The sequence below is a fragment of the Panthera tigris genome, chromosome B1 (genome assembly GCF_018350195.1).
Source record: "Panthera tigris isolate Pti1 chromosome B1, P.tigris_Pti1_mat1.1, whole genome shotgun sequence".
Lineage (NCBI taxonomy): Eukaryota > Metazoa > Chordata > Mammalia > Carnivora > Felidae > Panthera > Panthera tigris.
The window spans coordinates 84,595,627-84,667,715 of NC_056663.1; the positions used below are offsets into that span (position 1 = coordinate 84,595,627).

A 72,089-nucleotide genomic window follows, 5' to 3' on the forward strand; every position below is an offset into this window, starting at 1 on the left:
TAGAAGATGAGGTCAGATAATCTGCAAAGGTCCTATTTTATAAGATGAGGTAAGGACTTTGGATTTTATTTTATGTGTGGTAAACATTTTTAGAGGATTTGGGGCAGAGGAGAAACATCTAATTTCAATTTTAACCAAACATTGCATGAAGAATGGATGATAAAGGGGCAAGGGGGAAGCAGCAAAGCCAGGATGTTGAAATCGTACTGCTCAGAGGTCATGGTGACTTGGATGGGTGATTTAGGATCTGTTCTACAGGCAGAGGCAACAGAACTTGGTGATGGGTAGGATGGGAGGGATGAAAAAGAGAAAGAGAGGAACCAGAATAACTCATAAATATTTAGCCTGAGGATATGGATGAATGTGGTGCTTTTGTGCTGACATGAAAATCCACAGGAAGGAGAGATTGAAGAGGTGGGTGCAAAATTCAATGGTTGGTTGGTATACAGTATGAATCCAAAAAACAAGGTTATGTATCTACTTTGATTTATAGAGTCATCAAGATAGCAACTACAAAGTTCAGTATAGCCCATTTTAGTGACTGAAAAGAATCCAGTCAGCTTCATGGCTAGAATGTATATAAACTCAATCAACTAGGATGGTAATTGTCTTCCTTAATGAGTATGCCTCTTTCACCACTGTATGTACATTTATAATTTATTTTAAATTGTTGAATATAACCAGTGTAATGCAAATTTATGTTAGTTTCAGTCTACATCTAGGAGAGGCCAGTTGTCTAAAGGAGAAATTTACATTTCAGGGATGCCTGGGTGGCTCGGTGGGTTAAGTGTCCAATTCTTGGTTGCAGCTCAGGTCATGGTCTCCCATCTTCATGGGTTCAAGCACCACACCAGGCTCTGTGCTGACAGTGCAGAGCCTGCTTAGGATTCTCTCTCTCTCCCTCTCTCTGGCCCTCCCCTACTGGTGCTGTCTTTGTCTCTCTCAAAATAATAAATAAACTTAAAACTACATATTTAAAAAAATTTACATTTCAAATATGGTTATTCAGCATTTAATTGGAAAGTTCACGTTCTTTGGGTGGCTACTAAATGCACTTCAACTGTGTTTAGCCCTTAGCAATAGCCGGGGCTTTGAGAATTCACGTAATGCATGTAAGAAATAGACCTCTCATTGGCAAAAATTAGTGATACTCAGGATATGTATAGAGCTGTTTAGAGTATTGTTTAGATTGTTTAGAATCTTATAGAGACATTTCCCCACATTTGGCTCACTGAAAATCCAGAGCCCTGTAACGTATACATTTAGATAGAGCACCCTGGGCTGGATCTTGAAATTACCTTCTGTCCACATGCTGGTTCTGAATATTCTTGGTTGCCTGTCTCCAATAGATGATTGGCCAAATCTTGATACAAGAATATTAGTGAATTTGCTTAGGTAAGCCTTGCTATAAGAGGCTGTTGAAAAAGAACAGGAAGAATATGACTTCAAGAGACTTACAGAGCAGATACCATTACTATGATGTGATCGCTCACTAAAAGACATTGGTGTGGCAGGTAGAATCTAGTCTGACACTTATTTGCATTATATCCTGGTGACAAAAAGTGACAACAGACATTTACCAAAAATAACAAACTGGTTTTAGCCAGTTCATATGACCCAGATGAGAATGTATTTTAAATAACCTCAGTAACCATCTTCTTAAACACTTATTTTTCAATCCCAGTAAGATATAAAATTAAGATTAAAAGGAGTAGAGAATCAAGACCAGAGTATTATTATTTTTGTTTTAAAAGGGAATCTGCACATATGGTGACATAATGTGGTTGTAATGATTAAGAAAATTTGACCTATTTGAGTGACAACTTAAAATCCATGACTGAGTAGTTTATATTTTAGGATTTGGAGTTTGCACTTTACTGCATTATAATGTTAGGACATATTCGTTATATGTGTAAGTTTATTTTGTTAGATTTACACAATTTTTTTAGTACTTGGGAATGTTTATCTTTTAAAGCCAGGTAATTAAAGTAGTACAAAATGAAATTAAATATATTAAATTTATAAATGCTGTTTAAAACATCTGAAATGTTTTATTAACTAAGCTTATAAACAGAAACAAATATTTTTCAAAACATTTGCTCTGTTTATAAATAGAAGGTAGAGATTTAAAAGCTGAACTTTAGGGGAGCCTGGATGGCTCAGTCTGTTGAGTGCCTGACTCTTGATTTTGGCTCAGGTCATCCCAGGGTTGTGGTATCAAGCCCCGCAACAGGCTCCACACTGAGTGCGGAGCCTCCTTGGGATTCTCTCTCTCCCTCTCCCTCTCCCTCTCCCTCTCCCTCTCCCTCTCCCTCCGCCTCTCCCTCCCTCTGCCTCCTCCCCCACTGGGACTCAATAAAATAAAACAAAACAAAACAAAATAAAACAAAACAAAACAAAATAAAAATATAAAATGGCTGAATTTTAAAGAACAAAGGCATTATGATAACTCAAAATATTAAATATTGCATTTTTAAACCAGAAATCAACACAGGGGCACCTGGGTGGCTCAGTCGTTTAAGCATCGACTTCAGCTCAGTCATAATCTCATAGTTTGTGGGTTTGAGACCCTCATCAGGTTCTGTGCTGACAGCTCAGAACCTGGAGCCTGCTTTGGATTCTGTGTCTCCCTCTCTCTCTGCCCCTCCCCTGCTCATGCTCTATCTCAAAAATAAATAAACAGAAAAAAAAAATCAACACAATTTCTGTATAAAAAGACAACAAACAAATCTCAAGGATACCAAAAATTCAGATTAACAGATAACTCTATTCAAAAATCAAAGTAATATTTAGGGAAATTGATTTTATGTCCGGGCACAAAGGACTTCAGTCAATTCTAGTTTTAGATGCCAATGGAAGCCACTTTTCATAAAATGGAGGCCCAGAAATGAAATACCGATTTTAGTATTATGGAAGGTAGGATCTCACAATTGTAAGTGTTAGATATCCTTATAAGCAAACCTATTGAAATTATTTAAAGAAATATAGTGATTACATTGTGGGGATCATGAATATGTATCTAAAAGACAAATGAAAAAATAGATGTCTTAACACTGTGCAGATAACTTTGTACAAATGTCCCTAATGGGATAACACTTCCAGTGATAATATCATGCAAAATTCCAAAAGGGCTAAATCTTAAATGGATGTATTCAGGAAAACTGTATTCAGTGACTTGAAAGTGATTCTAACATTAAGAGACTGATCTTAAGGCCACAAGTGAAGATTTTGCATAGAATTATTTCATGAAATGTGAGATTGGAAAAATTAATCTCTCTACACTAATATGTTATTCTATTAATGTGTGATTGTTAATACGTGCAGATTAACAAGCAAGCATATATTCGGCTAGTCTATCAATATTCCTGAAAGTATATATTTTTCACTTGCTAAAATACATTTTAAATACTTTTTCTTCTGATCTTCTCACCGGGGAGGAATGGCCAGGAATGGGGAATGAGGAACAGATGGTGAGTAAGGCAAGAGGAAAACTGGAAGAGTGTGGTATGGCAGGAACCAAAGGAAAGATGTTTGAGGAAAATAATAGTAGCCACCAGTGTAAAATACTGAAACTAGGCTAAGGAAGCAAGTAGGGAGCTGATCCTTGGATGCAGCACTGGTGATCACTGGTACAGCCATTTAAAGCAGTCTCTGAGAAGTGGGCAAAGCCAGATGGGCATTAAGAAGAATAGCTAAGAAAAAAAAGAGGCGGGGCGGTTGGCGCCTGGTGGTTAAGCATCAGACTTCAGGTCATAATCTCATGGTTTGTGAGTTCAAGCCCCTCGTCGGGTTCCACGCTGACAGTGGGGAGCCTGCTTGGGATTCTCTCTCTTTCTCTCTCTCTCTCTCCCTCTTTCTCTGCCCCTCCCCAACTCACTCACAAGTGCATGCTCTCTCTCTCCCTCAAAAAAAAAAAAAAAGAAAAGAAAGGAAAAGAATGGATGCAGGGGTGACATCACAGACTCTAAAATTCTCTTTGAGGATTTGCTCCTCTACTACCAATAGCTGCATGTGTGGCTGCCACTCCACCAGCCATTTTTGCCACAGGCTTCAAGGTTCACCCAGCAACCCCCAAACTGGACCAGCGGAGCCCTGGGGGAATCCAGTTTTTCCTCCTCTTGTGGGTGGCAGGCCTTTCTGTCTGCCACAGTCATGTTGGTTTTCCTTATTTTGCCATAGCTGTTAAGAACAAAACTCTTTAGTTATCCTTAAAAATAGTGTCTCTGTGATATGGTTTGCCAACATAGCAGTATGCTGATATCTATTTCTAGACTCAGCTCATGGTTGAAACATAAATGAAGGTCACCAGCAGTGTTGCACTCTGCTATTAAAAGACATCAACAGGCTGAGGAGTCAGAAATTCTCTGAAGGCCAGCCACAATCAGTGCTTTCTTAAAATGAAAAGTGAGTAAATGACAAACACCAGGGAGAAGAAAAAAAAAAAGTCATCTTATCAGTGAGTGCCTTATTATTCAAGATGCAGTCTAAAATGTTATGCAAATGCATTTATTTGAACCAGACATGATTATATTCTTACTTATTAATGGCTATCTTAGCTACTAACACATTCTTTCTAATGGTGAGTTTGCAGCCTGAATAGGTTTTTTGCCAAGACAGAAAGAAAGCCGATGGACTAAGCTGTTTAATCTAAAATCAGAATAGCATACTTCTACTTTATTTCAACAGAAATTAAGGCAACATCAGATACCTCCTACTAAAAAGTTAATCTTAAGTGGCAGAAGATCATTTAGAACAACGGCTGGGCTCCTTGTTATTCTAGGTAGACTCATGTGACAAATTTTAATAAATTACATTTCTTTCCTGTGTTGTTTTCTATCGTGATCACTTGGTTCCTATTTTGGCTTTTCTTTACTCCTCATCCACACACCCTACTTTCATGGAAGAGAGACATTGAGTGGGCATTTCAGGACAGTAGTGGTTAGGAAAGAATTTTCCATGGGGTTCAGCTTATAGGTCACCAGGGTTCTGCCTAAAATTAAAGCAAAATCCCTACCTGATTAATAAAGTATAACTTTGTGTTTTTCTCTGTATATTTCCTTTCCTTTCATTCAAGGAGGGGTAGCTATTATAGGGCTATGTCTGGTAGGGTTTAGTCATTTGACCAAGTGACATCATTTGGCAACAAGTTAGATTTTCTGGTCCTAGTAAAAGAATAAATTTTTTGAATCCATGAGTTACTTTTAAGTTTCTTATGTTTCAACCATACAACTTGATCATACTGGCTGTGTCAGTTCATCTTCCAATGAACATTAATTACTGCCATGCAGAAGGACCTTAAGAATATTTGTTGAATGGAGTGAAATGTTACCTTTGAGTGTTTTTATTTTTAAAAGCCTCTAAGTGAAGAAGCTAAATCCAACACCTACTACTATCATTTCCAAACCACTATAGGAAGAATGAGAATTTTAATGAGCAATATTTTTGGAATGCCAACTGGTAGAGCAGGCGCTTAGGAGGACGTTCAAAGGTTAAACAAAAAAGACTCATACCTTACCCCCAAGAGCTTTTCATTTCTAAAACACACTGACAAGCACACATAAAATGGGGATTTCAAAGAAGAAGGACATTTTGTCAAGTTGAAAGACAAAGAAGATCAAACGTTTTTTTAGACTCCAAGTTCAAAGCTGTGTTGAGAGGCCTGGGCAGCACACTAGACTGAAATTCTGAGAAAAAAAATCTTTTCTTTAAACTCTTCTTTTATCCAACAGAAAGAGTTTCCAGGACAATAAAGCTTCAATAACACTATTTTTTAGTAATTGTCTAGTGGCATTAAGTACAACATTTCTTTTTAAAAACAGATCCCGTCAGCAAAGTAGGATAATTTGATGAGCTCATACAGTACATTATACACTCCTAGGTGTAGATAGCAGTTGGTACCACACACCTAAAGGTCAAAACCATACAGACTATCTGAACTCTGCTTTCAGTGTGTTTTTACAACATTTTTCTTCTCTTGGAGGTTAAGAAAAACTTATGATATCAAAGATTAGAATCAAGTTATGCTAACTTTGTAGAATAAGCAATATATAAATATGTAAAGATATTACACGGGTAACATGTAAATCTCAAATTTTAAAAGAGCAATACATGTGTGTGTACCCTGTAGGTTTATAATTATGATTCTACTATATGGTAGTCATTTCTGGCATCAACCATGTAAAATTTATTTTTTGTTATATAGTTGCATGAGTTATTTAGAGAATCTGTTGCTATTTTTACTGTCTTTTACACCTGTGTTTAGTTCATACGTTTTGCACAAAAAGAGCTCTGCCCTCCCGCTGGTAGATCCCATGGACCCGGGGGAGCCCACAATTGCATTCTCAGTCACGGCTGTGCAAGGTCTCAAGTATGAAAACCAGTCACAGAGCATTTCTTCTCTCTCTGTACATTTTCTTACATTAACTCAAGTGTGATGCTCAACATTGTAGGCCAGGGAAATTCTTAAGTAATGAAATTGTACTTCTCCAATGTTTAGAATGAGTTTGAGATTTCATTAATGACTTCATCCTTAGTCTACAAAGCTCCCGGCCAGTACTGAATAAAGAACTCCAAAAACCAAATACAAGAGTCCTGATGACTGCCAGTATCAACAATTTAACATTTTTTCTTTTAATTATGGCTTGGTAACAGTATTCCAAAAAGAATAGAGTTTCATGAGTCAGTTTTAAGTTTCGTGAATACAAACACTTTCAGACAATGTGTTGATGTTGTAGAGGACTTCTCGTTTTCCACCCTCTACTTTTTCTTTCTGAAAAAAAGCTAGCTTATAGTTTAGCTTATTGTTACTTCACAGTAAACTCTCAGAGCATTTAAATTTTGTTTGGAAAAAGTAACTATCCTGTGTGAAAACATTTGATCCTGTCATCGCACGAAACAGGCCAAAGTGAGGTTTTGGAGATAACTCAGTCTGTTAGTTTCCGGTTGCTGTTGTAACAAATCACCACAAATTTAGTGGCTTAAAGCAATGAGAATTTATTATCTTGAAGTTCTGTAGGTTAGGAATCTGATGCAGGCCTTCCTGCAATGAAATCAATGTGTGGGTCCATGTTCCTTTCTGGAAGCTCCAGGGGAGAATCCATTTCCCTGACTTTTCTGTCTTCTAGAAGATGCCTGCATTCTTCAGCTCATGGTCTCGTTCCTCCTACTCAGAGTCAGCAAGAAGACTTGAGTCCTTTTCACATCACAGCACTATGACCTTTTCTTCTGCTTCCCTCTTCCAACGTTAAGAACCTTTCTGATTGCATTAGGTCCATCCAGAGAATCCCAAATTCTCTCCCTATTTTAAAGTCAGCTGGTTAGCAAACTTAATTCCATCTGCTACTTTAATGCCTCCTTGCAATGTAGCATAACATATGCAGTCTCCCGGGATAAAGACGACATCTTTGGGAAGCTGTTATTCTGCCTACCACACTAAGACTTTTAATGCTGCCAAAAATCTAAGCTCTATCCATGAGTCAGGCACATATAAGTTAACAAACTTTATTCTATGTAGTATTCATTTCCTGTTAAGATACAGACACAAAAAATAAATAGTAAAAACAAATGATAATAACAAGATAAAGTGGCAGGGGAAGCATGATCATGAAACCCTCAAGAACTCACAAGGGTTGGCTGTTGCTTTCATTTGACAGAGAAGTCACATTTAGGATGCACAGACCCAAGCCATGAGCAATTGTTTACCGGAGACCTGTGCTATCCGGGGTGGTGACTATTTATCATGAGAGGCAATAAAGCTCTTTTTCTAAAGAAAAAACAAAAAGATACAGGCAGAGCTATATGCAGTTCTAAAAAAGGAGGAGGAGGAGGAGGAGGAGGAGGAGAGAGCATAGTATTTAAATAGTTTAAATAAACTTGGCCATTATCTACAGAAGTCTCCTGAACAGGGTGGATAAATAAACTAGAGGGACTTAGGGCTCCTTCTAACATTGTAAACCTACTGAGGATCTACTAAGTCCTGTTCCTCAATTTATCCCTTCCTCTCACACACCACAGAGCCACAGAGCTTAAGGTTTTCAGGGTATAGAAATAAAAAAATGCTCCACAAAAGATCCATCAAAACTACAGCATCCTCACCAAATTAGCCTTAGGATTTTCTCCTGTAAATATGGAAATGTAACTTAAAAAAAATTTTTTTTTGGCGGGGGGGTACCTGGGTAGCTCAGTCGGTTAAGCATCCCACTCGTGGTTTCGGCTCAGGTCATGATCTCATGGTTTTGTGGGCTCCAGCCCCACATCAGGTTCTGCACTGACAAGGCGGAACCTGCTTGGGATTGTCTCCCTCTCTCTCTGCCCCTTTCCCACTCATGCTGTCTCTCTCTCAAAAATAAATAAACTTAAAAAAAAAGTTTTTTTTTTAAATAAAAAATCAGAACTGGAGGTCAAGGCCGCCTCCAGACACCCAACTGCTGTTTTCTCTAGCTCTGTGGATTTGGAGGAGTGGCAGCGACCTTGGCCTCCAGCTTCTCCAGCAAACTGTAGTGACTGCCGCAGGGCCGTGATAATGTTGCTGGGTTTACTGCAGGCGGGTGAGTCGGTGCTCCGGCAGGCTACAGAGAGGGTGACTGACTGGTGACAACTTCCTATCCACGCTAATTGCCTGCACTTCACCCTTGGCCTAGTCTACCTGTCCTGCCTTGCAGTAGGCCACCTGGCTCCCCACCTGCCAGGGCGAAAAGTCCACCATATGTTTTCTCTACAATTCCATTCCTTGGACATGCCATAGCATTTGGGAGAATTCCAACTGAATTCCTAGAAAATGCATGAGAAGTATGGACCTGTATTTAGTTTTAACACAGTGGGCAAGACATTTACTTACCTTCTGGGGAATGGCGCTGCTGTACTGGTTTTTCATAGTAAAAATGAAACCCTGAATGCAAAGAGTATCTACAGATGTCTGACAAACCTGTGTTGGGGAGGGGAGTTGCATGTGATGTGCCTAATCCTAACTCTTTTTTGGAGAAGAAAATGTTAAAAACTCGCCTTAACATAGCCGGCTTTAGAAAGCACATTTCTATAACTGAAAGAGCATGCGGGAGAGAATCCCAAGCAGGTTCCAGGATGTCAGCACAGAGCCAGATGCGAGACTTGAACCCATGAACTGTGAGATCATGCCCTGAGCCAAAATCAAGAGTCGGACACTCAATCAACTGAGCCACCGAAATGCCCTAGAATACTTTCAAAGCTGAGGAGAAAGTGGAGAGAAAAACTTGTTTGAAGCGCTTTCTGAGCTCATAATTTCAATAGCCAGCCATTGCTTACATGGAAAGAAAATCAGAAGTCAACTCAATGACACAGTGGCACAACTGTATGCAGATTTGGATGGAAGTTTTAGCCACGTAGCTTGGCTGCGGCCAGGTTGGCTCCCTTTGCCTAGTTTCAGACACAGGGACAGAGTTCATCAAGCGGTCAAGAAGATTTTCTATAAAGCAATCCAAGAACACAGATAGTCAAAAGAATTCTCCAAACTTTAGTAGATTCTACTTACAAGGATGGACATCCTCTGACAGATGAGGAAACGGCAGCCATGTTTCTTGGACTGCTCTTGGCAGGGCAGCATACATCCTCAATCACTACGCCTGGATGGGCTTCTTTTTGGCCACACGAAACCGTGTAACTTGGAACAGAAAACAGTCTGCGAAGATCTGACTCCTTTAATTTGTGACCAGCTGAAGGATCTAAATTTCCTTGATAACTGTGTAACAGAACCATCAAGACTTTGACCTCCTATAATGAACATGATGAGAATGGCCCAAACCCTCCAGCTACAGCAGGGTGTATCACTCCTCCAGGATATCAGGTGTGTGCTCCTCCCACTGCCAATCAAAGACTTAAACACTTATGGGTAGAACATCTGGACTTTAATCCTGATTGCTACCTTTGGGGCAGTCCAGCATCAGGAAAGAAGTTTGCCTACGTGCCACTGGAGCAGAGCATCATCGCCACATAAAGGACAATGTTGTTTATGTTCATATCAAGACAATTTGGTCCACTAATACTTCATTTATGTGAACTTGATCTCAATGACAGGTATTTTTCCCACTACGGATTACACAACCACGATTCACATGCCTGAAAACCCAGTTATCTGATACAAAAGAAGATCAAAATGAAAAAGGCTGCAAGGAACCGATATGTGACACATCACTGTAAACCGCATAAATATTTGAAGAGAATGAAGTTTACAAAACAACTCCTGGTGTATTTCTCTTTTTTTGAGTGTAATTTTAAGTGACAGTTAGCTTGGGGCACCTGGGCGGCTCAGTAGATTAGGCGTCTTGACTTTGGCTCAGGTCATGACCTCATGGTTCGTGAGTACAAGCCCATTGGGCTCTCTGCTGTCAGCACAGAGCCTACATCAGATCCTCTGTCCCCCTCTCTCTATGCCCTTCCCCCACTTTAATATTTGAATAAACATTAAAAAAATTTTTTTAAACAAAAAATAAATAAAATACAGCTAACTTATGCTTTTTATATTTTCTTAATTGAATGGTTCCACAAAATCTAATGGCATTTCAGATTATTTCATAATAGTTTTATGATGGATATTTACTATATATGCTTTATTTAAGGAAATCAATCTCATTAGTAAGAAATTACTTAGGGGATCTTAGTAATTGATAGATTCTTAACAACATACATAGCTCTTGGCAAGTAAGTTCAGGGTATTGAAGTCTTGGACTAGATCTGCAAGTGTAAATGCCCACTGAGATACTTGGAAATCTTAGGTTATTTATTTACTGGGTAGTGTTTGTGTGTGTGTAAGGAGGGATGGGTAGGAAATAAACTCACATTTAAAGCCTTGGATAAAAGAAAATCCCATCAATTGTTTTGGTATGAAGACACTCGGCAATGACGGAGCTATGTTGTAGAAAAAGGCCCTTTGAAATTTTAACTGGAAGCATGGTTTCCAAGAAATCGAGAGAGCTCTGACAATGACTTAATAATGTTTCCTAAAAAAATATATAATTATTAACACTAAAGACTGCACATGTAAATTGATCTAATTACTAAATATTACATATTTATCTACCTCATAAATTTATATGTGGTTCCACATGGTCACATGTGTGTGAAAGCCCAAGATAAAGTCCTTAAGGGATAATTTTTGTTCTCTTTGGCTCTAGGTGGTTTCCTGCTTCCTCTCCAGAATCTAATTAGGGATGTTTCTGGTTTCAGTTGTCGGTCAAAACTTAATTTAGGTTAACAACCTTTTTTTTTTTTCTTTCTTTTTTTTTAAATACAGAATCAGAGATCGGGAACTCCAGCTTTAAGAGTAATATGAAGCAGGGTCCTTGGGAGTAGTATCATTGGTCACATGTGTTAAGCCTGTGTTCAAGAATCAACTCAAATTATAAATGGGTATCTGACTATGTATCTGTAATTTAACCACATAATCTGTTTTTACCAGATGAAGCCAAAATATTTTCCCTTGGGTATAAGGGAAAGATGCTGGAGGACCATAAACTATTTGTGAAGGCAAAATCTCTGTTGTCTGAGGGAAAAAAAAAAAAAAAAAAATCAAGGATCACTGGTGGCCACAATTTCTCCTGACAAGTAAAAACATGTACTTACATTATACCTGCAGTAAATATAATTTTTAAAAATTACTTATATCAACTAAATGTAAATTTGGCAGTAAGAATTATTCTTATTTTACAGATGGAAGACCACTGACAATATATATATATATTTTTTAAGGCAAGATTACTAATATAACTAAGTTAACAGAGTTAGGGATACAACTGTAACTAGATTTTTGTCATCCCTTTTTCCTTTGGTAGATTAAAAATACTAAGAGAATCCTTATGAGCATGGATGGAAAATAATAGGTCAAAGGAGGGTCAGCCCTACAGAAGTAGTTAACTGCACTTCAGCCTGGATGGAGTAGCAGAAACCAGATTTACTCTCTCACCTGAAAAACAAGGGGACAGGGAGGACGAAATACATGAAATAAGTTTTCAAGACACGGGACATCAAGTAATGAAGGGGATGGTGATCTCTAAGAGAGAAACAGTTGCCCCTTAGTTCCTTAAGAGATTTTACACAAGTCATAGCACAGTGAAGGGGACCCAGATGGAGCCCCACAGATGCCTTGAGCAGAGGTCAAAGAATTGAGTCTGGACAGACTTGTAGCTAGGTTTCTCAATGTAGTACAGGAATATTAGCATACTGCAGTTAGCATATTGTTTTGCCTTCCCACAAAGATTCTCTATCAGAAACACTCTGGCCCTTATATACATGATTTTAAGTCTGATTCCTTATTAAAAATGCTTCAGTATGTCTAATTTATCATTGTACTATGTCTGATTCCACAAAATATGATTAAGGATTTAATATATTAAGTTTCATCCTTTGAATTGCTCCCATTAGGAAAATAAGTAATCAGGACCATCCTGAAAAGTACACGTATGCATGCTATATGGTCTATTCACGTTCCGAAATGGAGTAAAACATTCTACATGAGCAGAAGCTTGTCGGTGACTCATAAAGGTCGCCCTCACACACATCATTACAATATCCCAGCCAAGAGTTTGCCAAACCATGACCAAAATGAAAAGGAGAAAAATATATTTGCCCCGCATTAAGTGTCAGCTACTAGATTCTATACAGAGGTATCAGCTTAATAGCTATTTGTCATAGTTGGGCCACACTGAGCCAAAATAGCCAACCAGTGACTCGGTCATCAGATGCATGCTTTGCCCTGGAGAGAGCTTGATGCAGCCAAGGCAGCTGTGCAGCTGAAGCAGACCCTAGGGCTGCCTAAATACCTCTACCTCTGCTGGTTTTAGTGGCTTAGCTGGTGGCCCAGCACAGACCCCCATCCCCCAGAGATGGTCACCATGCCCTTCATAGGCTGGGGTGGTTTACCATGTCCCTTTATGGTCACAGGCGGGCAAAGGAGCACCTAGAAAACGCAAGTGAATTATCTGGATTCCACTCATATTCCTGTCACCATCGTGTAAAAACAGCCCTACCCGCCTCCTGATGAAGAGAGTCACTTATCTCTGCCCAGACTGATCTCTTCTCTCCTATTGGTCTCTGGACATAAAAAGCCAGAAACGGTACGCTACCCAACCCACCACAAATGGATTATCTATGGGGAACACAATGAATACCTTTGATTTAGGGGTGCCTGGAAGGCTCAGTCAGTTAAGCGTCCAACTTCCGCTCAGGTCATGATTTCATGGTTCGTGGGTTCGAGCCCCATGTCAGGTTTTGTGTTGACAGCTCAGAGCCTGGAGCCTGCTTCGGATTCTGTGACTCCCCCTCTCTCTACCCCTTTCCCGCTCATGTTCTGTCTCTCTCTCAAAAATAAATAAATGTATTAAAAAAAAAAAAAAGAAATCTTTGATTTAATGAGTATCAGCAACTTAAAGGATATCAAATCCTTGCAGAGTGTTGCCTCTGAGCTGCTGCCATCAGCGTGTCTTCAGCACACCATTACACGCTTCTAGAAGCCATCCTGGTAGTGAGTTCACATCATCTTCCAGGATCCCAACCAGGATGTTAAGTCCTATTAAGACAGCTCTTATCCTGCAACCCAAGGACCTAATGTGGGTGCTATTTAACTCTCCCCTAATTTACGTTCTGACTTGACCTTCATCCTAATGCCTGCCTCACGTACTCTTCCAGCTGGCCAATTCTTACAGCTCCTTTGGGGTAGGGTTTATTTTTCTCTGCAAGCCCAGTACCTCTCCAGCTGAGTGTTGCTTAGCCCTAATTCAAGGCCTAGTAACCTGGAGATAGGACAAGTCCTGAAGGGGGCACCTGTTATCGAGGGAGAGCTCGGCTTTGCCAGCCAGCTTGGGGGTGGAATGGGAATGTCTGACCTTACCAGAGAAGGGTGGGGCATGACTGTAGGCTCAGAAAGTTCAGTAGGCAGCGGAGTAAACATCTTTAGCAGCATCCATTCAGGTGCCTCCACCTCACTTGTCGGGGTCCTGGCTTTTCCCAAAAAGTGCCTTGACCTTGGCATAACGGACCTGCCTTGATTGGCGACGGTCTTTGAATTTTATCCAGACAGACTATTAAATCCTGGGCTTGGTCCTCAGTTTTCTCAGCCATCAGGCTGAGATGAAAAACTAGTTCCAGGGGCCTCTGGCTTTCACACCTGGCTTCCCACTGCCTGTTACTGCCCTCAGCTGTTCATTACGTTTCTATAGAATAAGAATGGCCTAGCAATAGCCATACAACCTTTTTGTCCTCACAGTTACAATTTTCTCCATACTTCTCAAATGCCAGCCAGTGCACTAACGCATTCCTCCCTCCCACACCAGCCCAGTTCACTGCCAGTGCAAGGTGTACAACTTGAACTTGCGCCAGCCAAATGCCTGTTCTCCACTCACCACAGATACTGGGGGTCTGGCTGCGTAACTCTGCATCTACCACACCATTAATCTCCGCTACCTATTTCAGAGTACACAAAAAAATGAAGCAGTTTCTACATAAACATTGGAATGCTTTCCAAAATGATTAAAAAATGGAGAATGAGAAATATCAAAAGTATGTAAGTGAAATACTATATTTATTCAAAGAGAAATACATGAAATGTCTGTGTAGTAATACTATTTCTGTCCGTGTGTCTCTGAAAAGTGGCTATGTACTCACCTTGGTCTATACATTTAGGCATTAATAACAGGTACTGTTCAGGGCATACATTGTTTAGAAAAAATGAAATGAGTCAACTGCTAAAACATACATATCACGACTACTTAAGATAACATGAATATTTAATGAAAATTTAGAACTTAACATCTGACTTTCATCCTGCAGACCTACAGGGAAAAACACAGTAATTCATTTAACCCATCACATTTTACAAAATCAGACAAAACGAATATAAGCAGTGTTTTTTAATAAAAACAACAATTTAATTTCCAACGAATATATTACCATCCTGTTCTTTTATCCTGTATATGTATCTAATTGGCATAACCTACTGATTACTAAAATCAGCAAAAATCCCATCCATGATGCTTCAATTGCTTGGATCAATACACATCTTAACATCTGGAACTCATTTTTCTTATGCTATGAGACTGATTATCAGTTCCTATAAAAATGCTATGCCCTACTCCTTGCTCCTGTAAGTGTGACCAGTCTTTTGCACAGCACTTCTGAACACCCACACTCAATTCATCAAGCACACATATCCTGGCTCCTCTCAGACACAGTCACCCATGGGCAAGCAGCTCTCCTAGTTCTCTTGTTCCTCGTAGTGAGCATAGCCACTCGCATAGGTCCTCCCTAAATTCAAATTGGTAAACAAATCTGACGGCTCCGCATCTGAATCCTTTCCTACTTCGTCTTCTTCCTCTTCGTCATCCTCTGCTTCATCATCATCTTCCTCTTCATCATGGTAGCTGCTATCACCATACTTATCAGAAGAAAGGTTTTTCCAATAGGCATCATACCCAGAAGCTCCATCTCCTTCTTCACCTCCAGTCTGCCTGCCAAATTTCAGGGAGCGTGCTACAAAAGACAGATATGTACGTGGCACTTTGTTCCGATTCTTTACATCTTTTGTATATTGTAAAGGACAGTGAAGATGTAAAGAATCGGAACACTTTCCTTTACAATATACAAAATTACATGCATTTGATTGGCTGCTTCTTACTCCCATTTTCCTAATTTCCTCCCTTAACTGGAAAGAATGGAGACCTTAGTAACAACAATCAATTCTATCCTACTCAGAGTTGATGCACATACCATATATAACAAATAATAAAGAGAACAGTGTCATTTCATTAAATCTAGAAAAAGTTGGAAAACAAAGTAAGACTAAGAGCACTCTCCAAATCTAATTCAAATAAGGCATGTTAAAAACTAAAATGCCCTTCATTTGATGGGTTAAAATTCTATTTTCAAATCACAGAACAGTTGATTTCATGTCATTACATTTTTCTTAAAAGAGCTATTTTAGAATTCTGGTGACCTTCAAGACAAAGCCCTTCATTTCTTCTGCCTAAGTAGCAATATAGTTTAGTGCAAAAAACCAGCAAATGATCAATCCTACCTCACTGTACAACTACACCTTTGATTAAACAAAAGTATTGTCAGAGTCATTTAGAATTATGGTTCCATTCTGCTGTATTTGGTAAAGAGTCAAATTCTCTTTAATAAAACTGTGAGCTGCATTACTATAAGCATGTTTGCAGTAGTCTTATTCTTTCACAGAAAAGTTATATAAAAACCACAAAACAATTTCCTATAAGAATGATATATTACATTGTAAGTATAGCTGCTCAAATACCACACACCTACAAAAAAACTTCAGAATGAATTCCAACTTCCAAGTACCGAAGACTACCAGCACACAAATATTAAAGATTTATAGCTACTCAATTATTTAACAAGGAAAGCTTCAGCAGAAATGGAAAAATCACTCTTTTTGGTCTTAAATTTCAGTATTCACTGTGTCATTAACTGAGTCAAATGCCAAATATCAAAGTGAATGATGGTATATTTCTTAAGTTAAATTGAGAAACTTCACCTAAAAATTTTCAAAGCCTATAAAATTCCATTTGCTTAAGAGAACACATTCATCTTTTCAAATAGGAAGAAGTGGCAAAAACAAAAATAGAGAAAAAAAGAGATAAATCTTGCCTAAGCAAGAAAACAAAATCCCTCCATTGGTATTTTAAGAAGAACCTTACTTGACATGCTGAGATCCTTAGTTTCCTGAGTTTCATGTCCACATTTGGGGCAGGGAGGCTGTTTTCCTTTTTCTTGCTTAAACACCTTGCTCCTTGTATGATCATCACAGAAACAAGCCTATATAGGAGAAGCAAAAATAAGCACGTAAATAAATAATTCAAAAAATACACAAAATTATCATTCAATATCTCAAGGAACTTTAAAGACACAGTTTTGTTAAGGGTAAAGATTAAGAGTTTTGTTGGGATTGGTCCTGATTTAAATTTCTCAAGGGAAATGGTCTTTGCCAGGACCCTCTAAACTATACCCTAACATAAGACAGAAACTATACACAGGGTATGACAGTATAAACACCTTTATTCATTCATAAACACATGAGCATTCACAAAGCCCCTGGTGACATAATGGTGACTAGCCTATCCAACCTCAAATATACAACTAACTGGGGACACAGACAAGTAGAAAGGCAACTGCGAGACACCGTGCATTGAAAGGGAAGTGCAGAGGAGGGGCACTAAACTGGATATGGGATTCAGGAAAGGCTTCCTGGAAAACATGGAGTGTTGGCTGAGATCTGAAGGAAAATAAAGGTACAGTAGGGTAAGCAAAATCGGAAAAGGGATCTAAAGCAGAGGGAACAGCACAGACAACACTTGAAAGCCATTTGGTAAAATGGGAGCAAAGCTGGGAGAGAATGAAGAGATAGGGTTAGGAAAAGAAGGAAGAACTAGGGAAATGTTTCTGACAGGAAGAGAATCAGTGCACCTGATCTTTGACAAACAGAAATGCTGGACACAAGATCTAAGGACATGGAACATTATGGCAATCTTCACTTTACTTAAACTTTCCTAAGCAAGTGAATTTTGATATTAATTAAAATATACTCTCAACATTTTGGTCAGAATACTCTCCATAAAACGTAATGTGTATAATGTGTAGAAACAAGGAGCCAAGATTCAGCAGACATGTGCATTAGTGTCAACCCTAAGACAAGCCAACTAGATGACCTTTGGAAAGTCACTCAGCTTTCTTAATTCAATTTCACAATCTTCAAAATAAAAGAAGTAAGCTACATAATGTTTAAAGACCCTTGTAGATTAATTATAGCTATAAATAATCCAAGATGGAAAAGTCCTGGGATTAAAAACAAAATCAAAAAATAAAAAATAGACCAGTATACCTTACAACGGAGACAGGAATGCTGACCAAGTCGATTGCATGAAACACCTATGGGTGAAAATACATAATGTCCAGATTCAAATTTGAAATTAAAACACTATTTTCCACAGATTTATACTTGATGCACTTAGATTATTAACATTTTTTTCCTGTCTCAGTATAACCTAGAGGATATATAAAAATGAGATGGAATCCCCAGCCAGAAGAAAAGAACAAACTGCACATACCCAGCATTCTTTAGTTAGTACGGTGCTAATTATTCTACAATCTCCTTCCACTTTTCCAGATCTAGGAGATGGCAAACTTAATTATACTTAGAAAACTTGCAATGAGACATCCTTTTTCCCACACTTGGCTGAAGCTCTTCCCTTAATCATATAATGCTTACATTTTATAAAGAATCATTTTCTCCATTAATATAGGACTTCTAATGGTGCAGACTATTCCTATGTTTTGCCTAATGTCTGATAAGAGAATAGAATACTTCTGGTGGAAAAGGTGACTATGAAGAGAGAGTAATGCTCAAGTGGGCAGTAAAAGATAGGAAAAAAATCCCAAAATATTTTATCCTTATTTTCGTTAAACTATGTTAACTTGGGTTATTCTCTGTAATTACTGAGGAAAAACCTAAACGTAAGTACAAATACATTAGAAAAGCAGAATACCTGGCACATACTGACTGTGCTAGAAATGGAAGAAAAAAAATTAGTACCAGAGGTATAGAGAGAAAATAAATTAAGCTGTAACCTAATAAAGCCTGAATGTAAACTATTAACTTTTATTCAGAGTTCTTGAAAAAATAAAAAGGAAAACAAATAAAAGAAAGCCTATCTTTGTACTTCAAATATTTGACCAGATGTTGCTAATTTGGGAATTCTTTTATTTAATTTTGCCTGGTTCATGGGGAACCCTTTTAATCTGAACAGGCAAGTATTTTTTTTTTATCAGAAATGATTCTCAAATAGGTGTATTATTATTGCTTCTATCCCACTATCCTGCTTTTTTCTACAGCAATACCAATAATTCAGTTGGATATGTATTATTTGTCCTATGTGCTAATAATAAAAGTTAAAAATCAACTGAGTACTTACTATGTACAGCTGACCCTTGAACAACACGGTTTGAACAGCACAGGTCTGCTTATATGCAAATGTTTTCAGTAAATACAGTGCAGTACTTTAAATGTATTTTCTCTTCCTAATGATTTCCTTAATAACATTTTACTTCCTCTAGCTCGCTCTATTGTAAGAATATATGACATAATACATACAACACACAAAATATGTGTTAATCAACCATTATTTAGGTTATCGTTAAGCCTTGTGGTCAACAGTTTGCTACTGGCAGGAGTCAAAAGTTTTATGCAGATTCTCAACTACACAGAGGTTGGTGCCCCTAATCCTCATATTGTTCAAGGGTTAACTATATTAGGTATAAACAGGTATACCTAATTACTCCAATAACAACCATACTGTTTCATTCAGTCTGTGGGGGGAAAAAATCTGCACTCTCAATCATTTCCACTTGAAGATATGCCCAGGCGGGGTTTTCTGTTTCCCTTTTCATTCAGTCAAAAGAAAAGGATATATTTAACTAAAATGTTATAAATCTCTTTCAAATACATAGCCAGAACACATACTGAAAGTACAAAGCTCCCTACCCAATTTCCCAGCGTACACCAGGCATTTCCAATATAGAATCTTTTCCTATCCACACTACCCGAGTCTTTGACATGCCACAAAGACAAGCTGTTGCCTATCTTACCCTTATCTTTTCTTCTGGGAACTCAGACTAGGATGGAATATGGCCCTGCCACTATCCTTTCCCTAATTACCTCAACCCCATACACATGCACTCCAGTTAACTGCCCAGTTATTTCTCTCCCCAAGAGTTACAATCTTGGACTTTTATATAAAGAATGCATTTCTCCCAGATTCCAAAAATAGCCTGACTTTCTTAGACTAGGAATGGTTTTCATTTTCAGTCTATTTCCATGTCTTCAGAGTATTTTATTTATTTTTTAAGTGCTTATTTATTTTTGAGAAAGAGACAGAACACACACTTGGGGGAAGAGCAAAAAGAGAAGGGGACAGATGATCCTAAGGAGGTTCTGCGCAGACAGCAGAGAGCCCAACGTGGGGCTCAAATTCACGAACCATGAGATCATGACCTGAGTACAAGATGAACACTTAACCAACTGAGCCACCCAGGTGCTCCCAGAGTATTTTAAAGGACAGGAGGTTGGGATGCTTCAAAGCCTGCTGATAACAAGCCATTTTAAATTAGAAGTCCTCAAGCCATTTTAGTTATTTATAAAAATAGTCAACATATTTGTTTTGTTTTTTCTTAACAAAACACCCTTACCACCAATTATGCAGGTAAGCATTTAAAAAAATTTATCTCCCAATTCATAAGGATAGGGTAAAACCTATAAATAATGAGGTATGACCAATAAGGGGGTGGAAACAAGCTACACCTTCGTGTATGATTAAGAAAATACTTAAAAACAAGCATTAAATGGCAACTTGCAAAGAAAGAATGGCAAAAAAAAAATAAAGCAACAGGGAAAAAAAAAAAGTAAAGAAGATAAATTACAGTAAGCCAAAGACACCCGTAAGCCTGCAATGAGAATGACCTTAATTATCAGGTATCAAAGACATGATTGACAGATTTATCTTAAAATCCTGTCAATTAGTCTATTTTGTATTTTTCCTTTGTCTTTTACTGAATCACTAAAACTTCCTGATGAAATAATAGTCTTATCACTCAAAACTGCCTATCTTTGGGGTTCAAATGCTACAAAATACACAAAGCTCTCAAGCCCCAAATAAAGTAAGTCAATTTTATATTACACATTTTGCAGAAACCTAAGAATGGCTCAAAAATGCTATATACTTTGAGATGTTCTTTAACCTCTGAGAGTTTCTATAGGAACACTGTAAGAATTACATATGTATTTATATACACATTAAAACTGACAACTGATCAACTTTAAATTTATAGAATACAGAGACGAGCATTTCATATCAAAACAAGAACCAAATTCAAGGAAGTGACCATCTGGGGAATTTCAGCCTTTCCTATAATGGTATCTACTATTTAATAAAGGCTTTCTAAGTAACAGGTACTATAATAACACTTTATACGGATTCTCATTTTAATTAACTCCTTGAAAAAGAGATTAGCGTCTTCTTTAATATATAAGGAAACTGAACTTTAGAAAGGTTTGGTGATTTGTCCAAAATCACATAACCAGTAAGGAGAATTTAATGTTTGACTCTAAATCTTGAGCTTTTGAGAATCAAAAAGTAGAAATAAATTGTAATCTATCTGTAAAGGTAATACCATTGATAATACCCAGTTGGTAACACTGGGTTCTTAAACTGGAAGGTACATGACACTTATGTGTGCAGGTTAAATATACATGCCTGAACCTACCAAACTTCAAAGACAGACTCTCCAGATATGAGGCCTAGGCACCTATACTTTTTTAAACCTCCCCCCCCCCAAGATGTTTCTGATGCATACTCCTGTCTAACAATCACTGATACCAACTAACTGGAACAAACTAGGGGCAATATCACGTATCACTTACTTGAAGGCATTTGGAAATGTGTGTGGGGTTTTTGTGGGGTTGGGAGTGGAGGTTGTTACAATAACTTGGAAGTAAAAATGACATTTAATACTCTGTACTAGGAAAACTACAAGTCCTATAATGCCTGATCAACACAAAACGAAGAATTCACCCAACCAAGATGCCAGTAGCACCCCTATTGAAAAAAAAAAACAGACTATGTGGTTCTGAATTTTTCTTAAAAACAGAAAATAGATAGTAAGTTGAATTACAGTCCACAAGAAGCTGCATGAAAAACTAGACTCTTTTTTCATTGAGTCTAACACTATATATTTTTTTAATGTGAGAGAAAGAGAGCGCAGGTGTGAGCTGGGGAGGGGCAGAGGGAGAGAGAATCTCAAGCAGGCTCCACACCCAGCATGGAGCCCAATGTGGGGCTTGATCCCATGACCCTGGAATTACGACCTGAGCCAAAATCAAGAGTAGGACAGATGCTCAACAAACTGAGCCACCCAGGCGCTCCAGAGTCTAACACTAATACTACTCAGAATCTTGGGTACAAAGGACATCTAATTTTTTTAAGTGTATTTTTTTTTCTTAAGTTTATTTATTTTGAGAGAGACAGGGAGAGTGTGCACAAGCAGGGGAGAGGTGGAGAGAGAGAGAGAGATAGAGAGAGAATCTCAATCAGGCTCTACACTGTCAGCATGGAGCCCACGTAGGACCAAAACTCAGGAACACAGAGATCACGACCTGAGCCAAAACCCAGAGTTGGGACGCTTAACCAACTGAGCCACCCAGGCGCCCCAAAGGATATCTAATTTATAAAAACTTACATTTGAATGTTTCCGCTTCTAAAACCTGGCAGCTGGCTTGATGTTCAAATTGATCATCTTCACAGAGAAAGTTATGACAAAAGGAACAACTAAATATTCTGCCTCCTATTGGATGAAAACATAAAACCCACAAATGTAAAAACGATAAACTTCAATTAAAAAATTCATACCCATAACACTGCTCAATAAGAAAGCAATTTGTTTCAGATTTATACCAAAATGACACAGCAGTTTTTGTTCTGGTAAAGGCTTCGATGAAAACTGCCAAAGTGAACCATAAAAAAGCAGGCTCCCACTATCTCCTGGCTACTTGCAATGCTTACAGACACTTGCGGTCCTGTAACTCCCCTCCCTACTGGCTTACATAAGCAGTCCTAACAGTGACTATTACTGCTAGTATAAATCCCTTTTCCAACTAAATTGGTAACCACAACAGTAGTCAGGATTGACAGTATCCTGAAAAAAAATCACAAAAAGAACATCCAGAATGTGTCAAAGTCAGCCCTTCTTACAGTGAAGTTCATTGCTCATATGTAATCACTCACCATGGTCCCAGACACCTCTTTCGCATTCCACACACTCGGCATCAGTAAGAGGGCAGGCACAGGCATGTGTACTGAGACATTTCCTCCCATGGCAAACCCAAGCTTCACAGAAGTCACATATTGCACCCTGCAACCAAGGAACACACAAAAAATGAATCTTTGTCACTTGCCTGGCTGCAACCGTTGTTTAACCAATGGCAACCATCAAAATTGTACGCGTTTAGGAATTTAACAACCCTCAGTGATAGTGGGGGCTTCACTAAAGAAAAAATTTTGTTTACACTAAGCCAAAATTAAAGAGTGTAAACAAAAAAAAATTTTGTTTACACTAAGCCAAAATTAAACTACTTCACCAACAACTATTTATAATATACAAAATTTGTCTATAAATCAAAAGAAAAAGCAAGGTGGAAACTATATACTTAAGCCTAATCCTAATCATTAAAGTAAGTCACGGAGCTACAAGTGTTGCCTTCAAACTGAATTCTAATTCAAATGATGTCTGGAGTCCACATTTTAAGCATTCTTATCTACAGCAATCACAGTAACGAAATTTTTTCAAGTAGAAATATTTTTGAATTAAGAAAACTCCTTCCTGAATCATTTATACAGTAATTTACATAGCTTTTCTGGAGTAACTGAGAAAAAATATTAAACTTCTGCCAGCATCTTTTTTTGTTAAGGCAACTCATGATTTAAATCATTACTACATTTCTTTGTGGAAAAAAAGAAAATAAAATATATAAAACTAAAAAACAGGGTAAGACTCTCCAATTCTACATCAAGATAGACCAACTATACCTTTCAATAACACAATGACATCTACAGAATATTAATTGCTAGAATGAATCTTAAGAAAATGGGATTAGATGTTCTTTCCTTTACAGATAATAAACAGTGGCCCAAGTCTTAACTCCAAATCCCAGAGCAAAATTATAGTGGAGCTGAGATTTAAACCACGGTGTTCTGAACCTCAATTCAGTGCTTAGCATTCAAGACTCTGTAACAGAAGCCATAAAGAGCAAATAGGAAGGATGTTTTTTGAGATGTAAATATGGATTACCACTGTGGATTGCAAATCCTCAAATACATTTCTTGGAACATTCAGTGTTCTAGCACCAAAAAGATGACATACAGAATAATCCAGGACAGTTTAAAAGCTTAAAAGAAATAATTTACAAAGGACAAGGAAGGGCTTAGAATAAACATAAAGTATGATGTAGTTACCACCCCTGAGCCTGAAATAAGGGAGCGGAAGGAGTTACCAGAATCTTAAGAAACAACCAGTATGGAGAGGATTATATAGCCATATAGAGAGAAACTGTGGCCAAATCATGCCCAAACTAGGATAACCTGGTAGGGAGTGAGCGAGGGAGAATAAACACCCAGATTTTATTATCCTCCCATCTACAGGCCTCCTGCCAAGGTCTCCCATTGGGTGAACCCAAGTGAAGTCATAAGGTAAGAAAGCCACTGATCCAATCCATACACACAGGTCAGGCTCCCAGGGCAAAGCAGGGTCAAGAAGAGAGAAGGTAGAGGGAATTTCAACAGACAATTAGAAGATTCCCAGAAAATCATTTTTCTAGAATGTAAAGCTAATGATACAGGAGTCTATTGAAATATTTTATACAAACAATCATTCACATTCACACAAGTTAGTGAATTTTTTTCAATTTTTCTTTTTTTAAGAGAGAGTGTGTGTGCAAGCAGGGAGAGGGGCAGAGGGGGGAGAGAGAATCCCAAGCAGGCTCCACACTCAGTGTGGAGTCCAACGCGGGGCTCAATCACATGACCCTGGGATCATGACGTGAGCTGAAATCAAAGAGTCATACACTCAATCGAGCCACCCAAGTGCCCCTACAATTTAGCGAATTTTTTTAAAAGCGTTTAATAAATTTGGGCATAAGCAAGCTACCAAGGAAGATTACATTGATTTATGAATAAAGATAACACTGAAAATCCTATATTTAAAATGAAGAGGAATTCACAAGATCCTTATGAATAAGTCTAGTTTCTTGTTTCTTTAAGATATGCACACATGGAATATATTAAGGTCTGCTTCATGATGGAAAATTAAGTTCTTGGGAAGTTACTATAAATAAAATATCTGGGGTGCCTGGGTGGCTCAGTCAGCTGAGTGTCCAACTTCGGCTCAGGTCATGATCTCACGGTTTGTGAGTTCGAGCCCTGCATTGGGCTCTGTGCTGACAGCTCGGAGCCTGGAGCCTGCTTCAGATTCTGTGTCTCCCTCTCTCTCTGCTCCTCTCCCGCTCATGATCTGTCTCTCTCTCTCTAATAAAGAAAACATTAAAAAAATAAATTAAATAAAACATTAAATAAAATAATAAAATTAAAATAAATAAATAAAACATCTGTTTGACATAGAAAGACTATTGCCTTCCTCATGGAATGAAATCTGCACCGGAGCATAAAATCACACAACAGAATACATAAAATTGGTTGAAAGGAAGAGAGAGTAAAATCCATCACACAGCACTACTATTTTAATTACACCATACCTCATTTTATTGCGTTTCATTTTTTTATATGCTTTACAAATAGTGTAATTTTTTTTTCAAATTGAAGGTATGTGGCTTCCCTGCACCATCAGTGCCATTTTCCCAACAGCACTTGCACACTTCGTGTCTCTGCACCACACTGTGGTAATTCTCATGATATTTCACTTTAGTATTTTATCTGTCATGGTGACCTGTGATCACTGATCTTTGTTATTACTATTGTAATTGTTTTGGAGTACCACACACTGTGCCCATATAAAACAGCAAACTTAATCAGTAAATGTTGTATGTATTCTGACTGTTCTACCGACCAGCTGTCTGTCTACCTTTCTCCCTCTCCTTGGGCCTCTCTATTCCCTGAGCCACAACAATATGGAAATTAAACCAGTTAATGACCCTACAGTGACCTCTACGTGTTCAAGTGAAAGAGTTGCACATTTCTTACTTTTAACTCAAAAGCTAGAAATGATTAAGCTTCATGAGGAAGGCAGGCTGAATGCCAAGACAGGCCAAAAGTAAGCTTCTTGTGCCAGATACTCAGCCATGTTGTGAATACACACACACAAAAAAAAAGCTCTTGAAGGAAACTAAAAGTGCTACTCCAATAAACACATGAATGATAAAAAAGCAAAACAGCCTTATTGCTGATATGGATTAAGTCTGAGTGGTCTGGATAGAAGATCCCATCAGCCACAATATCCCCTTAAGCCAAAGCCTAATCCAGAGGAAGGCCCTAACTCTCTTCGGCTCTACGAAGGCTGAGAGGTGAAGAAAAGTTTCAAGTGAAGAGGCTGGTTCATGAGCTTTAAGGAAAGAAGCCATCTTCGTAACATCCAAATGCAAGCTGAAGCAGCAAGAGTATCTGATATAGAAGCTGCCACGAGTTATCCAGAAGATACAGCTAAGATAAATTAATGAAGGTGGCTACACCAGGCAACAGATTTTCAATGTTGACAAAATAGCCCCACATTGAAGATGCCATGTAGGACTTTTATAGCTAGAGAAGAGAAGTCAATTCCTGCCTTCAAAGTTTCAAAGGACAGGCTGACTCTCCTATTAGAGACTAATAATAAAGCTGGTGACTTCAGGTTAAAGCTAATGCTAATTTACCATTCTGAAAAGCCTACGGCCCTTAAGAATTATGCTAAATCTATTCCGCCCATACTCAATACATGGAAATAGAAAGCCTGGATGACAGCACATCTATTTACAACATAGTTTACTGAATACTTTAAACCCACTGTTGAGACCCACTGCTCAGAAAAAAACGATTCTTTTCAAAATATTACTACTCACTGACAGTGCACCTGGTACTCAAGAGCTCTGATGGAGACATATAATGAAATTAATGTTGTTTTCAAAAGGCCTGCTAACACAACATCTGTTCTGCAACCTAGGGATCAAGGAGTCATTTGATTTTCAAGTCTTTTTATTTAAGAAATATATTTCATAAGGTTATAGCTGCCATAGATAGTAATTCATCTAATAGATCTGGAAAAACTAAATTGAAAAGCTGAAAAGGATTCACAATCCTAGATGCCTTCAAGAATATTAGTGATTCATGGGAACAGATCAAAATATCAACGGTAATGGGAATTTGGAAGAAGTTGACTCCAATCATTACAGATAACTTACTGGGGCTCGAGACTTCAGTGGAGAAAGTAACTGTAGATGTAGAAATAGCAAGTGGAGCCTGAAGATGGGACTGAATTGCTGCAATCTCACAGTAAAACTTGAACTGATAAGAAGCTCCTTGTTACGAATAAAGAAAGTGGTTTCTGGGATGGAATCTACTCCTGATGAAGACACTGGGAAGATTGTTGAAATGACAGCCAACGACTGAGAATATGACATAAAATTGGTTTAAAAGCGGGGCCCCTGGGTGGCTCAGTCAGTTAAGCAGCTGACTTCAGCTCAGGTCATGATCTCGCGGTCCGTGAGTTCAAGCCCCACCTCGGGCTCTGTGCTGACAGCTCAGAGCCTGGAGCCTGTTTCAGATTCTGTGTCTCCCTCTCTCTGACCCTCCCCCGTTCATGCTCTGTCTCCCTCTGTCTCAAAAATAAATAAATGTTAAAAAAATAAAATAAAAAAAAATTGGTTTAAAAGCAGTGACAGGGTTGGAGAGGACTGACTGCAATTCTGAAAGAGGTTCTTCTGTAGGTAAAGTACTATCAAACAGTGTCACGTGCTATGGAGAAATCATTCGTGAAAGAAGAGTCAACTGATGCAGCACTTTATATGGCTGTCTTATTTTAATAAATTGTAACAGCCACCCCCACCATGAGCAACCACCAGCCTGATCAGCAGCCAACATCAAGGGAAGAACCTCCACCAGCAAAAGATTACAATTCCCTCCCTGAAAGATCAGGTGATGATTAACATTTTATAGCAATATTTTTAAATTAAGGTACATAAAATGTCTCTTTAGACTAATGCTATTATACATTTAATAGACTACAGTATAGTGTAAACGTAACCTTTATTTTTAAGTTTATTTATTTTTGAGAGAGAGAGCAATTGCACACTTGCGCAAGTGGCAGAGGGGCAGAGAGGAAAAGAGAGGATCCCCAAGCAGGCTCCACACTGTTGGTGCAGAGCCCAAAGCAGGGCTCAACTCACAAACCGTGAGATCATGATCTGAGCCAAAATCAGGCACTTAACCAACTTAGCCATCCAGTGGAACCAACTCACAATATCTCTAAGGTATGGCTGTATTTTAAACAATGAATTTCCTTAGAAAACTCTACATCTAATGAGGAAATTATGTATAAGCCTATGTTAAATATGTATTTTTTTTTTTGAAATGTAAAGCTATAAAAAAACTAATGTTATGTTCTTTTGAAACTAGGTTACCTTGTAACCAAAGCCTGAACCTTGCTTAAGAAGGATATTCAGTATAGTTAAGTGCTGAGTTCTATGAAGTCTGATTAAGACACTCTAGAAAGGTACCGAGGACAAATGAATTTTTAAGTCAACTTTAAATAAGTTTCCATTTCTTGTATGTTTTCCAAAAAGAAAAGAGGAAGCAATCAAAAACAAGTGGATATTAAAGGAAAATCATACAAAGAACATTCCATAGATAATCCAGAAAAACTCCAGATTGACTTAATCAAGGACAAAGCAGTGCTATTTAGAAAAAAATCACCATCGGTCACAAAGACTTCTTATCCTTGGAAACCCGCTAGTCTAAGAGATGAAGACAAAAAACTTACCACCATTGCAAGGCCAGTACTATAAACACCAGCATGCTTTATGACACAGTCTGAAGACTTCATCATGCACTTGGTTTTCCCTAGTAAAGAAACAAATGTGCATTATTAGCCTTGCAAAGTAGTACACATAAGTACTCACTGATTCCGCTTTCTATCTAGCCTAAATTCCTATGGAAATAATTTGAAAATGGATAGAAAGCAGCAGTTCACTGCTTATGTTACTAAAAAAAGAAGCTAGATATAACTGAGATCTAACCTGAATCAGATCTTTTAAGATTAGAAATTTATTAGGGGAGCCTGGGTGGGTCAGTCGGTTAAGCATCCGACTTCAGTTCAGGTCATGATCTCGCAGTTCATGGGTTCAAGCCCCACATCGGGCTCTGTACAGACAGTGAGGAGCCTGCTTGGGATTCTCTCTCCTCCTCCTCCTTCTCCTCTTCCTCCTCCACCTCCTCCTCCTCCTTCTCCTCTTCCTCCTCCACCTCCTCCTCCCTGCCCTTTCCCCATTCATGTTTTCTCTCTCAAAATAAATAAATAAACTTAAAAAAAATTTAGAAATTTATTAGTAAATCTATAAAAATGTATTGCATGATAAAATTATATGCTAATTACTGTTTGTACTAAAAATCAGAAACTGCAGGTTAGAGTTTGTAATCTAACAATCAGTAGTTTAAAATCTTATGAATTTTCAGATGAATTAATACAGATTTTATTTTATTTTTTTTTTAAATTTTTTTTTTTCCAACGTTTTTTATTTATTTTTGGGACAGAGAGAGACAGAGCATGAACGGGGGAGGGGCAGAGAAGAGAGGGAGACACAGAATCGGAAACAGGCTCCAGGCTCCGAGCCATCAGCCCAGAGCCTGACGCGGGGCTCGAACTCACGGACCGCGAGATCGTGACCTGGCTGAAGTCGGACGCTCAACCGACTGCGCCACCCAGGCGCCCCGAATTAATACAGATTTTAAAAAGATATGCTTTGAAATAAATTTTACAGTCTGTAATTCACAATAAAAACAGTCTGGTTTGAAGTTATTGCTTACTTCTTTCCACAGAATATCTCAAACCAAACCAAACCATGATTATGCAACTTACCTGGTTCATTAACTTTATATAAACCTAAAAAAATGGCCTCTTTGAAAATTAAAACTACACTAGAAATATTCAGGGATATAGCCCTAAACACTGCTAATTTTCTGCAATGTTATCATACATAAACACATTTAAATGAGCATATCGCAAACTGTGTTCTACCGTAAACTATTATCCCATACCCAAACGGGACATTTGTTGAAACAAAAGTTTGAGAAGTAAGTATGGCATGAATAAAATGAATCAGGTTTCTTTACTGGAGGTTTTCAGAACCTTAAACATAAAAGTATGTAATAGAAATCTTCCAGATGGAAACAAAGACATGAAACAAACAGCATTTCTCAAATGTATGCATTATTTTAAGAAACACCTATTAATATCTCAAGTACTCTGTGGAAGACTATTTTGGAAACACCGACCTTGTTGTTCTATGAACTACCATTTAGTTTTACTTTGAATAATCATTTACTCTGAATAAAGGTTTTCACTTACACCTGGCAACTGAGTACATGGCTTAGGAACTCTATTGCAATCACCTGGGAAAACATATGAGGAAACTCAAGAATCCTATGCTAAGTGCCAAAAAGAAAAAATTGGCACCAAGAAAATGTGGAATAAAATGATTCTCAATGGTCTAAGATACTGTGGGCAATTTCAGCAGGAATCAAAACTTAAAAAAAGTATACAAATAGATATCAACAAGACTAAGTTAGTATAACTAAAAATTAAGATCACCAAATGTTATTAATCTGAAATCTGATCTTATAATGTTATAACGTATCAGAGAGACAAAATCAAGATGTGATAGTGTTTGACAAGCCAAATAACAATTTGCTATTTCATTAATAAGTTTTAACATTACTGTAAACAATGATAAACCCATAGAATCAAACTGATCAACTACAAAACAAATGTTTGATAAAAGAAAAGGCATATAGGGGTGCCTGGGTGGCTTAGTCAGTTAAGCGTCCAGTTAAGCTCAGTCAGTTAAGTTTCATCTTGGTCATGATCTCATGGGTTTGTGAGATTGAGCCCGGTGTTGGGCTCTGTGCTGACAGGGTGGAGCCTGCTTAGGATTCTCTCTCCCTCTCTCTGCCCCTTCCCTGCTTGCGCTCCCTCTCTCTCTCAAAATAAACAAACATTTACAAAAAAAAAAAAAAAAGGCATTATGTCCTTAGGTATCATATACTTACCACACTGTGCACAAATTGGTAACTTCTGTACAGAATTGCAAAAATAGCAAAACGCTCTATTCTTCTGCCGCCTTGTCATGTAAAATAAAATTTTAAAATAGGGTCACTATCAGATAAAAGGTGAGAGATCTCTGTTATTACATATAAAAAGAAATAAATATTTACCTCTGACACTTGTCACATTCCTATAAAATATAAAAACAGAACATTAAGTTTCTACGGACTGAAAACTACAAATTTACTTGCATTATAAAAAATACCTTATTTTTCATGTTAAAATTTAAGTTAACACTTCCCAAAGTCTCCAACTTCACCCATGTAAACAAGCATCTATACATACTTTAATAATAAAGATATGTTCTTGGGCATACCACACAGAGCAAGAAGTGGTATCTCCACAAGAGGTGAAATAAATAAAGCAGTGGTTTGTGCTTTGGTTGTGTTCTTTGTTGTTGTTATTGTTTTTTAGTCAGACACGTATTACAGAATGGACATAAGAAATTCAGAACACAGTATGATGAAGCTCCCAGAAAATCTAGAATCCTAAACATGGTACTAAAAGCTCTCGACAATCTGGTCCCTAAACACTTTCAAACCTTGCTAGCCTATTCTCTTTAGATTCAAGTTGCTATGATCTGTCATTCATGAAATATGTCTTCTACTCTCTCTTTTCCATGCCTTACTATTCTAATACTTTTCCTTGAAAAGCCTATCCTTACAATCTTCACCTGTTCAAAGTTCTGGTGATGATCCCACCTCCTCTATGAACTGTACCCCATCAGCACACTCAAATTTATCACCTCTTACCCCAGATGTACCCTAGTCTTAATTGTACATTTGCGACAAGGCAACACTTACCAAACTCTAGCCTTCACTATGTATATTTATGTATGTGAGTCATTTCTTGTTTTGTCTGTTCCATATCCGTCTTCTCTAAAAAATGACCCTGAAGGGAGTGTCTACCATCTGTCCTGTGTTATGTAATCCTGGTCCCTCCCACACGTGATGACAGCCATAAACGTTAGCCCTGGCTGGGCACCTGGCCAAGTCCAATCAGAGTTTTCTCCCTCTCTGAGGACATTATGTGATGTGAGATACACAGGCTACCAGTATGTATGAACCCAAACAAATGGGGTAAGACAACACGAGAAAATGGAACTAATAAGCAAAAAGAAACACAAGCAAAAGATGGAACCACAAGTTTGTTCCAGTTGTCCCTGAGTTCCAGCTACATCCATGCCCTTCCCAACTACATGTTAGTCAATAAACTCTAGTTCTCCCTAAAGTTACTTAATTTGGATTTGTCACTTACAAACATCAAGACAACTGATCTATAAACTTGTGGAAACAGGGGCTGCGTCACTCATCTATGTATACCCCATCTTTCTGCCTAAAATGTACCTGGCAAAAAGTAAATGCACAAGAAACATTTGTGGAACTGAGTCATATTAAGCATTTCATATGTTTGGATGAAACAAAAGAAGACTGAGGAGTAGCAGGAATAGAAAAAGTAGAGAAGACTGGAAATAGAGAAATAAGGGACAACTAAGAGAAACATAGTCAAAGAAAGGAAAGGGGTTATAATCACATGATAATCTCGCTTTTCAACGCTTTGACCAAAGAACCCCAGAAACAATCAAGACTAACCCACTGAGCACAGGAAAATAAGGTAATAGCCAAAAGAGAGGTCTAGAAAAGTGAAAAGTTTAGAAAAAAGAAATCATAGGAGTTGAGAAGTGCTAAGAGAAATAATGAAAAGCTTCCAACTAATAGAACAAATTAAGTTAATGCATATAAGGTTAGAAAAGCTAGAAAATATCACAGTTCCTAGTATTTACTGTTTCCTATCTATCACCAACAGCAGCCAAGGAAATAACTAAATAACTCACTCACTGCTACTCAGAGTCAATAAAAACAAGGGACAAAACACAAATTTGAAATTCAATAAAATGTATGCAGCACCAATGTATTCAGCAAAATTTTATTCAGGCATTTTTCAGAGATTATATAGTTTTTCAACCATCAACAGATATCAAAAAAAGCTGTTACCATTGACGCATTGCATGGGTGTTTAGCTAAATCTATGGTGCTTCTTGACGCCCTGAGCTGTTTTTCACGTTCCCGGCGGTTCTCTGCCTTCTTCCTTGCACCAGTCTTCTTTTTAGGCATTTTACTGCTCTTTCTACACAAGAGAACAGAGAAGATATAAATGCCTGGTTGTATTCGCTATCTTAAATAAAATAGTAGAATGAAGTGGTTTTTTTTACTCTCTTTAAAATTTAAACTCAACTCTGTCATTTTGACTGTTAAGGACATTTTAAGTCTTTATGAAATATTACATATACATTATCTCAAATAAAATAGATGACTTTTAAAATGAGGAACTTATTTGCATTTCCAAACAATTCTTAAAAATATGAAAATCAGACCAATTTATCCCAAAAGCTAAAAGTTTTCCTTTCCCACTGAGGGACAAAAAGAAAGTTTCTCTGATGTTAAGTATTCTTTAAAAATTACTCAGTACCAAATTAAAAAGTTATTGGGCATATCATTAGCAAGAAATAATTAAAAAGTTTACCATTTACCCAGCTTATATTACTTTTTTGAACTATAAATTCAGACAACTTGATGCTAAGATCTGAAGTATAACGAGTCTTACTTCTCCTATATAATATCTGAACAAAACATCTGACAGTCAAGTCAAATGACAGCATTAACTGCAAAGCCAAACTTCTCTCTCTGAAAAGATATTAAAAGTATTATAGTTGCTTTGACTCTACAAGCTGCCCTCCAACTCTTATGTTAGAATGTCTATCGGGGTGCCTAGGTGGTTCAGTCAGTTAAGCATCGGACTTCGGCTCAGACCATGATCTCGTGGTTTGTGGGTTCGAGTCCTGTGACGGGCTCTGTGCTGACAGCTCAGGCCTGGAGCCTACTTTGGATTCTTGTTTCCGCGTCTCTGCCCCTCCCATGCTCATGCTCTGTCTCTTGATAATACATAAACGTGGAAAAAAAAAAAAAAACTTAAAATGAATGTCTCTCTAGAGTACATAATTTTAACAAAGTTCAAATTTATGTTTAAGAGTATTACATAGGAGTATGCACGTAAAGTCCTATATAAATAAGGACTTTAAAACAGGCTTTCATCTTTCATCACTTAGTTGAAAGAACTACCACATTTAAAAAAAAAAAAGATTTTTACTGCATAACATATTTTTATTTGGCTTTTCATCCAATCAGAAGACATGTTCTCTGAGGATTTGTCTTTCTTGACAATGTTTATATACCAGTCCTGCCTGGTATATATTAAGTAGTCAATAAATGAAGTGACACAGGCATGAATGGGTCTATGTACCTGCTTTGAAACATGAACCTCAAATTTAATATTCTTCAAAATATGTACTTTTTAAGTCTTCTCTAAGAGTGATTCTCAAAAATCAACTGTAAAAATTCCTAACAAATACAGATTTATATTTCTAGGCCCAACTAAAAATCTACAAATTCTAAACTTCCAAGGATAGGATTAAGTTTCATTGGTGACTGTGACAACCTCCCTGAAGGCATGAACATTCTTTTCAAAGAAACCAAAACACATCCATGATACATGGACAGAGTTCCAAGAAATCACACCTTTAAGAAATTCCTATTTCTTATTTAAAGGGCCAATTACAACTGGGCAAAATCATGCACCAACATGTACTAAGGTCACTCATGCTTTCCTACTTCGGGTTCCAACTCAAAATGTCCAACTTAAAATGTCCAATCAAAAGCCAAGTGGGGTGGGAAGCTGCGACTTAAAAATACAGACAAATCAGGCCAGGAGGTTTAATAGGTGGTCGGCTAAGTAACATCGAAGCCCAGGAGATCACCCTTTCAGGATTTATAACGACAAAAATCTACAGGGTGAAAAAAATGTGTACTGCTCCTGCCAAAGGAACTCACAAAACAATCACGGCGTGCTCGCCCGGTGAATTTTTTGTTGAGCCTCCATTTTTTTTCTCCAATTTGTTCTGGAAACTTAATGAATTTTTTTTCTCAGCCTTAGATGATTTTAAGCCCTTCTCCGGTACCGTTTCGACTTCTGTAAAACGTGGCCCGTGTCACCAAATGAGAAAAAAGGCACGAGGTCAGCGCGCCTTTGGGGGAAAAGCCCGCAATCATCGGACCCAGCGGAGTGATAGGGGCGTCCAGAGGCCACCGCGGAGGTGCCACGCGGTTCGGGAACTGACAACCATCACCCGCCCGCGGGACACCCTCCCTCGCGCGCGCTCCAGGCCGACCTAGCTCACCCTCGCGGGGAGGCCGGGCTCACTCCGGGGGCAGAGGGGCAGGGAACAGCGTGAGACCGGCCCGCGGCTGCAGCAAATCCAACTTGCGGGACAGGACTCCGGGAGAAGAACCTACTAACACCGAAGAAGGGCGGAGAGAAGCAATTTCCAACACAGAAGCCGGACCGGATGTCCTCTTATGTCAGCAGCGCCCTTACGGCAGCACGTCGACAGGAAGGGCCCGCCCACTTCTGTTTGCTCCGCCCTGAGCCCGCCCACTCCTGCGGAGGATTTGACTGAGCCGGGAAGAGAATGCCTGAGTGAAGAAGAAAAATGGGTTGCAGAAGGAGAGGGAAGGGGAAGGCCCGTCAATTTTATTTTTTCAGAAAAGGAGAAATCTAAAGGAAGAGGGAAATGAATTCACAAACTTGACACTGCATCAGTTGACTCGGACAGAAAATTCTTGCCTAATTCTTTTGGAAACTTTCTGCTACCTGCATCTTTTATGCCTAACATTCCACTGTGAGCTCCATTCTTTTTTTTTTTTTTTTTTTTTTTAACATTTATTTATTTTTGAGACAGAGAGAGACAGAGCATGAACGGGGGAGGGGCAGAGAGAGAGGGAGACACAGAATCGGAAGCAGGCTCCAGGCTCTGAGCTGTCAGCCCAGAGCCCGACGCCGGGCTCGAACTCACGGACCGTGAGATCGTGACCTGAACTGAAGTCGGACGCTCAGCTGACTGAGCCACCCAGGCGCCCCGAGCTCCATTCTTTTGTGAACAAATTCTCCCACATTCTGGACCTTTAGTGTGTGTTCCGCCTTGCCCTTAATTGAAACCTAACATCCTCTCCCTTATAAAAGCTGCTTGCTTTAAATTTCTATGAAGTGAACGGTGCTCATTTTTGCACTTTCTGTATCTCTTGGTTAGGAAGTAGGATCAGTGCTGTTGTTCCCCAGTACGTCATTCAGATAATTATTCCTCCTTTCTATATAGCAATGCTACATTTTTCCTTCATTGCTGCTATTTTTTTACCCACACTTTATTGATGGAAAACTTTGGAAACTGACTTCCAACTTCTGCCATCACCCAGAATGACATTAACATCCAAACCCATACTCTTGAGCTCTAGATTTTTTTCATCTCCAGGATCGATCATCTCGATGCCACTACAGGCATCTACTCTCATGACCACACTCCAGGTTGTGTGGTCAGGTGGATCAACTCCACCACTGAAATCCAAAATTCAGACAAACTATCCATCCTCCTACTTTACGAAGTCTCTCACTCAATTTTCCCTCCTAACGAAGACCACAAATCTCAGCTCTTCAATTTTCTCCCTATCGATTATCTCGCTGCTTTCTCCCATTCCTTTTGCCCCAGGTTATGAAATGCAGTTCATTACATCAATCACAATTTGCCTTATTTTCTTTCTCATCAAACCAACTGGAACATTCCCAATACTGTTAATTCAACAGCTTGCTTTTTCTTTTCTACAGTGGACTTAATATTGTTAAGGGGGGGCAGGGGGGGGGAGTACACAATCATGGTTTTATTCTGAATCCAAAGTTATTAACCTCCACAAGGCTCTCAAAATTGCCCTTCAATCCTTCTAGATATTCTTAATCAGATTTGTCATTCCCATGGTCCATATGGTGTTATTAAATCTTCTCCCCTTTCCTCAACCGTCCATCACTTTTTCCATCAATTTTAGCAGATACTATATTTCACAGAGAAAACAGAATAACATCAATAATGATTATACTTCATTTTATGCTCCTGGCATTCTACTTTACATATGTAGTATTAACTCCTGAGTTTACACATGAGGAACCTTGAGCAGAAAGACTATGAAACTTGCCCCAAGATTACACAGATGGTTTGGCTGGTGGGGTTGTCTGTTGCAGCAATTCTTAAACATTTTGGTCTCAAGACCCCTTAAAAATTCTTAAAAACTGAGGATTCTAACAACCTTTGTGTATGTGGGCTATATCTATTGATATTTACCATACAAAAAAATTAAAAGGTAGCATTTATTAATTCATTAAAAATAATATATTTAGGGGCACCTGGGTGGCTCAGTCAAGCGTCTGGCTCTTGATTTCAGCTCAAGGCATGATCTCATGGTTGGTCATGATCTCACAGTTGTGAGATAGAGCCTCACCTCAGGCTCTGTGCTGACTGTGGAGCCTGCTGGGGATTCTCTCTCTCCCCACCCCCCTTCCTCTTTCCCTCCCACATTTCTGTGCACAGTAGCACACATGCTCTGTCTCTTTCTCTCTCAAAATAAATAAATAAACAGTTAAAGAATAATACATCTACTACATCTTAGTATAAATATTTATACAAAAGCGTTATATTTTCCTTAATAGAAAACATACAAGAGTGTTGTATGTGTTACAGTTTTGCAAATGTCTTTAATGTAAAGCTTAACAGAAGGCAGGTGACTTCCTACATATGCCATCCACTGAGAAGCTTTTTATGTTCTTGTCTTCCTAACATACAGTTAGCCAGTAAAACAGTGAAGAGCCCTCTGGGTAATAACCCTCTGGGTGAATTATTACAGTATACACCATTATGATGTTTCAGGGTCTTCCTCCTGGGTGTCTGGCAGCCCTTTCAATGCCCATGGTTGCTAGATCCAAAAACTGGCTGAGACTTAAAAACTGGGCAAATAATTGTGACTCGTTATTGGAATATTGTTCTCAGTCTCCTGGTCATCTGCTCCCTTGGCTTATTTTGATTGTACACACTGAGCAAGATCCTTGTTTGCGGCCTGGGGATCCATTCTGCTCCTGGGGACACTATATACTTTCATCCATGTCCCTAATATTCTGAGTGTCAGAGCCCTCTTCCTTGCTGCCACTCTGCCCTTGCTGGTGATTACAATAATTATGCCAGATTACATTGTAAAGAATGACAAGTTATTGACCCAGTGGCTGGGAGGGGGTTAGGGACAGATCCTAAAGGGAGTACTAGTTGTGCTAGGAGGAAGAAGTCTCTACATTGTATTTAAGCAAGGTGTGTGTGATGGAGGCAGTACCCACTAGTCAGGAATGTTGGGCCATGTTCAGACACAGAGGGGTCAGGAGAATCTAGGCATTCAAGATTTTCAGGTATCACAACCCAGCTGTCTGCATCAGGGTTTCTTTCTTTACGATCCAGCATTCTGACCTTGGCATAACCGACCTAGCTGAGCTGCATGGCTGTTAATCTCCTTTGGAGCTCTGCCACACTTATGATTTAGTGCTGGGCCTGTTCCTCAGCTTTTTCTCCCCTCCCACTGCAGGAGATAAAAGCCTCTTTATCTGCTACCAAAGAAGCTTTGTGATTTGACTCTTAGATTTTTAATAGCCATTACCCATCTCAGTGTTTTGCTTTTTCCAAAGAATCGATTTTGCTTAGCAACAGCCAATTCCTCTGCCCTTAAGATTATTGTTTCCCTCATATTTCTTAAGTGCACCCACTAGTATATTATCTTTCTTTAGAATACATCCCAGTTAACTACTGATGAAAGCTTTACCTATTGTGCTGTTCCCTCATGCCAAGGTCTGTCTGTCCTACATTTATCACCAATGAGGAAGTCCTCACTGATAGTCAATGTGGCCAATGATTCAAGTTGAATGATTCAATTTTCTTGAATCGTTCCTAACATCAACTATCTTAAATTGGTTTCTCTGGAGGTCCTCTGCGTCAGAGATGAATATAGAGAGTTCATCGGGGAGTGCTTTGGGAACAACTCCTGAGGAAGGAATGGTAGCAGGATGTACAGAAGAAGAGCTGGCCTACACTCTAGTTTTAATGGAGACCTAAACTTTGAATCTGGGGTGTCCCTTCAGATTTGAGGCAAGTGGGCTCAACCTTTATATACCTGTGATAGTCATTAGATGTGAGCTGACAAGGAAAATGAGTATAACACTGAGCTAGACTACTACTGAAGAGGGCTGACAGCTGAAACTTGTCAGCTTGCTGAACCTCCAGCAGCTCAGGGAATAAGTCCTTTGTTTATTTTTTTTAACTTTATTTATTTTTGAGAGAGAAAAAGAGAGTGAGAGAGAGAGAGAGCGCGGAGAGGAGCAGAGAGAGAGAATCCCAAGCAGGCTCTGCACCAGCAGCACAGAGCCCAATGCGGGGCTTAAACTCACAAACCAAGAGATCATGACTTGAGCCAAAACCAAGAGTTGGATGCCCAACTGAGTGAGCCACCCACACTCTTAAGTCCTTTGTTTCTGAAGAGAGATATAGGTAGTGTCTCCCAGTATTCACTACAAAAGTGATGACAAAGCAGAGAAATATTCAGACAAAGACAAAGAATCTTTTCCATTTACAGACCCTCATGGAAAGAATTCCAAAGAGTATACTGCAGAATGATAAAAAAGGAGTTCAGAAAGGAGGGAGATGCAAAAAGCAATAGTGGGTAATCAATTCATTTAACAGGATAAATCTTAAATGTTACCTGTATAAAACAACAGAACTGTACAAAACAACAGAACTGTAATAATTTTGGATATAAAAACCACAAGGAAATTGTCTCTAAATTCAACTGCAAATGCAGTTCAAATCAAATCCTGACAGGAACTTTTTAATAGAATATGATTAATTGATGCTGAAATTCATATGGATGGCTAAAGATCCATGAATAACCCAGACCATTTTAAACACCAGCAAAAGAAGGATACCCTTATTTATTATAAAGTTCTAGTAATTAAGGCGTGCCTGTGTGACTCAGTCAGTTAAGTGTTTGACTCTTATTTCAGCTCAGGTCATGATCTCATGGTTCGTGAGATCAAGCCCTGTGTCGGGCTCTGCACTTACAGCATAGAGGCTGCTTGGGATTCTCTACCTCCCTCTCTCTCTCTGTTTCTCTCCAGCTTACTCTGTCTCTCTTTCCCTCTCAAAATAAATAAACTTAAAAAAAAAAAAAAGGAGAAATCTAATTGAAATACTATTTGGTAAAATTGCAAAACAAAAAACCAATTATATACATACATTATTTATGGATACATATATACCTAGTAAAAGTATCCAAACATCCACAGAAATGATATTAACTTCAGATTGTGATTATCTCTGGTGAAAGAAAAAGAACAGATAGATGTGAAGCATTAGCTATACTTTTAGTTGTCGGAACAATACTAATCGGAAAACATATGTAATGCCATAAGCGGAAAGAGTTAAGGGTCCCTGGAAAAAGAAAGATGAGACATAGCTTTCTTGACACAAGAAAAGTCACTTTAGGCCCCTGACCATCTTGTCAACTATGTCTGACCTGCACTACTTGCCCAAAGCACATTTCTTACAGAACTTCCTGGTTTATGTTGAAATTACAGAAGAATTACAATTATTACTATTACTATTATTATTATTATTACCCAATAGGTAATAATTTTGAACAAACAACAACATTTAAGAGCCAACAGCCACTATCAGGCCAGGAGATAGCCTAATCATATCAGGGACCATAAATCAGTGGTAATGGCAATGGTGAGTCCCATTACCTGGCCTCGGTTCTTGAGTTCGGCCAAGAAAGAATTCAGAGCCAAATTCTTAAGCAAAAATTTAATAGCAGTTTAAGCGAAAGGACACTCTTAAGATGGAAGAGCTGGCAGGCCCAGAGGTGGCCACGACACCAGGGTTCAGGGTTGTCTTCTCTTTTTGTGTTTGAGTGGGTTATGGGTCATAGCAGGGCAGTGTCTAAGGTTGCAACCAATCGTCTAAAGGACTTCTCCTGAGTTGTGAGGGGGAGTTTTTGGTCTTATATGTCCCCTCTCAGAAACTGTTATGGCAGCCATTCTTGGGGGTGAAGGGAGTAGGATTAAAACTGCAATGTAAATGTATTATAATAAAGCTATAGTTTACTGTAGGGCAGTAGTCATAGGGGAGAATGTGTGCATATCCCTTGGGGTCTGTCCAGACTGTTTGGAACTTGGCCTCACAACCCCCCTTTTTAAAAAATATATTATTTTTAAGTAATCTCTACACCCAACATGGGGCTCAAACCTACAACTCCAAGGTCAAGATCAAGAGTCACATATTCCCACTGACTAAGCCAGTAAGGTGCCCTGTGCCTCACTGCTTTTATCAGCCAGAAAGCACCTGTTCCCTGCTCATATCCATTAACTGCCTATGACTCTATCAACAAAACTCCCAGTGCTGGTTCAAAAGTAAAGATTGACCTGATGCATATTCTTGTGTTATCTTTACAGGATCTAAACCCCTTTGAGCACTCAGATACCAGGCCAACGAAAGCTAGAGAATTGATGCTGATCCTTCATCACTTCAACCTGGATTCTGCCAACTTAAGATGACTTTTGCCCCAATGTCATGCTGCATTCCCCATTGTGCAAGCCCTTTATTTTGTTTTGCTTTGTTTTGTTTTTTGTCTTATTTTTTGTTTTTGGGAGACAGAGAGAGAGAGCGTGCGCACACCAGGTGAGAGGGGCAGAGGGAGAGAGATCTTAAGGAGGCTCCACACTCAGCACAGAGTCTGACACAAGGCTCAATTCTGTAGTGGTGAGTCACACACAGAGAGTCAGGACACCAAGCCTTTTCTTTCCAGGAAGAGCTTTATTCATGCCAGCATAGGCTCAGCGGGCTAAGACCCAAAAGGCTGAGCCCCGAGTGCAGCTTGGGGTTGCTTTTTGTACAATTTTTGCTCCTTTGTCTCCTATATATGGTAACATACAGTCTGAATGGCCAGTCATATTACAGAGTCATGAAGGATGTCATGCATGCACACATAGCCAGATTGCCTCCCCTTGTCTTGGGATTTTCACCACATTCCTTAGGGTGGGGCTCTACCACATTCTCCCCTTTGATGCTCAGACCTCCTATTTTGGGTCAAAGAGCATCATCTTGGTTTAGAGGTTTATATTCCCATAACATCATCACATGTGTGGCCATTTTCCTTTCAACCATTACCTTAATGAGGCTGGAGACAGACTGTATCACAAGGGGAGCTAGGCAAGGTAGGATTAAGCAGGCTCCCAAAATCAAGAGGATAATTCCCATGAGGGTTTTGAATTTCCCTCTCTGTCTCTGTCTCTGTCTCTGTCTCTCTCCTCTCTCCACCCCCCACCAAGAGTTGAAAACCATCCTCCAAATAACTCCCGGGGGTCCCAAACTTTCCAGGTCTGGACTGGGACATGAGTGACCTTTGTCATCCCATCTGTGATCTCCTCTATGACTTTCCTTCATCACCTATCTGTAGGCAGCAGTTGCTCAGGTTGAACTTTCCACAAACTCCTCCCTCAGAAGCAAGCGAGTAATCTAAGGCCAAGCAACTTTGATAGCATGCACATTTTGGTTTGCTGTTTGGCCAGTAAGTTCAGAGCTCTGGCAGTTTCATTGGTTATAATTTCTACAATGGCTTGCAGTCTGATTATGTGGTTTAGAATGTAAATGGAACTGCGGTAGCCTGAGGACCCATCCTCTGCCCAGGGTCATAATATTGGATTATATGCTTGTGAGACCATTCATCATTTTTCCAATTGCCAATTTGTAGGGCACGTCATTTCCTTCCAGTCTCCCTGTCCCCATGCAATTGGACTCCCAAATGTTCCCCTCTGGCAAGTGGGAGCAGGAAGAAACATGGATGAATAGTTCCCAGCACACATGACTCTGACCAAACTGAGGGAAATATTATATAGGCTGTCCTTCCATATAACCTGTATAGTCCACCTCTACCTGGGGCCTGCCATTCAATGGCTGCATCGACATTGTCCCAGGCCTCTTGGAGATGAGAGAAGTTAGCCACAGGGTAGGGATCTGGCTCAAGGTGATCTGGGGACCCCCATCCTCAGGTTTCCTGGGCTGTTAAGTTATAAAATCTTTGGCCTACGCACATTAAGCTTCCAAGAGAGGTGGTGAACTTCCTCACCAGGCAAGGAAGGTTTTTCCAATAATTGAGGTTCTGAGAAGCCAAACCCTGGTAGTAGGACTGGGGTGTTCTGTTCCATTATAAGGTTTGCAGGGATCTAATTCTCTAGCCTCCAATGGCCATTGATTTCCCCATACATACCTAGCAAGAAGAGACCTTCAGAGTCTCTGCTAGGGTTAGAAACAACTTCCTTGCTGTGACTGAGATGGGAGGGGGGCTACTTCTTATTTCTTCACTGAGGGAGTGGAAGACTTGATGGGACATGGTTGGATGGGCAGTAGTGACTTTCTTGACACAGTGCCTGGGTCTCTGCCTCGCCCATGGATCCGGATGCCAATTCAGGTGCCCCATTGCCATTTGGAATCTCCTGGGTTAATGATGGTAAAGTTAACAGAATTACAGGCCTTTGATTGACAACTTGATGTAGCAGGCCCCTTCTGAAGGAGCACTGTTGTGCCGTCTTTTTTCCAAGTAGCCCATGAAACACAGCTCTAGCTGGGGCATAAAAACTCAGGTGTACAGGCACATAAACCATTTTCCTCACACATACATTTGTCATTGAGTCGGGATTCCCACTCCCAATCTAAGCCTCCACATGGCATATCAAGAGTCCTTGGGCCCTCTATGACAAATGCCTGCTTTTTTCATATGACATGCCTCTGGGCCAATACCTATAACCTCACATACGTCAAACAGCATTGACACCAGTCGTTTTGGGTTAGTAATTTGTGTCCAGCTGACCAAGCCCCCTCCCTCACCCCCTGGTAGGATGGGACTTCTAACCAATCTTCACTGGGGGAGTACTGTGAAACAAAGCAAGTGTGTTGACTCTCCCGTTGGCAGATAGAATAGGAGGTCTTATTGTGTCTGCAGGTCCCCAGGCCTTTTCCTTGGCATGAGAAGTGGGTATGATATAGTAAGGTCCAAGTGACTCCTTGGCCTGACCTGGTTATGTGAATATATGGGTCACAAGAAGAGGAATCTAGGTCTACAGAAGGGGTCCAGATTAGAAGCAACCAATACCAACAAAGCATCCCAGCCAGAAGGGGAAGGTGAGTGCTAACAGAAACCTCTCACCGCACTCCCAGCTGGCCAGGGCAGCCTCTGCCAATCCTATGGTAAAAAGTAGAGCAAGAATCAAAATAACAGGGAGAAACATGGGGTGACAGTGCATCACAGTAAGGAAACAGATATAGAAAATAAGGACAGTCTATTTGTTTCACCAGACGGTGGATTCCTCAAGCTTCTGCTGTGCATAGATTAGTCAGTTTCCAGAGTACCTAAAGCAGGGCTGCAGTCTCCCAGAACCTCTGGAGTTGCAGATTGCTTCTTCCATGTGGTCAGCTTGCACAGCGTTGATGGATCAGGAATGCATTCCGAGCTTCAAGATGCTGGCTTCACTCTGGTGTGGTGAATCCAGGGACCCACTCCTGCTACGTTTATTACACTAAGGGTGGACAAAATGACAGTGAACAGGCCCCTCCAGAGCGGTTTTAGGGGTTGGACATTCTACTCCTTCATCCATACAACATCTTCTGGTTTAAAGGGGTGAGAATCTGTGGTCAGACTCACAGTTAATCGCTCCCTAACCCAGTGGTGTTAAGGTGGTTAGAGTAGAGCCAAGGGCCCTCATCTGTTGCCTTAGGGTTAGATTGTCTATCTTATTTAGATCTCCCCTTATGCCCTTGATAATGGGGGAAGGGTGCCCATTAAGGACTTCATTAGTGAAGAACCCCATCTGCTTAGTGGGGCTCTACCTGATTCTTAACAAGGCAATTGGCAACACCTGGTCCCAGTATAGGTGGTCTCCTGACATAGTTTCCTTAATTGCAGCTTCAGGGTTCGGTTCATTCATTCCACCTTCCTGGAGCTCTGGGGTCAGTATGCCCGTGTGTAACTTCCAGGTGATCTTTAACCCCTTTGCCACCAGCTACACCACCTCAGCCACGAACGCTGGCCTGTTATCTGATCCCATAGTGTTAGGGATCCCAAATCGAGGAATGATCTCTTTTAGAAGTCAGTCCACTTCATGTGCCTTTTCTGTGTGAGTAGGGAAGGCTCCCACCCAGCCTGAGAAAGTGCACACAAAGACCAACAGATATTAATAGCCTCAGACCCTGGGAGCTCAGTGAAGTCCACCATCACATTTTCAAATGGGGCTCCCCTGACACTCTGCACCCCAGGGGCGACCTTGGGTCCCTGACATGGGTTATTCTGGGCACATGTTTCACATTGCTCTCATACTGCTCGGGCTATGCTGGGAGTTGAGGGACACAGAAATGTCGGCTCAATGCAGTCTCGATAGCTGTCTAGCCAATATGGGTTTCCTAATGGAACTGCTTGACCAAAGCTGGAACCAGGGCCTTAGGAACTGCTACTGATCCATCTTCAAATTTCCACCATCCACCTGGGAGGTAGCTTCCTTTTTTCAGTCTTAAAGCAGGTACTCTCATGTTGTGAGTAATTAGGGTCCCATTCTGCCAGTGGGCTAGGGAACCGTGTGGTGGTTAAAGCTGCTGATTCCGCTGTTCCTTTGGAGGCCGCAAGCTTTGCCTCTCGATCTGCCTTACGGTTTCCCCATGTGGCCGTGGTGTCTCCCCTTTGATGTCCCCAACAATGCATGACTGCCACTCTTTTAGGAGCCCATGTAGCATCTAAGAGTTCAAGGATTCCCTTATCAAACTTTATGTCTTTTCCTCCTGAGTTTATTAGATTCTTCTCTTTATATAAAGCCCCATGTACGTGGAGGGTGGTGAAGGCATAGAGTCTGTGTATATATTAACATGTATCCCTGCCACCAGTTGGAGAGCTCAGATTAGTGTGAAGAGCTCTGCCTTCTATGCTGAAGTCCCCTTTGGCAGGGGTTTGGCCTCAATGATAGAATTCAGGGTCACCACAGAGTACCCTGCAAGACATTCTTCCTTTTTCACAAAACTGCTACCATTAGTGAAATATTCAGTGACAGGGTCGTTGAGGGGTTGGTCCCTCAAGTCTGGTGAGCTGGAGAATACCTCATCCATGACTTCAATGCAGTCGTGGTCTGGTTGACCTGGCCTGACAGGCAGCAGGGTTGCAGAGTTTAGGGTCCACACTACTTCTAGGTGAATGTGCAGGTTCTCACATAGCATTCCCTGATATCTGACCATCCTGGTGTTGGTTAGACAGTACTGTCCCTTGTACTCCATTAATGTCAATACTGAACGTGGCAGTTGGACTGTCAATTCTTGTCCCATAGTTAACTTGTCAGCTTCAGACAATAGAGGGCCGTAGATGCCAGTGCCCATAGGCAGGGTGGCCAGCCTTGGGTAACAGAGTCAAGCTGCTTGGAGAGATATGCCACCGGGTGATGCCATGACCCCAACATCTGAGTTAAGACTCCCATTGCAATGCTAGTATGTTCATGAACATACAAGAAGAAGGGCTTGGACATGTCTGGGAGCCCCAGACCAGGCGCATTGGCGAGTACCCATTTGATCTCTCTAAAGGCCCTTTGCTGTACTTGTTCCCATAACAGAGGTTCCCGCTTACCCACTTTGTGGCCTCATAAAGGGGTTTTGCCAAGACAGTCAAGTTAGGTATCCAGATTCTACAGAAACTTGCAGCCCCAAGAAACTCCCGAACCTGACTTCGGGTTGGCAGGACCGGGACCAAACAGCCTCTTTTCTCTCTGGGCTGAGTTGGCACTGCCCCTGGGAGAGGTGAAAGCCAAGGTAATTGACTTTCTTTTGACAGAGTTGGGCCTTTTTCCTTGAGGCCTTATAGTCAGTCTCCCATAGGAGGGTAAGGAGCTATCGGGTTCCTTCCATGCAGTCCTCCTGAGACCTTCCAGCCAGCTGTAAGTTGTCTACTTACTGAAGCAAGACGCAGCCATGTTGATCCACTGGGAAGGTTCTCAGGTCTGAGGCTAATGCAGTGCCAGAAATAGGGAATTTTTGAATCCCTGAGGCGATCTGGTCCAAGTCAACTGGCCCTTGTCACCATTTTCAGCATTCTCCCACTGGAAGGTGAAGAGTGGTTGACTCTAGGGAGCCAGGTGGATGCAGAAGAAAGTATCCTTGAGGTCTAGGCATATGAAGAAGGCACCTTCAGCAGGGATAAGACCCAAGAGTATGGATTTGGGACAACTGGGTTCAGGGTGACAGTGGTCTAGTTTACTGCATGCAGGTCTTGGACCCGCCAGTAGTCATCAGGGCCCAGCTTCTGGACTGTAGGAGAGGAGTGTTCCAAGATGACTGACAGGGTTGGAGGATCCCATGTTTTAGAAGTCTCTCCAGGTGCTTCTGTATCCCCACCTGTGCCTTACAGGGATGAAATATTGTTTTTGGTGGATGGGCCCTGACCCTGGCTTTAGTTCTACAATTACTGGAGGTATGTTCTGGGCTAGTCCTGGTGGGTTGTCCTCAGCCCACACCCCTGGTACTCTGAAGGGCAGCTCAAGTCCCTATTGTGGCTCCTCCATGAGACTGTAGAAGCAACATTCTTCCCCTTGGGGAATCGTGAGAGTCATAATCCTTGCTTCCGGCTTTCATAGGGTCAGAGCAGCTTGTCCCTGAGTTTTTAAAGTTTATCTGAGAGTTTAAAGTTATCTGGGCATGGAGCTTTCCCAAAAGGTCGCAGCCCATTAAAGCCATGGGGGAGTTGGGGAGGTACAAGAATTCATGGATGACTTCATGGCCACCTAAATTGCATCACCGAGGCAGCAGGAAAGGATATGTCTGATTGCCTGTGGCCCCCACAATGGTAGCTTGTCTCTGTGAGAGGGGGCCCTCGGGTTGGGTCACCACCGAATGTTCTGCCCCAGTATCCACCATGAAGTTGATGGGTCGGCCTCCACATTCATTCTGACCATAGGCTCTTGGGGGTCTAACAAAATAGGGCCTGGTTTGTTCTAGTCCTCCTTAGAGTCCTCCACGGCAGCTAGCCCCACAAAATCATCTTCAGGGGCCCTGTGAGGTCATGATGCTGGTTGGTACCAGCCCAAGACCACATGGCCTCTTTCCTTCTGCTTGGGGCACTGCTGAGAATTACCCAGCTGCAGGGGGCACTTATTTTCCCAGTGGCCCTCCTGACGATAGTGAGCACCCTGGTTCTGTCCTAACTTTTGTCCTGGGTGAGATGATCCTCTCACCTGTTCCCCTTTTTGGCCCCAACCCCATTCTCGCGGGGCACCTTTCCAGGAATATTCTGATAGCTCTACCAAGGCAGCATCTAACAAGTCTGCCTTTTTCTGCATCTTCTGGCATTCTTCCCTCCGTGCCACCTGGTCATGGTTAACAAACACGTTAGATGCTACCTCCAGGAACTGACTGGCATTCATGCTGGTGAAACCCTCTAGCATTTGCAGCTTGCGCTGGATGTCCCCTAGGGCCTGACCTATGAAAGCTTCATCTGCTGGTAATGGGTGCCTCTGGATCAAAAGGGGTATAGAGACGAAATATCTCACATAGTCTCTCATAGAACTGGCTTGGTCTCCCTGGAGCACTTCTGATGTTTTACTCATATTTATGGCCTTTTCACCTCCTTCCTTTGTGCCATTTAGAAGGGCTTATTGATACCATTCAGTCCTTGTGAGCCCTCCATCTACACTTGAGTCATTTGGGTCCATTTGGGATCCATCCCAGAGATGTGAGCTCGAGCTTAAGCCTGGGTGTCTAGTGTCCCAGCAAGGTCATTCTCCTCTAATCATTTTAAGGCCACCTGGGTAATCCTCTGTATCAAAGAGGGTCAAGAAGAATTGGTGGCAGTCCATCCAGGTAGGCTTTCAGGTTTGAATTATGGACCGCATTAGTTCAATAACAGCCTGGGGCTTCTCCATATAGGAGGGGGTATGGTGCTTCCAATTTAGGAGGTCCGTAGTGGTAAAGGGTTGGTACACAAAAACATGCTGGCCTCCTCAGATCTGGCCTTCCTGATCACATTATATGGGTTTCCTAGTTTCCCTCAGCGGCATCTGTAGGGCTTCCCAGTGTTGGTGCAGGGAGGGACTGTCTCCACTGGCCTGATCTTCTAGTCGCCTTCTGGGAGGGGTGTATGGGGTTAGGACCAGTGGTCCGGGCAAGTTGGTCACATCCAGAGAGGCTAGTGGTGCTAGAGGTGGTGAGGCCTTGGACTAGGGGCAGGATCCAGTAGGGTTTCTGCAGCCAGTGTGGCTGGAGGCACAGGTGACAGTGAGGGGTGGGCATATGTTGATGGGGTCCCCTCAGGCTCTCCCGACAGTATGGGTTTTTCAGTTTTTGGCCAGCATTTGGAGGAAGCTGCGACATGAGACATCATAACTCAACAGTTCTCTTCAATACAGCCCTTGAGCCAAGGCGGCCAAGATAGGACCAGGTCTTGCCAACAGTCAATGTAAGGAAATTGGTCAGGGTGGCCTGGATCCTCCACAACAACACTGAACACTCAGCCAACTAGTTCCTTATCAAGTGAGCCCTCGGAAGGCCAGCCCACCCTGAATGATGGCCAATCTGGAGCTTTCTAGAAGTTAATTTCACACCATAATCTCCTGAATATCCCTTTTTGAAATTCCTCAACATACACTCTAGGGGAATTGGTTTACTCTACTTTCCACCCATTTCCTCCCCGTAATGGACAACTTTCATGCACAAGAGAGAAAAATAGGGGAAGGGTGGGACTAATTTGGAAAGGACACAAACTAGCTTCATTGTTTTCAGCCTCTCTTAGAGATATTTTAGGTGCCTCTTAGCATTGTCGGGTTCAGTATCAAGCCTTGACCCTGATAAGACTCCTGAGGAAGTCTGATTCCACCCTAAGCTGTATGAGGTTGCCACAGAACCCTGGATCGGGACTAAACACTTGCTTGGGCCCATTGGTCAGGTTGAAACCTTTCCACTGTCTGTCTCATTCATACACAGTCACACAGTGACTCCAACCCACTGCCCAGCGCCCAGCACCTTAGAGTTGTGGTTTTGTTCCTTATGGAACTACTCAGGCAACTCTGGGAGGTGATCACACTCCCCCTCTGCCTCTTAGATGCAGGTCTCCCAAAACGAACCCAGGTTACCAGTCTGACAGGAGATGCTCCCTGAGCTCATTCTTGGGCCTTGCCTGGTTCCTTTGTGCATCTGGGTCCCTTGCCCTGGTGCACCAGGAGAGGCTAGTCTCCTTTGGATCAGGTGGTCTACTGACGCCAGGCGAGGTCACCTCTCCCAGTGTTCCAAGGTTTGTACCCCAGAGACAAGGGAGGTGAAACACCACCTCCACCTCCTGGGAGAGCGCCCATGAAATGTAGGGTGTGTCACACACAGAGAGTCACGACACCAAGGTTTTTCTTTCCAGGAAGCAACTTTATTCATGCCAGCACAGGCTCAGTGGGCTAAGACCCAAAAGGCTGAGACCCAAACATGGTGGGAGTTTGCCTTTTGTATAATTTTTGCTCCTCTGTGTCCCATATGTGGTAACATACAGTCTGAATGGGCAGTCTATGTTCAGAGTCATGAGGAATGTCGTGCATGCGCACATAACCAGGTTTCCTTCTTGAGGTTTTCACCACATTCCTTAGGGAGGGGCTCTACCACAATTCCACAACACTAGGATCATGACCTGAGCCGAAATCAAGAAGCAGACACTCAAGTGAGACATCCAGGTGCCCCTGTGCAAGTCCCTTTGTGAATACAACTGTATCCTTAGGTTGAAATTTCCCCCAGTTTTGTTGTTCGAGGAGACACAACTTTAGGAAACATTCCTATTGTTCTCCTTTATTTGTTGCAAGTAAAATCCTTTCTTTTTCCTTTTCTTTGGTTGGGTTGTGTCTCTTGTCTTAAAACACACCAAAAAGCAAACCCAGTTTAGAGTAACAATACCACATTTACTGTAGCGGCTGCTTTTAGCCAAACAGATTTGAACAATGGAATGTAGAAAGGGCCCACAGAGACCACTCAGCTGAATATAAACAGGCCCCTCAGGCAACTCATTTGAAGATATCGATAGGCCCTGACCAATGGCCTACTTGCAACCAGGCACAGTTACCAAAAAAGAGAGAATTCCATAAGTTGCCACACCACCTTTAAAAATAGCCCCTCCCACTACCTCAGTTGCAGACAGCCTCTCCTCTGCCTTCCTGCTCAGCATTCCCTTGCAGTGTATTCAGTAAACTTCTATCTCTTCTGCTTCAGGTGAATTCTTTTGCCTCCTTAGCCACTGGCTTCTACCCAATCGTTGCCCCACATTTGGAAGCCCCCATCAAATGGAGAGACACCCCACTTAGATACCACATTTATCAGAATGGCTAAAATTAAGAAGACTGACAATATCAAGTGTTGATAAAAATGTGAAGCAACTGGAACTCTCATTCAGTCTGGGAGAGTATAAATTTGGATTATCTCTTTGAAAATTATTTAACATCATATATTAAACGCATACCTGAACTTGCTAAATACTAAATTAAGGATGTTTATAGCAGCACTATTTATAATTAACCCTAAAACTCGGAGGGGGGGGGGGCGGGAAAGCCATTGTCCCTCAACAGCATAGTGGATAAATGAATTGGAACTTTGGACAAACTAAACTTCAAATAACAATATGAATAAATCTCACAAAAATAAGATTAAACAAAAGAAGCTCGCAATGAAAAAGTCAGCAATGAAACAAAAGTTACAGTATAATTCTGTTTCTATAACGTTCACGAATAGTCTAAACTCACGGGGTTAGAATTCTGTATAGTGGTTATCTTTGTTAAAGAAAAATTCAATTGAGTAAATTTAGAGATCCAATTGGCTTCATTCAATGATTCATGAGTAGGGCAGCTTCCCTCCAACAAATAGAAGAGCAAAACAAAATGTCCAGCTTTTTATGGGCAGCAATGGGTAGGACAAGGAAGTTATTGGCAAAAGAAAAGAAAGGATTGTTTCACACAAGGTCACCTTGGGAGGAGGGGCAGGGCTCTTACTATGCAGATTACTGCACTAGTGCTGATGGGAAATTCCAGACTGACCCATTTAAAATTCCACTTTTAGGAGTGGCTGAAACTACAATTCAGTTAGATATTAAGTCTTTGTGGGACTTAACATATGTGACTACATTTGGGGCCTGTTGTTTCTTTTGGACACCTTCAGGAAAAGGTAGTGACTGGAAGGGGTCATGAATGGGAGTACTGGAAATATATTATTTACAACTATGTTCGAACTGTGAACATTTTACCAGTCTATACATTTATGATTTATGTCATATACATGCAATGTTTTGTTACAGGTTTTGTAAAAGAAATACCAATTAAAAATAGAGGTGGTAAACCTAGATGAAAGTGTTAAAAGAAGCTGTCTACAGCAGTTCCTTGCTGTGGCATAAATAGAAAATAATACTCATAAGGCATGCATGGGTAAATAGGACAGGTCTATTTGTTGCCAGAGGTAACTCTTGTGGGGACCAAGGGCAGACAACCCTAATATGTGCCACTTTGGCACATTGGTTATTTTAAATAAAAGCACTTAAGAGATAGCTTGTGTAAGAAGGACACTCAGATGGGGCGCCTGGCTGGCTCAGTTGGTTAAGTGTCGGCCTTTGACTCAGGTTGTGATCTCACGTTTCTTGAGTTTGAGCCCTACATTGGCTTGATGCTATCAGCCTGTTAGCATGGAACCCACTTTGGATCCTCTGTCCTCCTCTCTCTCTCAAAAAATAAATAAAACATTTTGTAAAAAATTAAAAAAACAAAAAGGACACTCACATGCTCCTCTGTCTCCCTGAAATCAAGAAAAAAATTCTGTCGTAAATGGTAACCTCCCTACACCAGAGGGTAAAAAGACGACATCCTTATGACCAGAGATAGGAAATTTGGAGCAGAGAAGTATTTTTTATTTTAGTTGTATTTATTTTGAGAGAAAGAGCATGCATGTGAGGGTGAACAGGGGAGGGGCAGAGAGAGAGGGAGAGAGAATCCCAATCAGACTGTCGGCTCTGTCACTGCTGAACCTGACTTGGGGCTCCATCCCAGGAACTGCAAGATCATTGCTGAAATTTGAAGTGGGGTTCACAGAGCAAATAGCTAAGAAAGAATGCTTAAGTCGTCTTTGATACAAAAAGGTGATTTTATTAAAGCACGGGGATTGGACCTATGGGCAGAAAGAGCTGCCCTGGGATTGTGAGAAGTGACTCATTATATACTTTTAAGTTTGTGGAAGGAGGGGGGATAGAGAGAAAGTTAGTTTCCAGGAAATTGCTTTATGCTGAAAGCAGGGTCTCATAGTGATGAGGAAAACAAAGACAAGAAAAAAGCGTAGTTTTAAATTCCCTTTCAGCCTGCAACCCATTGATAGATGTCAGAAACCTGCGGCGTGTAACACTCCCTAAGACATTTATGGCTGTCTTAATGTTTACACTTCCTTAAAAACTAAAAGCAACCTTATCCTGACAATAGCTAAATCTTCAGGGTCCTGTGAGACCCTGCTTTCAGCCTACAGAAATTCTTTAAAAACTAACTTTATCTCTACCCCCACCCAACCTAAATATATATAATCCGTGGTTCCTCGCCACCCCAGTACAGCTCTTTCTGCCCATGGGTCCTGTCCCCGTGTTTTAATAAAATCTCCTTTTTGCACTAAACACGTCTCAATAATTCTTTCTTAGCCATTTGCTCATGAACCCCACTCCAAATTTCATCAATAGGACCCTGAAGATTTAGCTGTTGTCAAGATAAGGTTGCTTTTAGTTTTTAAGGGAATGTAAACATTAAGGCATTAAGGCAGCCATAAACATCTTGGGAAGCATTACGCATTGCAGGTCTCTGACATCTATCAATGGGCTACAGGCTGTAAAGGAATTAATTTAAACTGCATCTTTTTTTTTTTTTTTTTTTTTTTTGCCTTGGTTTCCTCATCATCATGAAATGAGTCAAAATCAAGAGTCAGAAGCTTAACTGACTGAGCCACCCAGGTGGCCCGTAGAGCAGGGAAGTCTTCATAAATATCCCTTGTTACTTTTATTAATTTACTACCCCAGCCCAAATTCTGTTTAGAATTCCTTACTAATTGAAGCTCCCAAAGTTGTTTTCTCTGCTATCAATTCCTCAAGATCTATTGTCTCTTGTCTAAAAAGTATAAAAACTGCCTGCCTTGTTCATTTCCTTGGGCATCGATTTCGTGATTGGGCTTCCATGGGCATGTAATAAACTTTTGGCTTTTTCTCCTATTAATCTGTCTCATTTAAATTTAATTCTTAGTCTAGCTGGAGGAAGAATGTTTCCTTCCCTTCCCTTTTCTTTGTGACTTTTCTCCACCTCTGACCCTCACTCCCCCTTTCTTTAGTGCAAAGGTAAAATCTCTATTCGTTTCTCTTCCTGGAAAGAAGAATTCTTTGTGTTTTCACAACAGGTATATCTCATACTCATTGTTTCTAGAAGTAGTCTGACTTTTTTATTTCTGGCCTCAACTCAAGGACCCAGGTCAAGGCACACTTACAACTTATTTGCAGCATACGAGTATGTTGGGACAGATAGTCTGGGGACCTCTACACCACAGGAGTTCTTACCCTACCCATTGAAGGACTTTTCAGTTTGGCTTCCTTTAATTTTAATTCTGCACACAAAAATACATTCTCTAGCTCAGAAAATCACTTTCCAAATCCAGACAACTAATGTTGTCCATCTTTTCTGTATCATTAAGAATCAGAAGGGAAATAACTGTGGTTCAGAAAATAACTGCATGATCGATTTCACCTTCGCTCTTTTAAAGTGTCACATTTTTTAGTTAGGCTAATAAATGATCCTTAAATGGTTTGTGTGTTTTGGAAAAGACTTATAGTGTTCAGAAGGAGCTAGCCATTTATTTCTCCCATTTTCACTGGTTATCACACCCGATTAGACACTGGCCCAATTTTTAATAAAGAAGGCTCTAAGGCTCCTTTAAAAAAAATTTTTTTAATGGTTATTTATTTTTGAGAGAGACAGCACAAACAGGAAAGGGGCAGAGAGAAAGGGAGACAAGGAGTCTGGAGCAGGCTCCAGGTTCTGAGCTGTTAGCACAGATCCCGACACAGGGCTCAAACTCACAAACTGCAAGATCATGACCTGAAGTCGGGCACTCAACCAACTGAGTCACCCAGGCACCCCTCCAAGGACCTCTTTTGTCTGACCAATTAGCTTTGTGGAAAGAAGCAAGGTTTCTTAGTATCTAATGCCCTTCATAGTTCATTAAGATTTCACACTCATTATTATATTTAATACCCATAAAAACTCTGTTGTGAAGTAGATATTATCTCTACTTTACAAATAAGAAACATGTAAATTAGTTGTGTCAGTCATGACAAATGGTACCTGTTCAAAATTGAATTCAGCATCTTTCCACAAAAACTGATGCCTCCTCTTTTGGAGTCTCAATTCAGTGAACACAAGGCACTGATCCATCTGGTTAAGCCAGAAATCTGAGAATCAACTCAAACACTCTCATCTCTCCTATCCATCACTCTTATAATTAAGCCTTTGTAATATGATCTCCAAATTACCTATCAAGCTCATTCTCTCAATAAAGTCCAGATATCTATTTCTGGCCAGATGTCTGGAGAAACTGTGTAAGAACAGAGCACACAAAATTCTGAATAAAACAAAACTAAAGCAAACAAACAAACAAGAAACAGTTTTTCCGGTATGTGGCTAAACGGACAGTAAAGTAGTAGAAGTTCAAGGAAACTGAGAAGAAGATGAAAGTAGGAATCCAAACAGTATCAAGTTCCTGAGCTGACATTCGGCTGAGACCATCTAAAAACTCAGTGACCTAGAACTTGGATTCTAGTAAGTATCATGTGCACTGAGACAGGGGCCCTGTGGCCTAAAAGAGTAAGATAGTATATGAAGACTCTGGCATAAAGCTGGAATTCAATAATAAACAAACAAACAAACAAACAAAGGTGGGGAAAAAAAACAAAATCAAACAAGGTAGTTGTTATACCATAAAGACAACTCAAAATGGGCAAAGCATTCACTTCATTTCTAGTTTCCTCTCCTATTAATTTCTTCCCTTCACTTGAGGAATGATCATTATTACAACTCTGCCTTAGTGAGGAGTTTTAGATGGAATAAGCTTTTAAAAATTGATTAAAATATTGACAATAAAGATTATACAGCAAAGTGAAACTGCCTTATCTTCTAAACCAAAAAAAATCAATTACTGTTAGTTTTGAGCATAGAACGTTATTTTTATCCAATACAGCCATCTGGATGACAATAGTTCCACATGTCCAAAAAAACATCGATACATTAAAATAAATGAAAATAGTTAAAGGGATAGTTGATCCTATTACTTTTCTACCTGGGCACTAGTGCAAGAACAATGTATAGATAACCTTCAAGGACTCTAAAACAGACTCAATACGATGAAAGTTGAAATACATTAAATCTCTGGAGGAAATAGCAAGGCATTAAAATAACAGAATCATATTAATTTTCTAATATGTGAATCATGATAGATATATAATATCAGATAGGAACTATTGACTTAGAGTTTCATTTTTCTTTGGATAAGATCAAATTATAACTTCAGTAAAAATTTCTTGAAATAACAAGCATAGATACATCTGATCTCCAGCTGCTTCCATAATTAAGTATGACAAAATAAAACACTTCAAATTATCAAACATAAAAAAATGTGATTTGTTACTGTGATTTTTTAAGCCTGCTACTTACTTAAAGATGTTAGCACTTAAAAAAAAAAAATCACATCACAATTAGGGGCACCTGGGTGGCTCAGTTACGTGTCTGACTCTTCAGCTCAGATCATGATCTCATGGTCCATAAGTGTCTTGAGTTCAAGCCAGACCTCTGGCTCTGCGCTGACAGCACTGAGCCTGCTTGTGATTCTGTCTTCCTCTCTCCGCCCCTCCCCTCCTTACTCTCTCTCTCTCTCAAAATAAACAAAAATAAGCTTTAAAAATTACATCAAACTTAGATATGAAATGTATCAGTTGGGAACTGCATTCAGCTGCATGTAACTGAAAACCCAGTAATAGTGGATTCAACAAGATAGTTTATTTTTCTCTCATGTTACAAGAAGTCCAGAACAGATACAGTAGCTCAAAGACTTTACTGCCAAAGTCTTTGGGATTCTTTTGGCCAAGGTTTCAAGGGTAATCACCATCAAGGAAGCGGTTAGGCAGAAAAATTGAGGAAGAGGAAAAAGGCAAAAGGACCCACAACAGCTGAGCCAGCCCCGTTCACTGGCTTTCTGTAAAGCCCAGGTGACTCTGGGTTTGGATAATCGACAAGAACTGAATCACATGAGCATGCCTAGCTGCCAGAAAGTTTTCATCTGAACACATTGCCACCTTAAGTAAAATTAAGGTTATGTTATTAAGGGAAAAATGGATAATAGATATTAAGTAGGAAAGTAGCAGTTTCAGCCACAACTTTGTATTTGATATTCCATAAGCTAGGAAATTTAAAAACTATAAGGATGGATTGGAAAAAAAAAAGTGGGATGGAATGGTTTCAAAATGGAAAACAGTGTTCTTTAAAAATCCTTTCCAGGGGTGCCTGGGTGGCTCAGTTGGTTAAGCGTCCGACTTCAGCTCAGGTCATGATCTCCTGGTCAGCGAGTTCAAGCCCCGAGTCAGACTCTGTACTGACAGCTCAGAGCCTGAAGCCTGCTTCGGATACTGCCTCCTTCTCTCTCTGCACCTCCCCCACTCATGTTCTGTCTCTTGCACGCACGCCCTCTCAAAAATAAATAAACATTTAAAAAATGTTTTAAAAATTAAAAAAAAAGAGGGGCACCTGGGTGGCTCAGTTGGTAAAGCGGCTGACTTCATCTCAGGTCATGATCTCTCGGTCTGTGAGTTCGAGCCCCGCGTCGGGCTCTGTGCTGACAGCTCAGAGCCTGGAGCCTGCTTCAGATTCTGTGTCTCCCTCTGTCTCTGACCCTCCCCTGCTCACACTCTCTGTCTCTCAAAAATAAACATTAAAAAAAAAATCCCTTTCAGTACAAAACAACTAGATCCCACAAGCAGCATAATTCTGAATGCATTGCTGAGCTCACAGGAAGTAAGGGAAATCTCTAACACTAACACCACCCTTTCCCTACCAAAAACAGGTAGAGCTGCAACCAGGTTAAAAAGTAAGTTAACATGGGATGCCTGGGTGACTCAATTGGTTGAGCTTCTGACACTTGATTTCAGCTCACTTCATGATCCCCGGGTCATGAGACTGAGCCCTGAGTTGGGCTCTGCACTGAGCGTGGAGCATGGTTAAGATCTCTTTACTTCTCCCCATGCCCCTCTCCACAACTCATGCACTCTCTCTCTCTAAAATAAGTAAATAAATATGGGGCACCTGGGGACTCAGTCAGTTAAGCATCCTATTTTGGCTCTGGTCATGATCTCATGGTTTGTGAGTTCAAGCCCCACGTCGTGCTCTGTGCTGACAGCTTGGAGCCTGGAGCCTGCTTCAGATTCTGTCTCCCTCTCTCTCTGTCCCTCCCCCACATGCACTCTGACTCTCTCTCTCTCAAGAATAAATAAAAATTTAAAACTTAAAATAATAAATAAGTAAATACCTACATAAATAAATTAATTAAATTAAATGAACATATAAGGGGTGTTTGTCTGAGGGCCAAAACCAGCATCAACACGGCACATGTGAAACTTAGCCTCTTGCCAGCAACCAGTTCAAGGAGCTCAATCACAGCTTCGGATTATAACTTGGGTCCTTTAAGGCAGCTGAAATGGCCCCAGCTCATTGGTGTTCTTGACTTCAACAAGAAGCAAACATAAATATAGCCAGAGGAAAGAATTGCCAATTTAGGCCTCCAGGTTGGCCACAGATTAAAATCAACCAAGCATGAGATCAAGATAAAAGAGAAACAAATACACACAGAAATGGCGTAATAGTCACACACACACACACACACACACACACACACACACACACAATCTACAAATGATTCATCACAGTAACAGATTAAAGACAAAAAAAACCCACATTGTCAACTCCTTATTTGCAGAAAAACATTTGACTTATCATTTGTGATTCTAAACATACCCATGCAGTTTATAAATTCTCTTACCATTTCTACTAACTTTTCTGTGAATAATTTTGGCTTTTATAAGACAATTATATAATCTGTGATTGCTTGCTACCACTCCGGCACCTTATATCTTTTATTTCCTTTTCTTGCTTTAACGAGCTGGGGAGAACTTCCAACATGATGTTAAATAGAAGCCATGACAGAAACAATTCTTATCTCATTTCTGATTTTAAAAAGAATGCTTTTATCATATTGCCATAAAAATGATGTTTGAAATTATAGGTTTTAATAGATAACCTTTAAAAAATTGGCAGCAGTGGGCAGAGTAAGAATGTTCCTTTGTATTACTAAAATATTTTGTTGTAATCATGAATTAGGGATAAAACCATGAACTCTTAAAAATAAACTTAAAAAGACAAGCAACCCAATAGAAAAGTGGGTAAAAGGTATGAACAGGCAATTCACAGGAAAACAAATTGTGAATGAATGTATGCAGTTATTTTTAGCCTCATTGATAACCAGGTAATCTCACAAGTAGTCAAATACTCTAAAGAAACTTCTGTACATATGTACCAGAAAATGTATGCAAAAATATTAATAGTAGCATAATAGCAAAATATTACAGACCAGCTCAAATGTTTATCAACAGGTGAACAGATCTGTAAATGGTTACATATTCACCCAATGCAATGTTTTATGGTAGTGAAAATGAACAAACTACAAACAATATTCAGAATCATGGATAATTTCATAAACAGAATATTTACATATATTATATATACATTTTTTTCCATGTTGCAAATACACATTTTAAATTATAAGTGTGAACAATTGCCTGTGTACCCTCTCAGAACTTATTGCTGGGTGGGTATTGGGAGAGGCAGTGGACCCTCAGCTGTGCATTTTTGCTGGTGTGCCAAGAATGCAAGGCCATTTAGCAGGGCCATTTCTCAGGGTTATGTTTGCAATGAGCAACCTTGAGGATTGAAGTTACATGTCTCACTGGAAAAGGAGCAAGCTTGCTTCCACAGGATAAAAAAAAAAAAAAGCTGTAAATTCCTCAGGCCTGGTGTTCTTTGCCTACAATGCAAACCTGCTATGTGCATAGCATCCAAATGACCCCTAAGCATCACTACTATGAGATTTGATTCAAGAGGAATCAATATTATATCCATATGGACCCTCTAGCTCCTGCTGTACCTTGAATACTAAAGTCTTTCATCTCTGACCCACGAGTCTTGTGTCTTCTGCCAGCATCCACTTAACCTGTAAGTCGGGTAAAATTGCAGACACTTCATGGACCTTGATGTAAGTTGAGACACTAGAAAGACTTCAAAAGACCCTGACCTTGTTGAGTCACTAATTACCTCTCTTGACTTGGACTATTCAGCAACTTCTTCAGTTTTCTTGTTCCTTTTATGTAAAAGGAGAAAATTGAAGTAAATGGTCTCTAATAGCCCATGATTCTATGTTGTATGAGTATAGCAAAAATACACTGAGATCTAGAGGGAAGGCGTTCGTGCAGATAAAACGGAGCTTGCGAGGAAGAATAGAGGCTCTTTTACTATTTCACTTTGTAAGTATCTGAATCTTCTATCATGAAGGGCTTTGGTAGATGGTGCTGCTCTCTTCTTCCTGCCTTCCTTTATTTTTCTACATGTGGTATTGATGCAATGGAAACAATACAATATGGCAATGTGCCAGTCATTCAGGGCCATTTTCCTTTTGTGTTCTTCTCTGTATTGCAGGAGGTAGAAGCCTGGCTTCTGCGTTAGATTCCACCAGCGAGAGGCAATCACATAAGGTTGGAAAGCAGAGAGAGGCAGAAGCCATCACTATTCCTGCAGCGGAGCAAGGCAGACATAAAGCCATAGCAGACAGTAGAAATGAAGTTTTGCCAGCCACTTTATTCTTGCCAGGATTATTCTTGCGAGGATTACTCATTCAGTGCCACAGATAACAGATCATCAGTGGTGGTTTCTTGTGGTTCCTTCAGGTTCCAGATTTCACGAGAGATGATTTTCTTCACTTTTGCTCCCTCAACCATGTTTTCATTTTGTTTTGTTTTGTTTGCTTTTAAAATGCTTAGTACCCTGCCTGCTCGAAATACCTGCAGTGGTTTCCTCTGTCCTGACCAAACCTTGCCTGATAAAAGAACATAAACTTTGAGGAAAATCTACTCAAAATTGGTTTAGTTTTCCCCCTTTCGTTGTGAAAACTTTAACAGTAAAAATAGAACTAAAGATTCTATTAAAATCCGTATCCATATATGTTGGTTTTTTGCTGCCGTAACAAATTACCACAAACTTAGTGACTTGAAACAACACTTTTTTAACATACTTTTAAAAATTTATATCTGTATTTTTCATTTATGATTGATTGTTTCTTCTTTTTTTTTTTTTTTTTAGTTTTTAACTTTTATTCATTTTTGAGAGAGAGAGAGATGGAGACAGAGTACGAGCAGGGGAGAGGCAGAGAGAGGGAGACACAGAATCTGAAGCAGGCTCCAGGCTCTGAGCTGTCAGCACAGAGCCCTACGTGGGGCTCAAACCCATGAACCGCAAGATCATGACCTGAACTGAAGTCTGATGCTTAACCAAATAACAACCCAGGTGTCCCTTTTTAACACATTAAAAATATATACATATATTATAACTTCTGTTGCTCCAAAGTCTGGGTGGGATTAAATGGGTGCTCAGGTTAGGGTTTCACAGGCCAAAATCAGAGTGTCAGCAGGGCTGTTTCTTTCTCCTGAAAGTTTATTCATTTATTTTGAGAGAGAGAGAGAGAGAACGCGCACACATGCGAGTGCACAAGCAGGGGACGGGCAAAGAGAGAGGGACAGAGAGAATCTCAAGCAGGCTCCCCACCGTCAGCACAGAGCCCGATGCAGGGCTCTCACGACCAGCATCGGGCTGCATCTCATCGACCTGCATCTTCCAGCCTCACGACCTCACAGCTCAGGTCACAACCATGAGAGCATGACCTGAGCAGAAATCAAGAGTTCAATGCTTAACTGACTGAGTCTCCCAGTGCCTCAGGACTGTATTTCTTGGTAGAGGCTGTGGGAAAGAAGTTTTTCACGTTCATTCAGTTTGTTGGTTTACTTCAGTCCTTGCCGCTGTAGGACAACCATCCTCAGATCCGTGCTGGCCATCATGGGGGGCCTGGTCTCTGCTCTTCGAGGCTGCCCACATTCACTCTCATGCCTTCCATGTGGCCCCTCCAGTGACAGGCTCAAGGGGTTGTCTTTCCTCCATTTCTCATCTTCCTAACTTCTGCATCTCTCTGACTCCAGCCAGAGAAGTTTCTCTGCTACACCCACCCAGATAATCCAGGATAAACTCCTTAGCTCAATTTATCTTTAATAGGACCTGCAAAGTCCCTTTCATCAGGTCACGTAACATATTCACAGGTTCTCAGGATTCGGTATAATCACCTCTTGGGGTAGGGTGAGGTGGTCTGCCTACCACACCATCTAAAGATTTGAATGTTGTTTGTTATATCTTCTTCATTTGACATTCTCACGTGAAACCTTATGATCGGCCTTGATTGTGGCAATCTTCTTTAACTTGGTATTTTGGTGTTTAGACACTCCCTTAGGGAGGAATGAGGGAGAGAGAGATGGAAGGAACTACCAAGGTAAGGAGAGCAACAATAGCAAGCCAGATCCCGGGTGACTTTAGAGAGGAACAACTCCAAGAGTGATTATGAACAGACCTGGAAAAAGAGTGCATCGGCCTATAAAGGTATCACTTTAATGATTTCATTTTTAAAAACTAAGATACAAGACCCACTTCTTCCCTTCTCCAGCAATTACACATTCTTTTAAATGAATTCTTTTAAATTTAAATTCTTCCAACACACACATACACACACAATGAAAGTGGCCAAAATTGGGAACGTAGTAATTTCTTAAAATCCATTTTTTGCCAAAAACCTGATCTGAGGTGAATGGGGAATTTGGGGTTGCTCCTTGGGGCCTGGAAATTAAGAGATCATTCTGTGGGATGTGAGGATATCACCAATTTACTTGTCACATAAACAAAATATGTGTCTAGCTTTATAGTGATAGGAAATATATTCCCTGCTATTTCGCTCCCACAAAGAAGTATTTCTCATCATAATGGATGCCCCTTCACACATAAACCCTGAAACATATTTGTGCTTTGATGTGGAACAAAAATATTCATTAGAAGGATGACTGAACATTTTGTCCTGCCTTTATAAATTCATCATCTTTCTCAATAATAGGACAGTTTTTTCTCTCTAATTTTGTCCTCCCAGACCCAAGTCTCATTCTTTTTGTTTCCTTTATTACCTATAAAGCATAGTCCAGAAAGAGAAAAATGAAATATGCAGAGATAAATAATAGCTTGAAAGAAACTTCTGTTTTACCATCTCAGATCTTTTGGTTCCTGAGCATTATTAAGAAAATGGGATATGAAAAATATTTTATAAGCATCATAAGTGAATAACCTATATACATTTATTATATACTTTTACTAGTCACTTAGGGTATGACAGGGGCTACAGAAACTCAAAATTACTTCTTAATACTTGAGATTTATATTATACAATAAATGCAGTGAATTTAAATTTCACTTATAGGTAAAAAAAAAAATAATCAAATCTAGCCTCTGGTTAATATTCTAGTCTTGTGTCAAATGACCTTAAAAAACATGTCAATATTTATTTGATGTAAGATCATTTTAAGAATGTTTATCCCAAATGGGTCAACTATGTTTGGAAAAGACCTCAAGGCATGCATTTATAGGAATATATCAGATGGCCTTGCCAAAATTCTGCACTTAAAAATACCCCTGGGTTTTGCTTATATGAAAAAGGTCCTTTAAAATAATAAATGGTCTTAGCTTGTGGTCACACTGAGATTAGAACACTCATATCTTTGACCCTAAAAACATTTCTTCATATTCTACCAAAGACCGAGGACCTCAGCAAGTATAAAATATGCAAAAGAATATAATCATAACCTTTATATTTGTTTTTCTAAGTTTATTTATTTATTTTGAGAGAAACAGAGACAGCACAAGTGGGGGAGGAGAAGGGGTAGAGAGGGAGAGAGAGAAAATCCCAACCAGGCTCTGTTAGCCCAGAGCCGACATGAGGCTCAAACCCACAAACCATGACATCATGACGTTAGCCGAAACCAAGAGTCGGAAGCTTAACCGACTGAGCTACCCAGGTGTCCCCATAACCTTTATATTTGTATTACAATTTGTAGTTTATTGAGAATTCCACCTTAGTTATCTTATTTGGACAAGATGTACGTCAAGTTTGTTACTAGGAGTCCCAAGAACTATTTCATCTGTCACCAACAGCCACTCAGTTGATCTCCTTTAAAATCTCTACCTTCAGGGGGCACCTGGGTGGCTCAGTTGGTTAAGCATCCAGCTTCAGTTCAGGTCATGATCTCTTGGTTCATGAGTTCGAGCCCTACATTGGGCTCTATGCTGACAGCTCAGAACCTGGAGCTTGCTTTGGATTCTGTGCTCTCCCTCTCTCTCTGCCACTCCCACATTCATGCTCTGTCTCTCTCTCTCTCTCCCAAAAATTTTTTTTGAGAGACATTAAAATTTTTTTTTTAATCTCCACCTTCAGGAGAGAATATAGATCAATTTAAATGGCACATATTCATAGAACAGGGAGGAAATGGGATGGAGAATATTTGTACTTATTAAGTGTCTACTATATATTAAGTGCTAAAGATGCAAAGATGAATAGATAAGGAATTTTGTCTTTTTGTCTAAAAACAACATGAGGCTAATGAAGATATTTTTAAACAAGGTGAGTAGATTATCATAATTACTTTTTGCAGAGATTTTTCTGGTACAGGAGAAAGATCACCTCCCTATCAATCTTCACATCCAATAAATCACAAGTTGTCAGGGATGGCCAGGAGTCTCAGTTAGTTGGGCACCTGACTCTTGATTGCACCTCAAGTCATGATCTCACAGTTTGTGGGTTTGCCCCTGCATCAGTGTGGAGCCTGCTTGGGATTTTCTCTCTCTCTCCCTCTCTCTCTCTCTCTGCTCCTACCCCAGTTGCACTCTTTCTTTCTCTCTCAAAATAAATAAATGAACTTAAAAAAAAATCATGAATTGTCAGTAATAGCTCCTAGGTGTCACCTCCCATTTCCCTTCTCACTGCTCCTGCATAAACTCAGGTCTTTCAGCTATTCTCACCCGGGAGATTCCTGGTGAACTGTGTCCCTGTTTCCAGTCCCATCTGTTTGCATCCTGCCTCCAGCTGCAGCAAGACTGATGCTTCTGAACTACAGTCTCCTCATATTGCTTCTCTAATTTCAAATGGACCTCATAGGTTAGAGTGAAGTCCAAATTCCTTCACAAACTGTCCAGTTCCTGAAGGTTTGCATTTTACAGGGTATCACCTTGGCTTGGGGTTCTCTCCCCACTCTCCCTGGCCTTCCTACCAAGTCCCACTAATCCTTACAAAATTCTTAACAGAAATGTTACCCCTCTGAGAAGGGCTAGAGAAGAGCTGTTTTTTTCTTCACTGTGTTCGGAATTGCATATTTCTGTTACTTTAATGATTAGATGCCAGGAAGACGTGAGCTGACCTGTGGCCGTGTGGCCATGTGGCGACTGACTGGACCAAAGCCACAGCTTTCCTTTTCAATCAGCCTTTCCTCTGTCTACCTCAGAACCCAGAAGCACTATTGGCAAAAGCAAAAATAAAACGGAACAAAACAAAATCTTCCCTGAAGGTACTCCCAACCTAACTTGCAAAGGTAAAAAGAAAAGACCTTGAAAGTTTTAGGAGGGCTGAGAACCTTTCCAGACCTGGTGTCTTTGGGTCTGAAGTAAATTAGACAGAAGTGATCCTTGTCTATCCAAAGTCTGGTATCTGGGGAAATGGTGACTAGGACATAATTAGTTCTCAGTCAATCACACAGAATGATCAGAGTCCACACTTTTCATTATAATCACATATTTTTGTCTGCATAAATGTATCATGATCCTTTTTAATAAAACAAAAGAAAACAAATAAACAAACCAACGAAAAACTGATGAAACAGATTCAACTAAGTGGTCATATAGTCAAAATGTATATTATGAAACAAAATTGGGAATAAATCCTTTGGCATTTCCAAAGGAAACATGAATTCTCTTTTTAAATGCATGCCAAACAGCATACTCTTGTCGTAAGGATTTATTGCCACTATATTCTCTACAGCCATTCCATTTTATGGAATAATTTACAATTGCAGAGTAAAATATTATTGTTTGATAATTTGGAAATGGTCTGACCCCTAAGGACTTATGAAAATATTTTTCTGTCACTATATACTTAATAACTTTCAGAGTTTTCTCCTAAGACAAACACTAATGACAAAACATTTGACTGCAGACAATAAAATTTATCAATGTTGTTATAAAGTAATGAGAATAATTTTCTATGTAACTCACAAAATGATTTTGAAAACATTTTCATAAAAAATTGTATAAATCTTTTACATGTTTGCAGGATATCTTGTATTTTTTAGTTTTTTAAAAATTTATTTTAAGAGAGTGAGAGAGAGTGCACAAGCATGAGCAGGGAAGGGACAGAGAGAGAGAGGGAGATAGAGAATCCCAAGCAAGTTCCTCGCTGGCTGTCAGGGCAGAGCCCGGTGGTGGGGGGGGGTGGGGGTGTGGGAGGGCTTTGGATCTCAAGAACTTCAAGGTCATGACCTGAGTCTGAGTCAAAATCAAGAGTTGAATGCTTAATGGACTGAAGCACCCAGGTACCCCTCCCCCAAATTAATTTGAAAAATAATCATTTTATATGAATTTCTATAATATTTTTAAGCAAAAGCTTTACTTTAAAATCACATATAACAAACATGAATAAAGGCATCTTTAAGAATATATTTATTAACAAAATACTATGATTTTGACTAAACTCTGGTTGTGTTTAAGACAAGAATGATTCAGGGGCGCCTGGGTGGCTCAGTCGGTTGAGTGATGGACTTTGGCTCAGGTCATGATCTCACAGTTTGTGAGTTCGAGCCCCGTGTTGGGCTCTGTGCTGAGTGCTCAGAGCCTGGAGCCTGCTTTGGATTCTGTGTCTCCCTCTCTCTCTACCCCTCCCCCACTCATGCTCTGTCTCAGAAATAAATAAACATTAAAAAAAATTTTAAAAAAAGACAAGAATGATTCAGAGAGTTTAGTGGACTCTCAGCTATTAGTTTTATCTGCACAGGAAGTTCTCTCATCTCCCTTCATAAACAACAGGATGTGCTCCCCTGATTCCACTTGATCCAGAACTTAAATTCCCCAATAACAGTGAGAGGCCCATACAGGGACCATCAAGGTTTTCCCTGGGATTCTGAGTGAAACAAACAAGCAAACAAAATAACTCCTTCTACTGGGGTCTCTAACATCAAGTTGTTGGTAGCCATCTTCCAAACTATTAGTTTTTAAGTTCATTTATTTAGTTTGAGAGTGAGAGAGAACGAGAGTGCATGCACAAGCAGGGGAGGAGGACAGAGAGAGGCAGAGAGAATCCCAAGAAGTTTGGCACTGTCAGCACTGAGTCCAATGTGGGGCTCGAACCCAGGAACCATGAGATCATGACCTGAGCTGAAACCAAGAGTTGGAGGCTTAAGGGAATGAGCCGCCCAGGTGCCCCTAGCCATCTTCTGAATTATAAAGAGAGAATCTACCTACATGATGAAGCCAGCAGAGACTGAGAAAGAGAATAAGGGAGAGAGATAGAAAAAGAATAAACTCCTGAAGAGGGGAGTCTCTAAATTATGAAGTGTCTACGGCTTTGGTTTCAAGAAGAAAATAAGAGCAGGGATAGACCCATTCTCTCAGTTTCATGCAGGCATTGGGGAAAGGCATCTCCAAATAAGAAATGAGAAAGGTGACCTGGTCAAATGTTCTTGGAAACACTCGAATGACTGACCTTTTGGAAAACACGCCAATGATATTTACCAGGAGGAGAATCTTCATCTACGTAATGTCTTTAGAAGGATGTTCTCAATCTATGTAGAATCACTTATAGTAAACAAATCTGGAATCCATTGATTTATGGGGCATACCTCCCTGGAAAATCTCATGCAAGCTATGTAACTATTTGGGTACAAAACATTCATAATTAAACAACATTCTTTTGTGTGAGTAATACAACCTCATGCATTACTTATAGAAGTCATATGTAATCTGAGCCAGGGTGCATCCAGATGTGATAACAAAAGATGTGTAGACCTGCATTAGGGGGTCCCAAACATTTCCCTATATCTTGTAAATTTCCTTCATGCTGTTCTTTTGTAATTGCCATGCATGTAATTAACAGCATGTAAAAGTCATGCTGTTCTTTTGTAATTTCAAATTCTTTTGAAATTGCCACCAATTTCAACCCCTGGCAACCATTATCTATTATTCTCTGTCCCAAAAGTTTTGCCTTTTCTGGAATGTCATATAAATGAAAACGTACATTATGTGTCCTTTTGGGGCTGGCTTCATTCAGTTAGCAAAGTGCATTTGAGATTCATCCACATCATTGAGTATATTACTAATGTGTTTCTGTTGCTGAGGAGTGTCCCATTACACGGAGGCATCACATTTGGTTTATCCATTCATGGGTGGAAGGACATTTGAATAGTCTCCAGTTTTTGGCAATAATCAATGCTATAAACTTTCATATAAAAGCTATTATGTAATATATAAATTCTCATTCTATTGGATAAAAAGTAGATTGCTGGGCCATACAGTAATTGTATGTTTAACTTTATGAAAAACTGACAAACTGCTTTCCAAAGTGGCTATGAAATTTTTCAATCCCACCAGCAATGCATAAAAGTTCTAGTCTCCTCTGTATCCTCACTAGCACTTGGGATTGTTGGCGGGGTGAAGGTGGGGGTTATTAGCCATTCTAATAGATGTGCAGTGGTATCTCACTGAGTTTTAATTTGCATTTCTCTAAATAATTAATGATATTGAACATCTTTTCATGCGTTTATTTGCCATCCATGTTTTCTCTTTGGTAAAGTATCTGCTCAAATCTTTTGCCCATTTTTTATTAGGATGTTAGTTTTCTTACAGTTGAGTTTGGAGAGTTCTCTGTATGTCTGCACATAAGAATCTGTGTAAGATATGTGACGTGCAAGTATATTCTCCCAGTCTGAGACTTGTCTTTCATTGTCTTTTATAGAGAAAAATTTTTAATTTTGATAAAGTTTACTTTATCTCTTTTTTTTACTCTTATGGATTGTTTTTGGTGTTGTAAAACCCTACTTTTGTTAAGCCACTTAATTGCTGTACTTTAACATTGTCTGATAAAATTTATTTTGAAAGTAGACACTATACTTGAGATGTTCTTAGCTCCAAACAGAGCAAGGACATTTTTATTGACTTTTTAACACAGATTTGAAATTTCTGAGCTCATCTTCTATGAACCTTTTCCTCACTCCAAAAGACTTGCAGATGTACATTTATTTTTATTTGTTCATGACCCTCTGAACATACCACTGACCACACTTACCACTTTTTGCTCTTATTATCTGTTTACTCTTCAACTCCTTCAAACTCCTTGAAGGAAAAATATGATGCATTGAATTTCTGTGTAAGCCCAAAGCCCAACACATTATAGATGCTCAAGAAAACTTTATGTAATGAATGAGTCTCACCTCATGTGAATACTTCAGGCGAGCTGAGAGCACTTCTATATTGAACACAGTGGAAACAGACATAACAGAAAAATATGAGTTTATCCCTCATTATGTGTGAAAAGGGACAGATGAAGAAGAGTAGGTTAATGCCCTGTACGATGGTTTGTAGTGAATAAAAGCAAGTCAAATCAACTTGCCTTGTTCACTTATTAAATAAGTATTTAATTAAGCACTTACTGAGTGTTGGGCACTCTGCTTGTTTAGACCATTTCTTTTTTTTTTTTTTTTAATTTAATTTTATTTTATTTTATTTTTTTATTTTTTTATTTTTTTTTAATTTTTTTTATTTTTTAATATATGAAATTTACTGTCAAATTGGTTTCCATACAACACCCAGTGCTCATCCCAAAAGGTGCCCTCCTCAATACCCATCACCCACCCTGCCCTCCCTCCCACCCCCCATCAACCCTCAGTTTGTTCTCAGTTTTTAACAGTCTCTTATGCTTTGGCTCTCTCCCACTCTAACCTCTTTTTTTTTTTTTTTCCTTCCCCTCCCCCATGGGTTTCTGTTACGTTTCTCAGGATCCACATAAGAGTGAAACCATATGGTATCTGTCTTTCTCTGTATGGCTTATTTCACTTAGCATAACACTCTCCAGTTCCATCCATGTTGCTACAAAAGGCCATATTTCATTTTTTCTCATTGCCACGTAGTATTCCATTGTGTATATAAACCACAATTTCTTTATCCATTCATCAGTTGATGGACATTTAGGCTCTTTCCATAATTTGGCTATTGTTGAGAGTGCTGCTATAAACATTGGGGTACAAGTGCCCCTATGCATCAGTACTCCTGTATCCCTTGGATAAATTCCTAGCAGTGCTATTGCTGGGTCATAGGGTAGGTCTATTTTTAATTTTCTGAGGAACCTCCACACTGCTTTCCAGAGCGGCTGCACCAATTTGCATTCCCACCAACAGTGCAAGAGGGTTCCTGTTTCTCCACATCCTCTCCAGCATCTATAGTCCCCTGATTTCTTCATTTTGGCCACTCTGACTGGCGTGAGGTGGCATCTGAGTGTGGTTTTGATTTGTATTTCCCTGATAAGGAGAGACGTTGAACATCTTTTCATGTGCCTGTTGGCCATCCGGATGTCTTCTTTAGAGAAGTGTCTATTCATGTTTTCTGCCCATTTCTTCACTGGGTTATTTGTTTTTCGGGTGTGGAGTTTGATGAGCTCTTTATAGATTTTGGATACTAGCCCTTTGTCTGATGTGTCATTTGCAAATATCTTTTCCCATTCCGTTGGTTGCCTTTTAGTTTTGTTGGTTGTTTCCTTTGCTGTGCAGAAGCTTTTTATCTTCATAAGGTCCCAGTAATTCACTTTTGCTTTTAATTCCCTTGCCTTTGGGGATGTGCCGAGTAAGAGATTGCTACGGCTGAGGTCAGAGAGGTCTTTTCCTGCTTTCTCCTCTAAGGTTTTGATGGTTTCCTGTCTCACATTCAGGTCCTTTATCCATTTTGAGTTTATTTTTGTGAATGGTGCGAGAAAGTGGTCTAGTTTCAACCTTCTGCATGTTGCTGTCCAGTTCTCCCAGCACCATTTGTTAAAGAGACTGTCTTTTTTCCATTGGATGTTCTTTCCTGCTTTGTCAAAGATGAGTTGGCCATACGTTTGTGGGTCTAGTTCTGGGATTTCTATTCTATTCCATTGGTCTATGTGTCTGTTTTTATGCCAATACCATGCTGTCTTGATGATGACAGCTTTGTAGTAGAGGCTAAAGTCTGAGATTGTGATGCCTCCTGCTTTGGTCTTCTTCTTCAAAATGACTTTGGCTATTCGGGGCCTTTTGTGGTTCCATATGAATTTTAGGATTGCTTGTTCTAGTTTCGAGAAGAATGCTGGTGCAATTTTGATTGGGATTGCATTGAATGTGTAGATAGCTTTGGGTAGTATTGACATTTTGACAATATTTATTCTTCCAATCCATGAGCAGGGAATGTCTTTCCATTTCTTTATATCTTCTTCAATTACCTGCATAAGCTTTCTATAGTTTTCAGCATACAGATCTTTTACATCTTTGGTTAGATTTATTCCTAGGTATTTTATGCCACTTGGTGCAATTGTGAATGGGATCAGTTTCTTCATTTGTCTTTCTGTTGCTTCATTGTTAGTGTATAAGAATGCAACTGATTTCTGCACATTGATTTTGTATCCTGAAACTTTGCTGAATTCATGTATCAGTTCTAGCAGACTTTTGGTGGAGTCTATCGGATTTTCCATGTATAATATCATGTCATCTGCAAAAAGCGAAAGCTTGACTTCATCTTTGCCAATTTTGATGCCTTTGATTTCCTTTTGTTGTCTGATTGCTGATGCTAGAACTTCCAGCACTATGTTAAACAACAGCGGTGAGAGTGGGCATCCCTGTCATGTTCCTGATCTCAGGGAAAAAGCTCTCAGTTTTTCCCCGTTGAGGATGATGTTAGCTGTGGGCTTTTCATAA

At 40.0% G+C, this 72,089-nt stretch overlaps 1 protein-coding gene, 1 long non-coding RNA gene and 1 pseudogene across 5 annotated transcripts; 2 read left to right on the top strand and 1 right to left on the bottom strand.

Annotated features, from left to right (window-relative positions):
• Positions 1-3,449: 3,449 nt before the first annotated feature.
• Positions 3,450-10,130, top strand: LOC102951705 (annotated as a pseudogene).
• Positions 10,131-14,563: 4,433 nt separating this feature from the next.
• Positions 14,564-35,289, bottom strand: ZNF330 (zinc finger protein 330). Of its 4 annotated transcripts, none has more exons than XM_015541910.2 (10): positions 35,111-35,289; positions 32,880-33,012; positions 30,996-31,015; positions 30,831-30,901; positions 28,546-28,625; positions 22,812-22,938; positions 22,267-22,371; positions 17,858-17,904; positions 16,677-16,794; positions 14,564-15,492 (listed from the first exon to the last, which is right to left on the bottom strand). In XM_015541910.2, exons 2-10 carry the CDS (start codon positions 32,997-32,999, stop codon positions 15,218-15,220), a joined length of 963 nt encoding a protein of 320 aa, XP_015397396.1. In that variant the 5' UTR covers positions 33,000-33,012; positions 35,111-35,289; the 3' UTR covers positions 14,564-15,217. The 4 variants fall into 4 exon arrangements, with proteins under 4 accessions (XP_015397396.1, XP_007091843.1, XP_042839789.1 ...); XM_007091781.3 differs by having other exon boundaries at positions 35,120-35,288; XM_042983855.1 differs by lacking the exon at positions 35,111-35,289 and adding an exon at positions 34,901-35,033.
• On the top strand, positions 17,131-41,453 carry LOC122237950. The gene is made up of 3 exons (XR_006216761.1): positions 17,131-17,267; positions 24,225-24,272; positions 41,305-41,453. It is a non-coding gene; the product is annotated as an uncharacterized LOC122237950 (long non-coding RNA).
• Positions 41,454-72,089: the final 30,636 nt, after the last annotated feature.

Bases quoted from the DNA above. Each gene is read 5' to 3' on its own strand.
- ZNF330 (XM_015541910.2), bottom strand. From the start codon at position 32,999: ATGCCTAAAAAGAAGACTGGTGCAAGGAAGAAGGCAGAGAACCGCCGG. The intron at 31,016-32,879 runs GTAACAGCTTTT...TATATTTTATAG, and splicing joins ACCCATGCAATGCGTCAATG to GAATGTGACAAGTGTCAGAG. The intron at 15,493-16,676 runs GTAAGGTTCTTC...TGTCTTTTGTAG, and splicing joins TAAGGATCTCAGCATGTCAA to CACGCTCCCTGAAATTTGGC.